The sequence below is a fragment of the Microtus oregoni genome, unplaced genomic scaffold (assembly GCF_018167655.1).
Source record: "Microtus oregoni isolate MIOR12 unplaced genomic scaffold, Mior012 000199F_ref0000230, whole genome shotgun sequence".
In the NCBI taxonomy this organism is placed as follows: Eukaryota; Metazoa; Chordata; class Mammalia; order Rodentia; family Cricetidae; genus Microtus; species Microtus oregoni.
The window spans coordinates 321,447-392,500 of record NW_024544858.1 but is presented as its reverse complement, the minus strand read 5'-3'; the positions used below and the strand labels follow the sequence as shown (position 1 = coordinate 392,500).

At 39.4% G+C, this 71,054-nt stretch overlaps 2 protein-coding genes, 1 long non-coding RNA gene and 2 pseudogenes across 5 annotated transcripts; all 5 read right to left on the bottom strand.

Moving 5' to 3' along the window:
• Positions 1 to 19,842: 19,842 nt before the first annotated feature.
• Positions 19,843 to 29,760, bottom strand: LOC121445495. Its single transcript, XR_005973939.1, has 3 exons — positions 29,731 to 29,760; positions 24,776 to 24,824; positions 19,843 to 19,952 (listed from the first exon to the last, which is right to left on the bottom strand). It is a non-coding gene; the product is annotated as an uncharacterized LOC121445495 (long non-coding RNA).
• Positions 29,761 to 32,777: 3,017 nt separating this feature from the next.
• LOC121445493 lies at positions 32,778 to 33,116 on the bottom strand (annotated as a pseudogene).
• Positions 33,117 to 35,963: 2,847 nt separating this feature from the next.
• LOC121445494 (DNA-directed RNA polymerase III subunit RPC10-like) lies at positions 35,964 to 40,553 on the bottom strand. The gene is made up of 4 exons (XM_041647633.1): positions 40,360 to 40,553; positions 40,081 to 40,106; positions 38,564 to 38,651; positions 35,964 to 36,228 (listed from the first exon to the last, which is right to left on the bottom strand). Exons 1-4 carry the CDS (start codon positions 40,442 to 40,444, stop codon positions 36,101 to 36,103), a joined length of 327 nt encoding a protein of 108 aa, XP_041503567.1. The 5' UTR covers positions 40,445 to 40,553; the 3' UTR covers positions 35,964 to 36,100.
• Positions 40,554 to 45,017: 4,464 nt separating this feature from the next.
• LOC121445491 (protein-L-isoaspartate O-methyltransferase domain-containing protein 2-like) lies at positions 45,018 to 57,140 on the bottom strand. Of its 3 annotated transcripts, none has more exons than XM_041647630.1 (6): positions 56,834 to 57,140; positions 55,217 to 55,319; positions 53,750 to 53,866; positions 53,490 to 53,544; positions 49,267 to 49,390; positions 45,018 to 46,303 (listed from the first exon to the last, which is right to left on the bottom strand). In XM_041647630.1, the coding sequence occupies exons 1-6, from the start codon at positions 57,138 to 57,140 to the stop codon at positions 45,930 to 45,932; spliced, it is 1,080 nt and encodes a 359-aa protein (XP_041503564.1). In that variant the 3' UTR covers positions 45,018 to 45,929. The 3 variants fall into 3 exon arrangements, with proteins under 3 accessions (XP_041503564.1, XP_041503565.1, XP_041503566.1); XM_041647631.1 differs by having other exon boundaries at positions 49,267 to 49,311; positions 53,492 to 53,544; XM_041647632.1 differs by having other exon boundaries at positions 46,183 to 46,303; positions 49,267 to 49,394.
• Positions 57,141 to 65,537: 8,397 nt separating this feature from the next.
• On the bottom strand, positions 65,538 to 66,106 carry LOC121445500 (annotated as a pseudogene).
• Between the last annotated feature and the right edge of the window lie 4,948 nt (positions 66,107 to 71,054).

The following is a 71,054-nucleotide window of genomic DNA, read 5'->3' as shown; positions in this document are numbered from 1 at the left end:
CCATAGACCTAAATCCTAGCCCTAGCTCTAAACCTTATCCACAAACCATAGCCATAATCACTTATCCTAGCCAAGGACCAAGAAAAGAGTGTCCAGGTACCTGGCAGGACAAGCAAACATCTAGGATAGACATACTGGGTCAAATCCCCAAGCCACATCGCAATTGGCTTTTCCTCTCCAGCTAGCTAACAAGAGATAGTTGCCTACATGCAGTCTACCCTAATACTCACCCCAGTTGCCTACATGCAGTCTACCTTAATACTCACCCGAACCACTGAACCCTGGAAGCTGCTAATCCCATCCAACCCAAAAACTCACCTGTTCTCGTGCCGCAGTGCTGAAACTCTGAAAGAGATGGGTTAAAATACATAGAAAACCAACAGGTTTATGACCAGCAACACAGCACAACACCCCACTCTCTAGGACATCCATAGTCGGACAAATATTTGGGGCCCTCCCCAACCTGCCTCAGGTCAGAAGACCAAGAGAGGAAGTCCACAAACAAGCTATGACTGCACAGAGTAGACCAAAAGAGCAACCAAGTAAAAAAAAGCAAAAGAGCAGGCAAAATGAGACCTCTAAACCAGAGCAGAGCAAGAACAGTTTCCAAAGACTAAGAAAGCCACTGTAAGATTTTGGACAAGATGCAAAGACACTGCCAGGATCAAATGAAAAGAGATAGGTAGACTCCAATGCAAGAATTTATCCAACATCCTAAGAGGCCACAGTGTAACATCAGAATCAAGTGATCACAGACCAGGCAGACTTCGTAATCAAGGAAAAAATGACTGTAATTATTTAAGAAGATAAATTTATGGAGAGAATAGAGACATTTAAAGTAAAATGAAAACTTTACTAAAAAACGCAAAAAAAAGCATCAGCTAAAATCTGAAAGAAATTAAAAATCACACAAAAAAAGCAAGATAACTAAGGGAAAAAGTCAGACTGTTGAAGAAAACGGTTTAAGACGTAAGACTTAAATATATGCAATAAAGAAAACAATAGAAACAATGTATATGAAAAACCAGGATAAATGAACAGAAACTACAGAGGGAAGTACAACAAACAGAATAAAAGAGATGGAAGAGAGAATCTCAGGGTGTGAAGATTGCTAGATCAGCTAATGAAAAAAAATGTTAAACCTAACAAATTTTTAACAGATAACGTACTGGAAATCTGGAAAAACAACAGATGACAAATCCTAATAAAAATAGGGATAGAAGGCACAGAAAATATAATCAAGAACATTACAGAAGAAAATTTTCCCAATTTAAAGAACGATATCCCTATGGAGGTATAAGAAGCATAAAGAACAACAAATAAACTAGATATTAAAAAATCCCCTTATCATACCAAAAACATCAAATGCAAAACCATACAGAATAAAGAAAGAGTATTAGGAACTGCAAAAGAAAAAGACCAAGTGACATATTTAGGTAAACCCATCAGAATTACTACCAACCTCTCAATGGAAACCATGAAAGCCAAGAGATATTGGATAAATGTGCAGCATACACTATGAGACCTTGAATACAAATGCGGACTACTAAAACCAGCAAAGCTTTCTTTCACCATTGGAGAAAACAAGATATCACCTGACAGAAAAAAAAACCTTAAAAATACGTATCAAAATAGCCAGCATTACTAAAAGGAAAACACAAACCCAAGAATGCAAACTTGACCCAAAAATTCTCAAGCAGCAAATAAACTCACATCAGCAAAACTCTAGGAAGGGAAACACAAAACCACTCACACTGAAAAATAACAGAAATCATCAACTACAAGTCATTAATATCTCTTAATATGCATGCACTCAATCCACATATAATGACACAGGCTAAGAGAATAGGTAGGAAAACAAGAATCAGCAATCTATCGTATACAGGAAACATACCTCGACCTCAAAGACAGACAGTACCTCAGAGGAAAGTGTATGGAAAAGGACCAAAAAAAACAAACAGGTGTAGCTATCGTAATCTCTAACATTAGATTTTAAACTAAAATAAGTCAGACGAGTTGGAGAAGGACACTATATACTAATAACAAGTTTAATCTATCAAGATGAAGTATCAATCCTTGTCATCTATGCACACAATACTAGTGCACTCACACATATAAAAAAAAAACATTATTAGAACTGAAAGTACTCATAAAATCCTACACACTAATAGTAGGAAATCTCAGCATTCCGCTATATGGGAATATAGCGTTGGGCAGGTCAACGAGACAAAAATTTATAAGCGAAATAAGAGAACTAAGAGATGTAATGAATGAAATGGGCCTAACACACATCTATAGAATATTCCACCCAAACAAGAAAGAATATACCATCTTTTCAGCACCTCATGAAAACGTCAATAAAGCTGACCACACACTGTGCAACACAGTAAACATACACAGAAACAAAAAAAAATGGAGTAATCGGATGACCACGATTTAAAATTAGAACTTGACAACAACATTATTCGCAGAAATCCTAAAAAACAATGGTAATTGAACAGCAAACTACTGAACCAACCATGGATCAAGGTTAAATAAAATAAATACTTCATAAAAATAAACAAAAATAAAGGCACGTTGCATGAAAACCTATGTAACACTATGAAAGCAGTGCTAAGAGGAAACTTCCTAGCTCATACAGAAAGCTCACACTAGTGACTTAACAACACATGTGAATGCTCTAGAAAAAACAAAAGCAGACATGACCAGAATGAGTACAAAACAGAAAATAATCAAATTTAGGGCTGAAATAAATAGAAACAAATAAAAAATACAATGAATCAATGAGACAAAAAGCATGTTAGTTGAGAAAATAAAGAAGATAAACAAACCCTATGCAAACAAATATAAAAGACGAGAGAGAACATCCAAACTAACACAATTAGAAATTAAAAGGGATACATGACATCAGACACTAAGGAAATCCACAGAATCCTTAGATCATACCATAAAAACCTGTACTACACAAAATTGGGACACATAAAAGAAATGGACAAGTTTGTGGCTATGTACCATTTACCTAAATCTAATAAAGCCTAGGTGAGCAATTTAAATAGGCATATACTCTTAAAGGAAATAGAAGCTCTCATCAAAAGCAAACAAAATATCCCAGGGACAAATGGTTTTAATGTAGAATTCCATCAGAACTTCCTGTACTCCTCCAAGTGTTGCACATAATATAACCAGAAAGAACATTGCCAGAACTCATTTTATGAGTATGAAGTAAGATTGATGTGCAAAGACACAAAGACTGAACCAAGGAAGAGAATTAAACACTAATCTCAGTAATAAACATGAACGCAAAAATACTCAATAAAATGATGACAAACCGAATCCAGGAATACATTTTAAAAACCATTCTGATTAATTTAGTTTCATCCCAGAGGTGCCGGGATGGTACAACAGCCATAAATGCATTTATATAATCCATGATATAAATAAACCTAAAGAAAAAATACATATGAACAACCTATTAAATAATAAAATAGGCACATATCATACTTGTCATAAAAGGCTCTCAGCATAGTCCATTAATCATACCTGGGATAATGTTAATGAAAATAAGAAATATCATAACCTGTATGTCCAGATGTTACACATTATAGTCTAAAACATCAGCCATTTATTTGAAAAACTTTTGAGCAAATTTGGTAAAATACTTCAATATAAATGGGTCAATTGGGGCACATATGTTTAACTTAGTAACAATTGTTCCGAAACATCATAACTTGTGATTTGCTTAGTGTTACCAGGATGAATCAAGCCGAGAATAAAACTGTAACAGGAGGCCGTTTTCTGGCATTGATTGCCTTCCACACAGCCCCTACTGCAATACAGATCCACATTTAGAAGATGATAGCTGCCTTAAAACCTGTTCAGGTTTTTAATGGCTGATTAGTTGGAACAACAGTACCGGCTTACACTTATAAATTCACCTTACTCAGAAATACTAATGTTACTAATTATGTGCCAGTAACATATGTATTTTTAGTTAGAAAAAACAATTTCAATACTGGAATTAGTAGTTATGATTTTCAATGGTATTCATGTATTAATCCCTCTGTTAAGTTTAATCCTCATCACTTACGATACTACAGCAACATACACATATTTGGCTGCTTGTAAACCTAGGTAATTCTTGGGCTCTAAATCCTCTATATCATCATGCTGTAGAATTCCTAAATAAGATATTGAAAAGAACAAAGTGCATGTTAGATTTAGTAATAGCTGTAATTCTTAACCTTATTGCTGTTGCTGTTAATGCTTCTGTGGCTAGTATTGCTTTACATACATCCTTGCAGACAAAGCATTTTGTAGGGCAACAGTATAAAGTTTCTCAAGAACTGGACTCAGCAAGCTCAGACAGAGATTGATTACTTAAGCAAACTGTGGGATGGTTGGGAAAGAAATATTTATCTGTGCAAGAACATATTTCTTTTCCTTGTGATTGGAATTCAACCACTTTTGGCATCACTGATTAGGCTCATATTGATTTTTTTCATGAATGGAAGGCTACTCAAACTTATCTTTTGGGCAATGCTGCTCTTCGATCTCTCATTGATCACTTACATGATGATATAGAACTTAACTTCCCTAATCATTTCCTGAATCAGATGCCTCTCCCATTGCACAATTTTTTGATGACAAATTGACAGGGATTCATACAAAGTATTAATCATACCTCTGGCGGTATGCTTATTGTAATAATTCTTATGCTTCTTTTTTGATGATGTATCAGTCTGTTTCAAACAAATGCAGAAAATTGACATACTTTATGGTTAAATCTACTTTTACTACAAATAAAAATAAAAAAGGAGGAAAATAATGAAGGCACCAAACAATCTTAGAGTGCAGGCTACTCCTGGGATAATGAGACAAAGTTGGGAAACAGTTGCAGAAGAAAACAAGCATAGATGAAAGCCAACTCTGCCTATTTCTCAAATTTTCTGTCAGAATATATACCATGGATAAAGAATTGGCTTTTGATCCCAGTTGTTCACACTCTACCAGTTACAAAGGAGTGCTTTGCTTATGTATACTTTTTGCCTTGTTTCTATGTACTTCTTTTCATTTTTATAACTGATATTAATTGACGTATTGTTTCTGGCAAGGAGAGGCAAGAGTTTCTCATGACCATGTACATGAGTAAGGGGGTCTCAGAGGTGAGGTAGTGCTTTTGAGTATGTATAAAAAGCCATAATAAATAAATCTTATTCTGCAGTTGTTCATCCTCTGCATCCCCATGTGCTGATTTACAAGACAACCTTACCAAGGGACCACAATGCAAGAGAAGTTGACAAGTGGCACCAGAACAGGGACCATAAAGAGAAAAGGTTAGGAAGGTTTTTAAAATATTAACGAGATAGGTAATCTTCATTACAGGGTAATGGGACAAGCCAAATCTTCTCTGTACCTTGCTATGCTACAACATTCAATAACAATTCATAGGCCTCACGTTTCTTTTTCTGATTTAGAAATAAATGTGTGTGGAAGTAATGAAGTCTTATAATTCTTTGGGTTACAGAAGGCACCAAAGATATAGATACTTGTTAAAGAATTAAAGCTAATGTTGAAAAAGCTATGAGATAGGGTGAGAAAGTACCTGTCTGTTTCTGGTCTATATGGTTGATGAGTTTTACTATTTTCCAAAAAAAGCAAATGAAAATAACTGGCCGCTGTGTCAAAACAGATAGTAGTGCCAGCTGCACAAGTAATGACCATGTATAAAAAAAAGCAACTATTTGGCTTCTTTGTCAATGGGATCAGGAGTTATATAGCCCTTGATCTCTTTTTAAAATTGCTGATAGAACTAAACTTAGCTCATGATGCTATATGAAAAAGGATTTTTTGAGTAAAATAAAACCTAACATTCCATTTCAAGTATTATTATTCGATACTTATCAATATCATACAGGCATTTTAGCCCAAGATATATTTCCCCTTGAGTGGATTTACAAAAAGCATATATTGTCTTAATAAACAAGTTATGAAGAAATGTTCGTCTATGGAATACAACAACGATGTCTTACTTTCACAGGTCTAGATTGTTCTACTACCATTTTTGCATTGCCAAAGGAAAAAGTAGAATACATGTTTCAGCTTTAAGAAGCTTTACAAAAGCCTGCAGTTTCTATTAATGAAACTTTGAATATCATTTCCCCAAATAAAATTGTGCAACCATTTACAAAAAAAAAAAAGAATTTGTAATGAATAATACTGTAGCTTTCAGGGGATGGAAAGATAGCTCAGAGTTTAAGAGCACTGGCTGAGTTAAATTCCCAGCAACCACATGGTGGCTCACAACCATCTGGCGCCCTCTTCTGGTGCGCGGGCATACATCGATCAAGCCAGAATGCTTTATACATAATAAATAAATAAATCTTCAAAAAAAGTATTGTATCTTTCAATCCTTCACCTGATGCATTTACTATTTTTACTGATGGTTGAAGAAACAAGTGCTAATTGGAAAGAATTTAAGTCCTGGGTAGAAGTTACAGATTACTCTTCAATATAACAAAATTAATTGTCTGCTGTTGTTAAAGCCAAGCAAGATTTAACTCCAGAATTAAATACTGTAGGTGATACAGCTTCTCTTGTAGTAATTGTAAAAAATACGTTTAATAACGTACATCATTCCAGGAAGCATCCCTTGTTAACTTTGTTTAAATTAGTATTAACTCTTAATCAAAATAAAAAATCTCGTACTCATGTACAAAAACACAAATTTGCTTGGATATCTTACATTTGAAAATGCTGACATGATGAATTAGTACCTTTTCCTCTGTTCAAGGAGAACATGAACATGTACATACTAATGATAATAATGTACATGTCCAACGTAAAATTCCATTTCAATGAGCTAAATCAATTATTTTTAATTCTCAAATTTGTCATCTGTTACATATCCATTCTATTCCTCAGGGGGTTAATCATCAAGGATCTCAATCAAATGAAATTTGGCAAATTCATGTTACTCATTTCAGAATTTGGACATTTATCTTTCCTCCAAGTAGCCATAGATACACTTTGATCATTTATGTGGGCTACTCCTTTAGCTGGAGAACACACAAGTTATACAACACTTATTAAAAGCCTTTTCCATCATGGCTGTTCCCTCTTTTACTAAAACAGATAATGGACCTACTTATATAATTCCAAAAAATTTCCTAGGTTCTGTGAATCATATATCATTGCTCCTGTTACAGGTATTGAATATAATACACAAGAACAAGATATTGTTAAAAGCGTCCATGATACACTAAAACAAATTAAAAAATCAAAAATGAGGAAAAAGAAACATTATGGTATGGAATTAATGTGGGATTTTCAGAATAATCTTAGAGCCAGTTTACATCAAGCGTTGCTTATATAAAATTTCCTAAATACACCGCATGCGCATATTTTAACCCACAAAGAAACGTTTTATAAACACCACAAATACAGAATATGAAAAAAATTAGGGCAAAAATGCAAGATAATGAATGGCAGCTGGCATTGCTAACGATGAAAGGGAGAGGATATAGTCTTCCCTCTGCAAGATGGGCGTCAGTTATGGATCAGAGTTCGGAAAGAGCAGAAACTATGTAGTCATGATGGCACTTCTGTCAAAGAAGACATTCTAGTATTGCCCGTGGCACAATTCTCTCTATGGAAGCGACCTTGATGACATAGGTCCTCATCCAAACCGACATGGGGTCAGGTGAAATCTCTTGCAGCTTAGGTTCAGATTATTGTACAGCAGTCCAGAATACCTGTTATGGATGAACATCATTTTCCAGCCCTGATCGCTCTGCTATCTGTCTCTTCAGTTCGGGGATCAGATGTAAGTTAATGGGCTTATGTCCCTAACCCACCAATGTTTGTGCCTGTCTTTTGGGGAGATACTGATGTGTTAGTGTATACCACTCCCAGTATCCTTACTCCTCCTTGGAATAATTTGACTTATGCGAATAATTTTGACAGGACTCCATATAATATTACTTTTATGGATAAAAGGGAGCCAATACAATTTGGAAATGGTCCTTGGTTTTCAATGGGATTTCAGCAATGGTCACCACCTGGTATTAAAATAGGAAAATCTGGCACTCATCCTCAAAGACTCTGAGCATAGTCCATTACTGAGACCTAGGATAATAATACTGAAAATTATGAATTTGCACATCCTCTATGTCCAGATTTTAAATATTATAGTTTAAAATATCAGCCATTTATTTGGAAAATTTCTTTTGGCAAATTTGGAAAATAATTCAAAATAAATGGATCAATTGGCGTCCATATGGCGAATTTATTAACACTTGTTCTGAAAGGAATATTACCACTTGTGATTTGCTTAATGGTACCAGGATGAATAATAAAACGATAAATGGAAGCTGTTGTCTGGCATGTGGAGATGGAGGAATCAGTGATGATCTTATAGCCTTATTGACAGTGCAAACTGCAATAAAGATGCATAATTGGCAAATCGCAGCCACCGTAAAACCTGCTCAGGTTTTTAATGGATCATTAGTTGGAACAGAAGTATCTGCTTCTACTTATATATTTACCTTATTTAGAAGTCATAATGTTACTGCTTCTGTGCCGCTACCACATGTACTTTTTTTGAAAGAATCAATTGTACTATTGGAATTAGTTTTAATGATTAGCTATTGTAGTCATGCATTGATTCCTCTATTCAGTTAAATCCTCATCGTCACTTATGATACTAGAGCAACATACACAAATTTAGCTGTCTCTAAACTTAGGTCATGCTTGGGATCAAAATTGTGTAGATCATATTTTTGTTGAATTTTTCACTAAGATATTGAAAAGAACAAAGTTCATGTTAGGTTTAGTAATAGCTGTAATTCCTGACCTTGTTGCTGTTGTTGATACTGCTAATGTGGCTGGTATTGCTTTACATACATTATTGCAGACAAAAGACTTTGTAGAGCAATGGCATATACTCATAAACTAGTTTCAGCAAGTAAAAATATATGCTTGACTTTGAACAGAGATTGATATACCAAGGCAAACTGTGGGTTCACCAAGAAAAAAAACTTGTATCGCTACAGGTACAAATAAAATTACTTTGTGTTGTGATTGGAATTCAACCACTATTTGCATTACTGATTTGGATTATAATGATTTTTTACGGGAATGGAATAATATTCCAGCTTATCCTTTGGGCAATACCTCTGCTCAATCTTTCAATGATCTCTTACATGATCACTTCAATGATCACTTACATAGGACTTTTGTTAAATCATAACCCTCGAACATTGAACAAATTCTTGATGACAAATTGGCAGGTTTAGATCATAAGGGATTCTTACAAAGCATTCTTCATACCTCCAGTGGTATGATTATCGTGATCATGCTTATACTCTTTTATGTTTGATTATGTATCAGTTTTATATTTGACTAAACATAATAATTAAATACTTCATGGCTAAAACACCATTTGAATTAAAATTAAAATAAAAAACAATGAAATTGTGGAGACACAGAACTGGCTCAAAGTGCAGGCTCCTCCTGGGGCAGATGCGATGAAGCTGGGAAACATTTGTTTTGCAAACAAAGCATAGACAAAAGCAAACTTTCTCTGCCCATTTTGCAAATGTTATGTCTGAATAAGGACCCTGGATTAAGGAATGGACTTTGAGCTCAGTTCTTCACACACTACCAGTTATAAAACAGTGCTTTCCTTCTGTATTCTTTTTGCCTTATTTCTATGTACTTCTTTTCATTTTTATTAGTGTTATTAATTGAGGTATTGTTTCTTGCATGGAGAGGCAAGAGTTTCTCAAGACCATGTATGTGAGTTGGGGGGGGGGGGGGAGTTTAGAGTTAAGGTACTGCTTTTTACTCTGTATAAAAGGTCATACTAAATGAATTTTACTATACCTTTGTTCATACTCTTCATCATGTGGACTGATTTGCATGAGACACATACCCAGGGACCACGAAGCAATAGATGAATACAGGGTAACAATAACCAAAGTCGAGGACATCTACAAAATTAACATTTAGCTTTTGGTGAGAGAAATTGAAGAATACACCAGGAAATGGAAAGATCTCCCCATGTTCTTAGATAGTGAGGATAAACATAATAAAAATGCCAATCTGTCCAAAAGGAATCTATAGATTAAATGGAATCCATACCAAAACAACAACAAATTATTAATGTCAGTTTAAAGAGCAATAATCAACATCAAAAAACCAATGATAGCCAAAAGAACCATCAACAGGAAAGTAACTTCCAGGGAAATGGCAATCCATCAACCTCCATTACAGAGATACAATAATGGAAACAGCTTGGTATTGGCATAAAAACAGAGACTTGACCACTGGAATCAAGTCAAAGACCCAGGTAGTAATCCACACAGAAGTTCAGCTGACTTTTGCCCAAGAAGCTAAAATTACACAATGAAATAAAGATAGCATCTTCAACAAATGGGGCTGGCATAACTGTATGACATGTAGAGGAATGAAACTAGATACATATCTATCAACATGCACAAAACAAATGTCCAAAGGAATCTCCGAAATATATAAAGAACTCAAGAAATTAGACATCAAAAGATGAAAATGCCTTACCTTCTCTGAGGACTGAATGGATATGGTAGGGAGGCTGTTTGTTTGTTCCCAGATGCTCAAACCTAAATAATAAAACAGAAACCATATTGATTGGAATACTCATTGGACAATAGCTTAAGTGTATTTATGGCAAACTCATATCATAAATTAACTCATATCCATTAATCTGTATATTGTCTTCCCTTGTAAAGTTCCAGCATCTGTCTCCAGACAAGCTACATTGCTTTTCTCTGACTCTGCCTTCCTTCTATCAACATTGACTTTCAATTTCCAGACTGGCGCAAACACTGCAAAGTCACTATCTGAAACAGATTTGTTATTAACCAATGGTATTCACAGCACAGACAGATGGAACTCTCATATCACCTTAAGCTGAAGAGAAAGCTGCTAACAGTCTCCTCTCATTCTCCTATGGTTAGAACCATATATTTCTTTAATTCTACTTCTCCATTTGTGGAACCCACATTTTTATATTCTTATCCTTATGATTTTTGATTGCCAACAAGTCTGCTTCAAAGTGAGGAAATAAAAACTCCATTAATACAAAATGCAAGGGGACTGAAGCATTGGGGACAAAGTAGTGAGGGCAACTGTTGCAGTACTTTGTCACACTAAGCATGCACCCAAGCAAGTTCGCCATTTTGTCTGCGAGGTCCCTGGCCAGCAAGTGGCCTTATCCCATCCAAGTTTTCCACCAAGGAATCCTATCCATTTGCAGGGTGTTGAGGTCCACCATCACAGCCTACTCTAGGGTAGAGTGGATGTAGGAGAATCCAGAGCTAAGAGAACTAAGAGAAGGCAGACCAAGAAAAAAACACAGGAACACAGGTAGCCACAGCAAAGATCGTACCAAGCAGCCTTAATAATCCAAACACAAAAGATACAGTATTAAGAAGGAATATAAAGAGCAGCAAAGGAAAAAGGTCTAATACTAATTAGTAATATATAACAAAAATGACTTCAAACTTAAAGCAATCAAAAGAGAATAAGATGGAAACTTTATACTCATAGCACAAATATTTCATCAGGACGAAGTATGAATACCAAATATAAATTTCAGTAATATAAAACCACCCACATTACAAGAAATAAATGTATACCTCAAACCACACTAATAGTAGGAGTCTGCAGCACTCATCTCAACAATGGACAGGTCAACCAGACAGAAATATAACAGAGAAATAAGAGAAATAATGTAGATAATTAAATAAATAGACCTAACAGACATCTGTAGAACATCCAACCCAAATATTAAAGAATATACCCTATCAGCATCTCAAGAAACTTCTCAAAAATTGACCACATACTTGATAACAAAGTAAACCTAATATGCCACAAAAAAAATTTGCTGAGGCAGGAGGATCTCTGTGAGTTCGAGGCAGGCATGGTCTACAAGAGCTACTTCCAGGAAAAGAACCAAAAGCTACAGAGAAACCCTGTCTCGAAAATCAAAAAAATTAAGAAAAAAAAGGGGGGGCTGGAGAGATGGCTCAGTGGTTGAAAACATTGCCTGCTCTTCCAAAGGTCATGAGTTCAATTTCCAGAAACCACATGGTGGCTCACAACCATCTGTAATGATGTCTGGCACCCTCTTATGGCCTGCAGACACACATACAGACATAATACTGTATACATAGTAAATAAATAAATAAATAAATATGTAAAGAAAATTTGGCAAGCACATGAGCCTTATCAGATCAACATGGATTAAAGTATAACAACAATTATAACACCAGAAAGCAAACAAACTCATGGAAACTGAACAGTCAACCACTAAACCACCCCTGGGTCAGGGAAGAAATAAAGAAAGAAATTAAAGTCTTCCCTGAATTCAACAAAAACAAAGACACAACATAACCAAACCGAAAGCGGCACTAAGAGGAAAATTCATCGCACTAAGTGGCCACATTACAAAAACAGAAAAATCTCACATTAGACACCTAACAGCACAGATAAAAGCTATAGAAAAAAAAGCATCCTGACCCAGGAGTAGAAGGCTGGAAATTATCAAACGGAGGACTGAAACAAACAAAATATAAACACAGGAAACAATCCAAAGAAATCAATGAAACAAAGAAATGGTTATTTGATTGAAAACAAGATTCACAAGGGCTATCCAATGCAATAAAAAGGTACATAAAGAGAACACGCAAATTAACAGGATAAGAAATGAAATGGGGGACATAACAGACACTGAGGATATTCAGAAATAATTATATCTTAATACAAAGACCTATATGCCACAAAGTTGGAGAATGTAAAGTAAATGTACTTGTTTTTAGATAAATAACATATACCAAAAATCAGTAAGACAAGGGAAACAATGTAAATAGACTGTGAAGTGGTGAGGAAATATAAGCATTCGTAAAAAACCTGCAAACCAAGGAAAGCACAGCACCAAGTAGTTTTAATACAGAATTTTACCAGAAATTCCAAGACGAGCTGATACCTAAACTCCTTAATGTGTGTCACATAATAGAAACAGAAGAGTCATTGCAAAGCTTTCTATGAAGCAACAGTGTTACCATGATACCAAAAAGAAAAAAAGAAAAAAATCCACCAAGACAGAATCCCAGACCAATCTCGCTCATGAACATCGATGAAAAAATTCCTAATAAAATCCTGAAAAACGTAATACAAGAAGGCACCAAAAAAATAATAGGAGGCTGTATCCCACAGATGCAGGGCTGGTTCAACACATGGAAATCTATCAATCAAATCTATCATATAAATACACTGAAAGAAAAAGAAACCATATGATCCTTTCAGTAGATGATGGAAAATCATTTGACAAAGCTCAACACTCCTTTATGATAAAGGTCTTGAAGAGGGTAGGGTTACAAGGATCATATCTAAATATAAAAAAGCAACATACAGCAAATCAACAGCAGATTTCAAAGTAAATGTAAAGCAACTCAAATCCATTCCATTTCAAATATACATGTCTGTCTCCTGCCCAGCTGCCATGTGTATACCTGCCTGGTACCAGCCACTGCTCAAGGACAGACATGCACCTCTGCCTGCGACTGGCTGCTCTCACAGCCAAGTGCCTGCCACCACATGCCCTGCAACCACTGCTTAGGTCACTGCTCTGGGACCTGCAGCCATCTCTGCCTGGGACTGGCTATTCCCAGGGCACACTGTCTACTGCCACATGGCCGGCCATCACCATTTGTAACCTACAGCATTTCCGCAGGGGATCTTGCAGCATTATATATATTAAAGTAACCTCCATGCCTCCGAGGACACACAGGTATGGAATGTCCTTTCCAGGAAAAATTTGATCTACACTGATCAGGTTTTTTAGTTTCCCCCTGCAAGGTGAGTCAAAGAGCTCAAGCGCTAGCGGTTGCCAAAGATAAAAACCAATTTAGCAAAAAATGCCGCAACTGATCGCAAGCACTGCGACACTTAATCACAATACAGGGACACAGGGCCCACAGCACTCGGCCTATTTATCAGCAGTGCAGTGGCTGTGCCTTGTCCATTGGCCACTAGAAACTCTGACTTTTGGTGCTCTTTGCCTGGCCTATGGATTTTATCTCTGTGTCCATCTGACCTCTCAATTGACTCGTTTTTTGCCAGTACGACCAAAAATAGCAGAGCATATTTGAAAACAGGAATTGTCAGGATGCAAATTAAACAGCGCCATCTGCTGGACGACAGTTAAATTGCATGTTTCTTTTTCATTCTCATTCTTTTTTTTTAACTTTTTTTGTATTGAGAAAAGAGAAAAAAAAAACAAATTTCCTCCTCCTCCCAGCCTCCCATTTCCCTCCCCCTCCTCCCACCCTTCTCCCCCTCTCCCCACTCCTCTCCCCCTCCCTCTCCAGCCCAAAGAGCAGTCAGATTTCCCTGCCCTGTGGTAAGTCCTAGGTCCTCCCCCCTCCGTGCATTTCTAGGAAGGTGAACATCCAAACTGGCTAGGCTCCCACAAAGCCAGCACATTACGTAGGTTCAAAACCCCATGCCATTGTCCTTGGGTTCTCATCAGCCCTCATTGTTGGCCATGCTCAGAGAGTCCAGTTTTATCCCATGCTTTTTCAGTCACAGTCCAGCTGGCCTTGGTGAGCTCCCAATAGATCAGCTCCACTGTCTCAGTGGGTGGGTGCTCCCCTCGTGGTCCCGAATCTTTGCTCATGTTCTCCCTCCTTCTGCTCCTCATCGGGACCTTGGGAGCTCAGTCCAGTGCTCCAGTGTGGGTCTCTGTCTCTGTCTCCATCCATCACCAGATGAAGGTTCTATGATGATATGCAAGATATTCGTCATTATTGCTCTAGGATAGGGTCATTTCAGGTTCCCCATCCTCAGCTGCCCAAGGAACTAACTGGGGACCTCGGCTTGGGTATCTGGGAGCCACTCTAGGTTCAAGTCTCTTGCCAACCCTAAGGTGGCTCCCTTAACTAAGAACCGTGCTTCCGTGCTCCCCCATCCAACCTTCCTTCATCCCAATCCTCCCCCTTTCCCAAGCTCCCCCCCATTCTCCCCTTCTCCCCCCTCTCTCCCCATCTCCCCTTACCCCCATCCCACCCCACCCCCAAGATCTCAATTTTCTCCCCGGCAATTTTGTCTACTTCCCATAGCCAAGAGGACAACTATATGCTTTTCCTTTGGTTCACCTTAATAGAAAACACTATCCTGAGTGAGGTATCCCAGAGCCAAAAAGATGAACATGGGATGTACTCACTCATAATTGGTTTCTAGCCATAAATAAGGACCACGGAGTCTACAATAGGTGAACCTAAAGAAGCTAAGGTGATGGAGGAAGGTCATTGGCCAATAAAGAAACTGCTTGGCCCTGTGGGTGGAGTAAACAGAACAAAATGCTGGGAGGAAGAGGAAGTGAGGTCAGAGACTCCACAGCTCCTCTAGGGAGCAGACGCCTGAGAGAGACACCATGCCCCGCTCCCGGCATGAAGCTCTGACCCAGGATGGACTAGGCTAGAATCGCCCCGGTAAGCGCACCTTGGGGTGCTACACACAGATGATTAGAAATGGGCTAAATTAATATGTGAGAATTAGCCTAGAAGAGAATGGGCCAAGCAGTGATTAAAAGAATACAGTGTCCGTGTAATTATTTTGGGTAAAGCTAGCTGTAGGGGCGGCCGGGTGCTGGGGATGCAGCCCCGCCATCCCTATTACTTCATATGGCGCCCACGTGGACAACTGCTTCCACATAAAGCCTGAGACAGCTTGGGAAGTAATTCTAGAACAAAGTGAAAGCATTGTGCCTGGTTTCTTGGTAGCAGCAATTTCTCGGTTCTACTCTGCTTGCTAGAGGCAAGCAAGCGCCTCATCTAAGAGAGGCTTCCTGACTCAGCTTTAGCTGCAAAGCCTGCAGCTCATTAAGAGGTCCTGCCACGAAATACTTAAAGGGTGTTGACGAAAAGCTGAACGCATGCTTTTCGGTTTTCAGCCGTAGCAGGAAAAAAGCTGCGCCGTTTAAAAATGCTGGCTTTCTGGGCCATCCTGCCAGGGCAAACTCTGACTGTTTGAGGCAGGAGGGCTGGCTACCAAGAGAGGACTTGAGTGTTGTCTGTTGTAGCTCACTTGCTGGCAGGGTCCTTGAAATGCCATACAGATGTGGCAGTAAACATGGCTACAGCCTGTATATCCGCCATGAGGCTGGAAAGCTAAGGAATGGACTGGATCTAGCTGGCAAAGCCACGCCTTTAGTCCTACTGAGATTGCTTGGTAAATTAAAGATTCATGTGGTCAGAAAAAGAGAGATATACAGTAAAGAGAGATTCAAAGACAAAGAAAATTTTTAAATGGTTTACAGTGTGTTAAAAATATATGCAGACTAAAAGTTGAAGTTCTTAAAGTAAAAAACAAAAAAAAGGAAGAGAGTTGTTATGTGTGGTAGCACACGCCTTTAATCCCAGTGCCTAGAAGGCAGAGACAAAGAGATCTCTGTGAGTTCAAGGTGTAGTAGTGTACACCTTTAATCCTGAATGCCTGGGAGGCAGAGACAGGCGGATCTCTGAGAGTTCAAAGACAGCCTGGTCTACAGAGTTACTTCAGGTCAAAGATACAGAGAACCTGTCTCAAAAAGCAAAGAGTTAAAAGTAAAAATAAACAAAATAGAGGTTAAAACAAAGCTGCACAAAGATGGAAAATACACAGAGAATTTTGATACTGTATGCTATTATGCTCTCTTTGAATTGTTTAAATGCTGAGGAAGGAGAAACAGATGCTAAAAGATATTTATTTATAAATACTGCTGAACTAATCCAACATAGATATTATGAATTTGGATCTAAGGATATGATACTTTGGAAAGGAGTTTCTTATTTTGTTTTCACAGAGGATGAGACGCTGTTCATTTCTTCTATTCCGATTTGGTATGATGGACCACGCCCTCCTGAAGGGTTGGTGTGAACGCCTTCAAAAAATTGCTTCACTCAACTGCCAACTGAGATGAAACTAGCACACAGGTTATACCATGAAAGACCAAATTAACGACGCCCCCATTCAGCAGGAAGCAGTTTGGAGAGAAATAACTGCGCCCATATTCCCAAAAAATGTTTATAAATGTTCTTTTACATTTAAAGGGGGATATGATATAGGTATGAATAATTTGCATTAGTATAGATTTTGCTTTATTGACAGAGATTTAAGGTCAATTTTGTTATATGTATAAGTGTTTCTTATTTTGATTAAGGTATTGTGATTGTGTAGTTCATTTAAATATGTACCGTATAATTAAGAAATATAGGTTGTTAATAGATGATCATCGATAATAGTAAAGCTTGTAGTCATGTTAGTTAGATTTTCTAGATATATAGAGATATATTTTAGATAGACATTCTTCATGTCTTTCAAAGATTACAGAATAGGACATTTAATGTTTTAATAACTGAGGACTTTTCATGACAATGAGACACGTCTGCTCCTGGCAGCACCAATCTACTTCAAGAGGAAGATGGGCATCGAAGAGGCACCTTATGGAGTTTGATAGCCATTTGGGCAAGAAACTGCTCTTGCCTGGACTATTGCATAAACTGGACACAGAGAACCTGCAGAGAGAGGACTACTGAACTTGCCTAAGGTGAGATGATCTTTCGGGGTTCCTGATTCATTTTGAAAGAGTCTGCGAGACATTCTGCAGGACAAAACAGATAGTGACTGAACTGACTTTAAATTTTCCTGCTTTATGGAAATGTCTGCTGGATACCATGGGCCTGAAGGCTGAAGATGGATGCCCCAACAGTACAGAGGAACTTTGGGTGACTGTCCAGGCAGCGAGATGTCTCTGTCATTTCTAGAGTTTGAAGTTTCTTAGTTCTTGTTTACTTAGGTAATATTATATCTTTCTGGAGTCTTTGATGGAGTTAAGAATAGTTAGTTATAGTTATAGTTTTCCTTAGTTATGATAAAGATTATTGTAACTTTTACTTGATAACTGTTTTGTTATATGTAATTTTGCTATGTTAAAGTTAAAGCCTTTTTTTTGTTTAAACCGAAAAAGGGGAAATGATGGAGGAAGGTCATTGGCCAATAAAGAAACTGCTTGGCCCTGTGGGTGGAGTAAACAGAACAAAATGCTGGGAGGAAGAGGAAGTGAGGTCAGAGACTCCACAGCTCCTCTAGGGAGCAGACGCCTGAGAGAGACACCATGCCCCGCTCCCGGCATGAAGCTCTGACCCAGGATGGACTAGGCTAGAATCTTCCCAGTAAGACCAATTCTCACAAATTATTAGAGATGGGTTGATCGGGATGTGAGAATTAGCCTGTAAGTGCTAGAGCTAAAGGGCCAAGCAGTGCTTAAAAGACTACAGTGTCTGTGTAATTATTTTGGGGCATAAGCTAGCCTAGCGGGCGGCTGGGGTGCTGGGGAAGCGGCCCCGCCGCCCTTATTACTTCACTAAGGAAGAAGGTGAACCAAACCTAGCCAGTTTGGATGTTCACCTTCCTAGATATGGACGGAGAGGACCTAGGACTTAACACAGGGCAGGGAACCCGGACTGCTCTGTGGACTGGAGAGGGAGGGGGAGAGGAGTGGGGGGAGGGGGAGAAGGGTGGGAGGAGGGGGTGAAGGGTGGGAGGAGGGGGAGAAGGGTGGGAGGAGGGGAAGGGAAATGGGAGGCTGGGAGGAGGTGGAAACTTGTTTTTTGTTTATGTTTTTTTTCTTCTTTTCGCAATAAAAAAAAACTAAATAAACAGACTTTATAACACCTACCAAATTAACTCAAACAGACACTAAATTTGTTATGTTTCTGACTCTCCAGCTACAGATATTTCTTCCAAAGAGAAGCCCATGTTCTAGAGCCCACTCTACAAATGGAGGTAATCTCCTGCTATGGCTCTGAAAACTCTCATGCCCCTTGAGGTTTCAGATAAACTCAGTCTCAAAGATGCCCTACACACTAAACAATGTCAAAGAATAATCTAATGTCTATTTCCTGCAACATAGATTATGGTACAAGTTGTGGAATCTATTTTATCCACCCAACTAACACCAAGCATAACAGAAAACTCTCTGCAGCTCAGAAACTCCTTTTCTCCCCTTCCTAGATGCAGACAGGGGGATGGTCTAGGAAATTTGTAATTTAGTAGAAATTCTTCCAGTCTTGTACACCTTCCATTACACACTCAATGTCCAGTGCAGCCAAACACAAGTCACCCTCTAACAGTAACTGTTGTTACTGTGTAACTAATTGTTAAAGCAAAAAGAGGCCATGAGTTAGAAAACAATGAGGGTCATGGTAGGGCTTAGAGGCAGGAAAGAAACTATATATGATGTAGTTATAATCTCAAAGAATTATTTTGAAAAGTTGAAACAGGCTTTATGACCATGTTCTCCAGAGACTAGGGATTTGAAAGAGAGCACATGATGGGTTACTCAACCTTTGCTCCCAGGATGTGCATCTCAAATCATAGCCACATAATTTAGCCAGATCTTCTAGTCTACTTGAACAAGTGTAACTATAGTAATTTGACAGGGTCAGATTTTATCCTGATTCTTGATTGCCCTCATCTGTGAACACCAGTAAATGGTCAGTCAGGATATTTGTTGATTATCTAAACCTGACTACCTGATCCACATTGCTAACCTCAACTACTGCAACGCAGGAAAGCTTTCAACCTCCATCCTATCCCTCCCTTTCTGCACTGTGACTACATCAGCTTCAAAGTTGGTCATTGAACTCAATTCTTGAACAGGTCACTCTTCATTTTCCCAAATAAAAGCCAGAGATGTTGCAGGACACTCATTAACTGGTCTATGTTTCTTTCTTACTTACCACTCAAGGCCCAGCCTGGAAGGAGCTGCAGAACTGTCTTCCCAGCACTGGACAGCAGAGGAAGGAGTAAGTATTCAAGTCAATTATCAACTTGACAGTGTGGTGCAAGCCTGGGATTGAGAAGGCATTGCTCTAAACAGAAATAAATCAATAGTACTTGAGAAAATGAAATGAAATTCCTAACGACTGAGAAACACTGGAGAACAGAAACAAATAGAGATTAGCACAGTAATGCAATTAAAAAAAATGAAATTTTCAAACATGATACCAGTAATTGGCATTTTTAAATGGTGAAAATGATTTATTTTTAAGATAAAAAACTTAGCTATATTGACTTAGAAAAAGAGTAGTCCTTTGCCTAGTAGAGGGAATGCCATTAATAAGAGACTGATAGATGTTGGCTGCTGAAATCTGTAACCTGACAGAGTAACAGTCAAAGTTCTGTTTATCAATCTTTGTGTCAAGCAGGACTGAACATATTTGCAGAGAAAAGTTCCCTAGGGCTGGAGAGATGGCTCAGAGGGTAAGAGCAATGGCTGCTCTTCCAGAGGTTCCGAGTTCAATTCCCAGCAAGCACATGGTGGCTCACAACCATCTGTAATGAGACCTGGTGCCTTCCTTGCCAGCAGTACATTGTATGCTTAAGAAAGAAAGAAAGAAAGAAAGAAAGAAAGAAAGAAAGAAAGAAAGAAAAGTTCCCTAATTGGAAGATCTTTATATTTGGCTCAAGCTAACCTTCTCAATGTGGAAAAACTACCAATTTGGTCTGCCTTCATTCACAGGACGTGAATTAATACACGCTTGGAAATTACAAAACTACTCCCCCTGCCACAATCAAGTCCTTTTTCATAATTGTGACTCCAGCAGCTAATTGTTGACCTTGTTTCCCCTCTGCAGTGTACACCATGAACTATTTTCCCTATTCTAGTGTGAAGGCAGAAGCCATGCTCCTCATGGAAATCTTTTCCTGTGACTGCAATAGGTAGTTAATAATTTAAAAATTTGAAAATTCCAAGGTAGTACAGTCATTTAAGAATTTAGGAAGTGTACTATAGAGGATAGCAAGGTCAATGACCTGGAGAGCAACAGACTGGGATCAAGGCTACTGGAGTCAACAACATAGGAAAGCTTGTTTCAGAAATATTTTTCTAAAAGGCTGGAAGTGCAGATGTTCTAGAATTAATATGCCTTCCCAAGAAGAAATCACTCTACACACTTAAGAGTTTAATAAAGAAAACTGCTTTAGTACTAGTATGCTTCTTCACCTTACTCTAATGCTCAAAGAGGAGCCAGCTTAGAACAGACTTTGCATTACAAACTTCCTGTCATTCTTATTTTAGGTTCAGGCACCAGGTTACACTTTGAACAATTTAAATAGGGACAGGAACTTAGCACATGGAAGATTTACACAGCAAAGATATTCCCAGAATTATTTCTTAAGTATAACAGTGACATAAAATAACAGGTTATTCTCCAGTGACAGGGTCCTGAGGTGGAGGTGCCAGAAATGAGAAAGATAGGAAATGGAGAAGGTAGAAAAGATAAAGGCTGGGGTGAAATGGTCCTGTACAAGCTATGCCTCTTACCAAGTAAGCTTCTTAAAAAGAATAATATCGTGTATACTACTTCTAGGGGGGAATGGAAAGAAATGGGAGATTTTTATGAAGTCAGCAGAAACTGTCATGAGCTATTGTGGGCCAGGATGCAAATGCAGCAGATAGCAATTGATAATTCTGATGTCAACCCACCAGATGAATAATTCTCTGATGGAGGAGAACCTTGTTCAAGCAAGGCTTATGGAACTACTGACTCTGGAAACTGTTGTTTCTCTGTAATTCCACATGTGCAGAAACAACTGTGGTATCTCCCCAATATCTGCACTATAATGTGTATCTCATATGATATGTATATGTAATCTCATGATTATATCTCAATCTTGTGAACACATATATCCATGGATAGTCAGGAAGATGACTTCTCATTAACCTGTATAATTTTGAAGAACAGAAATATGCTAGGATATGCTTCATAACTGGTCTATTGTCCCATAAGGTCTGGTTTTTTTTTCACTCAGAATAACATAAGAAAATAACAATTTCCCCCAGTCTAAGACAGGCTACACACATTTAGCTGATCTGAAACCTCAGAGCAATTTCAAACTAGACTGAGTGGGTTTGTATACACATCATAATTTAAAACATGAAAAAGGACAGTCGTAGATGTCTAACCAAGGCTATTAATACAAAGCAATCTAAAGTACTATGACAATTCTTTGCTTACTAAAAGTCTAGCTGATAAAGATCACAATCACTCCCTGTATGAATTCCTCAGCAGGGTGTCTCACAAGGCAATGTGGCCCCAGGTTCAGGATGGGAAACTAGGGACCTTGAGCTCAGGCACTGCCATGGTTACTCACTCCCCTCAGTTTTTGTAATTTTTTTTATTGCAGAAAGTTTGTTGTTGAAATAAGCTGTGGAGAATTGGAGCAGAATGGAATAAAGAGAACAAGGAGAATAAAACAATGAAGAGAACTAGAGCTGAAGAAGAATAAAAGGGAATGATCCTCAGATTGTATGAATCTTCTTAAATAGGAAATCGTTTTAAGCCCTGCTACTCTAAAAAGTATTTTCTTAGTGACCCTGGGTGCAGCCCTGAGAGCTGAACTCTCCCAGGCTGCAAAAGAAACTACCATACAATGGGACAAATTCAGGGAGGTCTAATAAAATAATGCCATAAAAGGGGAACACAGTGTATCTTAAGAACATTACTGACCAAGCCCACAGAGGCCTTGGGACTGAGAACCATAGCTCCACGTGATGGGAAGAGTTGGATTCTCAGGATCTGAATCAACCCCTCCCACAAAGCCCTGGCCCCAGATCATTACCAGTGAGAAAGCTTGGGGGGGGGGGCGGTAGATCAGAGCCAAGACAGGCTCTCCTAGTAGCCCTAATAGAGATCAGGCCTTAGTTTCGGTTCACTAAAATGGGACAGAGCTAAACAGACAGTCATCAGAAAAACCACAATTTAGGAGCAGGCATCCCAGTCTTCTGCTAGCTCAGCAGTCACCCCATGGCCCCTTCTGCTGGCTCAGCACATGACCCCCAGTCTCCTGATAACTAAAGATAGCTTTCCCTACCCTGCTGCTAGAAGGTCCCTAAGCACTAGGACCTCCCTCTAACCAATCAGACCCCAGACTAATCTTTCCTCCACCAATCAGTCACAGATTAGTCTCTCCTCCCTGAAATTTCCCAAACTCTGCTTAAAGGAGCTTGTGACCTTTTTTAGTGGCCGCCAAGTGCTACATTGGAACCAATAAAGCACTCTTGTTATCACATACATGGCTGTTGGTCTTTTCTTGGAGGCTTCTCTCAGACCCTAACAATTGGTGCATTGTCCATAAAGTTCCCCAGAGAACCCCACCATGATAAGCATCTGATAACCTGGCTGGCTGGTAAGTGAAGCGAGCCCTCTGTGTCTGGGTCTGTTCTGTCCCTTGTTCTGTGGTTTGTGGTTTGTTTTTTTTTTCCCCATCTGGGTGGCTCAAACTAACTGAATCTGTAGGCTGGGGTTTTGACTGATGGATGCATTAGAGGCCACGTGGGCTGGGAGATGTCCTGGGCCCACCTAGATGGGACAGAGGGTTGAACAGGGAACACAGGTCACACCTGTTGCAAAACGGAACTCCCCAGGGAGACATGCCATCAGCCTACTTTGGTTCCTGGTTTCTTTCTTAAGTGCTGTGCTGATATATTTCTGTCAGTGTTATTTTTGTGTTTTCCTGTTGTTTGTAATGTTACCTCATTTACTTCTCTTAGGAGTGGATCAGTCAAACTCAACTTCTTCCCTGGAGTCTTATTTTGGACCGCTCCAAGGACTTTCAAACCCAAGTCAGTGACTTAGGGCTCATTATCTGGAGGGGGTGAAAGCATTCTTGATAAGGACATGGCAGGACTTTGGGTGCCTAACAGAGAACCAATGGCTGATCACTGTGGTGGCTGGGGAAGCTGATTATCATTGGTTAGGGTGAAAAAGAAAACCCTACTGCTAGTCTTAGATGTTTCTCATGGTACAAGTTTTACTGTGATGATGCAAATTTAGAGTTATTTCTGCTTTGGTATATGTATGATTCTGTTCTTTTTTTGTGGTTTTTCGAGACAGGGTTTCTCTGTGGTTTTTGGAGCCTGTCCCGGAACTAGCTCTTGTAGACCAGGCTGGTCTTGAACTCACAGAGATCCGCCTGCCTCTGCCTCCCGAGTGCTGTTCTTGTTTAAATATTAAAGGCATACAATATTCTAGACTACTAAAGGAAACCACAAGAAGAACTTTGATAAAAAGTTTTCATGTCTAGAAAGTAAGAGAAAAGGCAAGAGACTAAAATAATAAGGAGAAGAGAAATAAAAGATAAGGCTGTCTGAACAGAGATAGGAACCTGAGGATGTATAGTAAGTTGTAAAAGGCCAGAGGAGGTATGAGATTTGGCCATGTTATGTTAATTCTCGTTCATTTTATTTAAAAAAAAAAGCTGATGATTCACTACAAAATGTTTGTGTTAGGAATGGGGTCATTCTCTTTAAAGGAGAGAGGGGGACAGACCACTGCCTACCACGCCCCTGTACCCTTTCTTTCTCCAGGCAACAGGGAGAAAGGGTGCTTTTCTATCCCACTACTTTACCCCCAGGTACCCCAGGATGAGAGGTATGGGAAGGCAGAGGGGGTGGGATGGAGGAGCTCCCCACATACACACCCATTCTCAAAAGGAGGAGTGACCAGCTGGGGAGAATTCCGTGGCCCTTCCATTGCATGCTGTGGACCAACCTGATGCTGGGGACAGGCAACATCTAGTCACCAGCCCTTGGTCACCAGCAACCTTTATAACTGGAAATTATAAAATCTTAAGTTTTCTGAGAAGCCAGCAAGGCTCACTGAACCTGTTGTATTCAGTTCTTTTCACTCACCAACCAACTTGGGATGATTGTTTTCAACTGCTCCAAGTCCTCTTCACTACTGAGGAGAGAGACAGGATTAGAACAGAAGCTTAGAAATTGGTTCTAGGCCCAGATGGAAGACTGGCCACCAAATCAGATCTCATAAATGTTGGGTTTTCTGTGATATGACTCAGTTGGGATTCTACATAGAAAAATGTAGGGAGAGGCTGAAAGTCCACCTCCAGACTCTAATGGGGGTTTCTGTCCAAAGTTAGTCAGGTACGCCAGGGCCTGAAGAAACACCAGGAGCATTCCCTGAGAGGGGGACAGAAGTTTATAACACCTATACACCCTGGAATCTGGAAGCACCAGAGAATTGGTCTGTAGTCAGCCCAGCTTTTGTCAACCAGTCAGCACCAGATATTCACCATAAGTTGCAGAGACTAGAAGGTTTTAAAGGTAAGAGGTTGGCTAAACTCATGGTGGCTGCTGAAAAATAATAGGGAAACCCCAGAGGAAAGGCAGACAAAAGGGCTTATGAGAGCTTTATAAAGACAGATTTGGAGTCTCATTCTGAGATTCCTGGAGGCAGGATTGCTATTTTTGGAGGTCAAGACTACATTGGGGACCTCTGCCAGATCCACCAGGCAAAGTCCCACTAGCCTGTCCACACCCGACCTCTGGAAGAGTCAGCAGACAAGGAAGGCCCTCCTGCTATGTCCAACCTTAGCCAGATCTAGCAGGCAAGGAAAGCCTGGTTGTCCATGACTAACCACCACCTGAGCCAGCAAGCAAGGGAGGCCCGCCCATTCCTGACCTCTGCTGGAGCCAGCAAGCAAAGATGGCCCAGCAGCCTGCCCATGCCCGAACTCCACCAGTGCCAGGAGACAAGGACGGCCCGCCCATACCCAACCACTGCTAGAGTTAGCAGGTAAGGAAGGCCCACCCACTCCTGACCTCCACCAAAGCCAGCACACAAGGAAGGCCTGCCCACCCACGCCCAACTTCCACTGAAGCCAGTAGGCAAGGAAGGCCCACCTACCTGCCCCTAACCTCTGCTCTGCCATTGAGCAACATCTGTTGTGACTGGAACCATAACCCTAACTCCACCACAAGGAGAGACCATCTGAGCCTAGGATTCACTGGCACGCGGAAGACTGACCACCAGAGACACAACCCCAACTACACCAATTGGAGGAAAAGATGGGTAGACAACACACTGAACAACACAAAGGGGAACACAGCACCATGAAAAAAATCAGTGGCTCTAACAGCAGCAAGACTTGAACACCTCAACACAGAAGAAGCAGAAAATGCCAAAAAAAAATAACTTTAGGAAAATGTTTCAGGCCCTTAAAGAGGAAATGAAAAATTCCCTCAAAGAAGTGGGGGGAAAGACAAACAAAAAATTGGAAGAAATCAACAAAATCCTTAGAGAAAACCAAGAAAAAGCAATCAAACAGATGAAAAAAAAAATGATTCAAGACTTGAAAACCAAAATAGAAACAATAAAGAAAACACAAACCGAGGGAATTCTGGAAATGGAAATTATGGGTAAATGATCAGGAACCACAAATGCAAGCTTAAACAGCAGAATACAAGAGATGGAAGAAAGAATCTAAGGTACTGAAGACACAATAGAGGAAATAGATTCATAGGTCAAAGAAAATCTAGAACACCAAACTTAAGAATAACAGGGATAAAAGGAGAAAAAGTCCAACTTAAATGCCCAGAAAAATATACTCAACAAAATCATAGAAGAAAACCTAAAGAAGGATATGCCTATGAAGGTAAAAGAAGCTTACAGAACACCAAACAGACTGGACCAAAATAATGTCCCCTTGTCACATAATTATCAAAACAATAAACATACATAATAAAAAATATTAAGAACTGAAAAGGAAAATGTCCAAGTAGCATATAAAGGCAAACCTATTAGAATTACACCTGACTTCTCGGTGGAAACAATGAAAGCTAGAAAAGGTCCTGGTCAAGTGTTATGTAGACATAGAGACCACAGATGATGTGTTCTTGGATTCAGTTTGCCAGCATTTTATTGAATACATTTGCATCTATGATCATGAGAGAGATTGATCTGTAATTCTCTTTCTTGGTTGAGTCTTTGTGTGGTTTCAGTATCTGGGTAACTAATCTCATAAAAGGAGTTTGGCAATGTTCCTTCTGTTTATATTATGTGGAACACCTTGAGGAGTATAGGTATTTACTAACTAGGCACACCTACAGGTGGAACAGTGTGTCCAGTTGGCAACATTTGCAGTTACATCATGATGCAAAGTAAAAGAGAATTTCAGCTCTAATCAAATCTAAAATCAACTCAGTCAAGGCTGAATAACCTCAGTCTATATTGAATACTACGCTGTCTCCTATAAGGGACATACCAGACTTCCTCCTGTCATCCTTTTAGCTACATAACTAAAAAGTTTGCTCTTAATAGTTGGCACTGCTGGTATTCCTCGTTCTCATATCCCCTTCCTCTCAGCTTCCTACAACACTGGCTCCTGCAGTATTGACACAGAGAAATTAGGGCATTGTGGGTTTCTATGATACTACTTCATTCCTTGTTCTTAAATTCTTCCTATTAACTCTTGATATCATTTATTCTTTTGCATTACTCTTAGACTCCTGTGGTTAGAATCATTCTCTCAAGGACAATCATGCAAATATGTCATGTCTTGAACTACTGTGACTCTTTCAGACTACTCACAAGGTGCTTTGGAAAGGCAGCATCCTGTTCTTGAGAATCCTGAATTCAAGGTAATACTTCAAACAACAAAGGCTTTAAGAGCTGAATCAGATCCACTGTATATTTTTAACAACATCCCCTCTGGCTCACCCAGAGAAGAATCATCAGGGGAAAGTTTTCCTAATAAAATACTCATTTCATCTATCGCTCTAAGAAAGTGACACTAAAGGCAATCAACAATAATTTTTGTAAGGAAAGCAAGGAGAGCAGGTAGCAATATGCTCCTGGAGTCATGCACAGAATTAGACAGCAAACTATATATTGGCCTTATCAAAAATGTATTAAATTCTCCTTGGCCTTGCCAAAAGGAAAACTTACTCATGTTTTTCTCAGGCCTTGTCCCCCAGTGAAGTCATATTGTTCCCAGCATTAATGAATGCCATTAATAAGAGACTGTATGACTTTGTCCCATGTAAAATGTTAGCTGCTGAGTGCTATAAGCTAACACAGGTTTCCAGCCAATGGCCTGTGTCTCAAACCTCTGAGCTAACTTACTGTGTCAACCAGGATTGCACACATCTGCATAAGAGAGTTCCACAATTAGAAACTGAACATTCAATAGCTCAAGCTACCCTCCCTAAATTGTACACCCATTAATTCTGTCTGTCTTCATTCACATGGAAGAAATTAATGCATGCTGGGAAATTACACAGAATGTTGTTCACCCTGCCCTTTCAGGTCATTCTTTATGATGAAGACCCCTGCAGCTTCAGTCTGTGATCAAGCTATTGTCTAGTCGGTTTCCCCCTGCAGTGTACACAGCACACTGATCTTCTTTCATTCTACAGGGAGAAGCCATGCTCCACGGTCAAATCCTTTTCCTGTTACTGCAATGGATAGCCCACTATGCAACTCAAACTGGTAACTTTAGAACTGTGGTGCTGCAGACCTGTAAACTAAGAATTGAGGGTGGTCAGTTGGGAGGAGAGCCAAGGGCAATGCCCTGTAGGACTACAGACAGGGTTCAAGTCCACCTCAATCAATATGAAAGACCTTGACTCTAAATGATTTTCAAAAAGACTAGAGATGCAGCTGTTCTAGAATTAGTATACCTTCATGGCGCACCAGGACTTAATGTTGACTGTACCTGGAATGGCCCCTTGACAGCATTTAGAGGCCTGTCTTTTAACAAAGGGATGGGCCTTTCTGCTGACTGTAAATCAGGGTTGTCTCCCTTGTTATGGGAATTCAGCTCTAAAGGTGATTAATACTGTTTAACAAAAAAAAAATTACTGTTTAACAAACTTTCGATCTTCCCATACCATTCTCTAACAGGCATGGTTAGTGTACTACTTATCTTAGGGGTATTTGGGATGGAGCCCGCCCTTACCTAAATTCTACTTTGTGACTTAAGTTCTCCTAAGAACGGGTAAATCCTTATACCATCAATTCTATTACAATTAATTCTACTCTTCTACATCACAGTCTAGACTCTATGTGATGTTAAGTTGGGAGCGTCATCCCCGCCCTTGATATCCATCCCAGCCCCCAGGCCTAGGAGTTGCGTTGGTCTGGACTCCAAATCCCAGCATTCCAGAGAGGGTTCAGGACCACTCCCACCGGGTATTTACGTCCAGGGGAAGAACACGTGGGTCCCGGATTTTGCACGTGCTCTCGGCCACCCGAGAGTGTGCATTTAATAAAACACGGGCGTTTTAATTTGGTTTGATTTGACCTGATTGGATTTCTTGGCGCCGGCGGAGCTGCTCGTCTTTTCCTAACACTCTACACAGGAGATAATCCTTTACAAGCCCCACAAAATTAACTCCAGGCGGATCCAAAACCTAAATGTTAAATGTTAAAAATGTAGAACTTTTGGAAGACGCTAGAGACCAGGGTTCTCCGAGCTTGGCAAATTTGCCTTCCACACTGACAATACAAGGACTACAGCGCGCCTTTCATAGTGACGTCAACAACAAGGATATTTCTAAGTACAGTCCTGCTCCCAGTGCTGTGTGCAGATGCAGCCAGCGGAGTGAGGTTATTCAGGGGCTGCCTCCCTGGGCCAGGGAGTTGCAAGGATCACGCAGGACCACACAGAACCAGCAGGAACACGCCGAACTCTGTCTAGCCCCCAGACTCCCACCAAACCAGGGGAGGACTCACCACACCACCTCTCGCAGCTCAGTCAGCCGCGCCACACAGTCTAGAGACAGCAGCCTCTTTCTCACCAAGGCCAGCCACTTCTCCCTATCTGTGGAGAACAGGCTCTTTTACTCACCATGGTGCAGTTGCCAAGCTAACCCGCTTTCTCCCCACGATGGAGCCCAAGGCACAACACACAGTGTAACTTCCGACTTTCACAGGAAACAAGCTGAGCCAGAAGCCTGGCTCCCAGAAGTACCCTCCCATCTATCTGACTGGTGGGTCCGCAAGAGGCTCTGATTGGAGAGTGAGGCCTGAATGACAGGACGGTGAGCTGAAGGCACAATGCACAGTAGTTCCTAGCTCTGGCTTCCCCTTTTAGGACAGACCTATCCAGGTTGGCTGGAGATTTGTGCCAAATTCAACACCAATGGGTTCAGTTTTACAAATTCAGAAGGAGGCTACTCAGACAATTTTGCACGAGAGGAACACAGGGTAACTCAAGGGCATTATAAACAAGGTCCACAGTGGCCTTGGGATGGATAACCACAGCCCCAACTGTAGAAAAACGTGGGTTCTCAGGATCTGATGCCACCCCTCAGCCAAAGACCCTACCATGCAATTTCCCTGTTTTAGAAAAGGTGTTCTCTTACTTTCTCAATACATCAGGACCTTAGATAAAAATTCCAAGGACTACATAGGTTGCCAAACTCAAAGGGGCCTAGTTTCAAGTGTCTTCTAGAAGTTCTCCACTTCAAATTTGACATTTAGATGTAAAATTCTTCTGTTTTCACAAACCCAAAGAATTCTTGTGAGTTCCAGGGAGCCAAATTGAAGTATCCACCTTAAACAGGTCAGATACACCACTCTCAATTTCCTGATCCTAATTTTTTTTCCTAAACTTAACTTTGTTCTTTGTTCTGCCAATACCTTAAAAAAGTATTAAGAGACTATCTACCCAGGATGTGACCAGCACCCAGCTTTCTTAGCCCCCCCCCAAGATGACACCCACAAATAAGCAGGAAGCACTCTTGAGAATCTACCGCCCTAATTCCTTTAACCTGTTGTGCCTAACCTCCTGCATTTTTATTTAAAAAAGAGATGGGTATGTAATGGTCTGTCCTGTCCCTTTAAGAGACAAGCCACTCCCATCACCCACCCCCATCTGCTAAGGCAAGCTGATCTTCAGCTTCCAATCTGGGTCCACTGAAGGAGAAAGATGCCAGAACATTACAAGTAAGTCATAGACTCATGGCAATACATAGATTAATAGAAATGGGTTCATCTAAGATCTAGCTAGGAATATGCCTAAGCCATTGGCCAAACTGTGTTGTACTTAATATAGTTTCTGTGAAATTATCCGTATCTGGGTGACCAGGAAACTAAAGCGCAGTCTCTGTCTACAGTCTACAGATGGTCTTTCTGTGTCAGGGTCATCTCAGAAAGAGAAAATGACTTACAGCAGAGAGTAACCAAAGCCTCTACTCTACATCTCTGGCTGCTGAGCTTTTAGAAGCCCTGGTTTGTCAGCACCTGTCTGTGAACCCACAGAATTACTTCCTCTACACTTGTATTATCTGACTCACCTCCAGTCTCTCTAAGTTCCAGGGAGAGCTTTACAATAATGAAACAGTCAGTCATCTGGATGAAATCACTTCCCCAATATACTTGAGATCTGCCATGGTAAAAGGGCAGCTTCAACTGTCCCTCTTATGTCCAGGCTTCCACAGGAAAAGTCTTCACGGAAAGCATGTGGGCTCTGCTGCAGATTCCATTCACTGTGGCTCCTCTGGGGCTTCCTGCTTACACTGCTTAGCTGGAGCTTTTTCTTAGTATCAAGAAGCATTTCTTACTCCACTCCCAGTCCCCAGAAGGGCCATCTCAACTCTGCTTTCCATCATCAGGTGGGCCTAATCTACACTACCATCCTAGAAGAGAGGTGACAGATCTGCTCCAACTCTGATAATAAATGAAGCTGGGACATGATCCTGAACCCACAGAGATGTAGTAAGAAGGGCCCTGAAATAATCAGACAAACTATATTATTTAAATCACTGCTTAGCCCATTAGCTCTAGCTTCTTATTGGCTAACTTTTACATATTAATTTAACCCATCTCCATTAATCTGTATATTGTCATGTGGCAGCGGCTTACTAGGTAAAGTTCCATTCAGCTCCAGCAGGGCTACATGGCTTCTCCCTGACTCCACCTCCTTTCTCCCAGAATTCTGCTTAGTTTTCCCTGCCTAGTTCTGTTCCCCTATAGCTCTGCTATAGGCCCAAAGCAGTTCCTTCATTAACCAATGATATTCACAGCATACAGAGGGGAATCCCTCCTCACAGAGAGAAGTGGGTACACCGGATCCCTGTATAGATACCTGGTATCTAAAGAGTTAGCATGCCTACCTCATGTACCTGTCCCTACAGACCAATACAGCACATGGTACTGTAAGGACAGGAGTCAAATGCAGGTGCTGGAGAGATGTCTCATAAGAGCATTTACTGCTCTAATAGATTTTCTTAAAAAGAAATTTCTCCTTACATGTGTTTTTCTTGGATTTATTTACATACCTAGTGCCTATGGAAGTCAGAAGAAGGGACCGGATCCCTTTAAACTGGAGTGATATAAAGTAGCAAGATTCCCTGTGGGTGCTGCGAACTGAATCCAGATCCTGTATGAGAGAAGTATGCTGCTATTGTCCACTGGATCATCTCTCCAGCTTCCATGTTGTTTTATATTATCTCTCTCACTTGTGGGGTTTTCCAGCTTGTTTTCAGTCAGCACTTTCAATGTGGCAGCTCACTGACTTTTAGTGTCCAAAGATTTTCTTCTATAAAATCTGTTGGTAGTCTTTATTATGGATCCTTGTATAATAAATGGTAATTTTTCTTTTCTGTTTCCAATATTATTCTTTGGTGATAATTTGATGTATAGACAAAATTCTTGTTAGTTTTGATTTTTGAAACAAAATCTCATAATGTAGCCAAGGCTTAAGATAGATTAAAATGTCAGGGGAGCGCTTGGAAAATGAAATAAGTGGGGCAGAAACAATATAAAAATAAAGAGATAGCCAACTTCACAAAGTCACCTTCTGTCCTCCATGTGAATGTTGAGATATGTATCCACCACCCCCTACCATATACCTATGCAATAATAATTTTTTTTATTTAAAAAACCACACATTTATTTCGCTTTCTGACTCTGCGCTTGTGCCTTCAACACTTTCACAACAATTTTCTGCTCCTCAATAAGGAAAGCCCACTTGATCCTGTCACGGACACACTTGGCACACATGGAGCCACCATAGGCCCGGCTGACATGCTTCTTTGTCTTCAACAATCTCATGAGGACTTTCGGTCTCATAGCACGAACCCCTCAGAGTCGGCCTGGGCACACACCGCACACTGATTTAGGTGCTTTTCCAACCTTCTTGGTGTAAAGGTAAACAATCCTGTTGCCAGGGGTTCGAGACAGCCTAGTTTTGTTGGAGGCTGTGTTGTAGGATGTCAAACGCTGGACCATTCTGAGTGCCTCTAAGCACCGTCCCCAGAAGAGGAAAAAGGCATAATAATTTTTTTAAAATAGGCAAATTACGTCTGGTTGTGAAAACTCCAGCTAAGGGCTGTGAATTCTAAAGCAATAAAGGTGGAGTACACAGTCTATAATCATCTTATATAGAGATTTCAATTGAGAATGTTAACACTGATGAACCACACTAACCAGATGACCTTAATTTGACTTTTCCCAGTTGTAAACCTAAAACTCAAAGAGATAGTAAGGTTTCTTTTTGACATTCAAAAGTTATGTCTTAACCCCTTGTAACCTGGTATATTAAGAACAGCTTGAACCCTTGTCATCTATGGACTCATCCAATGATCTCATTTAACAAATACGAAAAAGGATAAGTAGGGGTGAAACTTCACTGAACAATTCTCTTAAAAAGCCACCCAAATTAAATAAAAACACTTTACTTAGTGAGATAACCCGGACCCAAAAAGATGAATATGGTATGTACTCACTCTAAGTGGATTCTAGCCATAAATAAAGGACATTGAACCTGTAATTTGTGATCCTAGAGAAGCTAAATAAGGTGAACCCAAAGAAAAACATATATATAGTTATCCTCCTGGATATTGGAAGTAGACAAGATTGCCAGGCAAAAGTTGGGAGCATGGGTGTGGGGGGGTGGGGGGAAGGGGAGATGGGGAGAGAGAAGGGAGAAAGGGAGGATTGGGCAGAGCTTGGGGGAATGGGATGGTTGGGATGGAGGAAAGGTGGATATGGGAGCAGGGAAGTAGATATCTTAATTATGGGAGCCATTTTAGGGTTGGCAAAAGACTTGACTCTAGAAGGGTTCCCAGGTGCCCAAGGAGATGTCCCCAGCTTGTTCCTTGGGCAGCAGAGAGGGTGCCTGAACTGGCCTTATCCCATAGTCACAGTGATGAATATCTTGCATATCACCATAGAACCTTCATCAGATGATGGATGGAGATAGAGACAGAGACCCACATTGGAGCACTGGACTGAGCTCCCAAGGTCCAAATGAGGAGCAGAAGGAGGGAGAACATGAGCAAGAAAGTCAGGAATGCGAGGGGTGCATCCACCCACTGAGACAGTGGGACTGATCTAATGGGAGCTCACCAAGACCAGCTGGACTGGTACTGATGGAGCATGTGATCAAACCAGACTCTCTGAATGTGGCTGACAATGAGGGCTGACTGAGAAGCCAAGGACAATGACACTGGGTTTTGATTCTACTGCATGGACTGGCTTTGTAGGAGCCTAGTCTGTTTGGATGCTCACTTTCCTAGACCTGGATGGAATGGGGAGGACCTTAGACTTCCCACAGGGCAGGGAACCCTGACTGCTCTTAGGACTGGAGAGGGAGAGGGAGGAGGAGGAGTGGGGTAAGTGAGAGGAAAATGGGAGGAGGTGGAAATTTTTAATAAAGAAAAAAAAGCCACCCAAATCATAAACATGGCTATTATTAAGACACTTGACTTACTTTATACCTAGTTGTCCTGAGAATCTTTTGTGGCGTGGTCCAGAATCCCAGCATCAATGACAAAAATTCACTGAAAGAACTGGGGCTGAGACAGGCAGCAGCACACAACCTATCTTCTCTTCCAACTCCTGCTGCCACTGACAGGATAGCCTGGACCTCCCAATACTCCTGCTTTGGCCTCTCAAGTGGTAACACTGCATGTCTGTCACCCTTGGGTAGCATTTTAAATTACTGCTAGATATTGCCTCATTGTCCCGAGAAACTGTTGTACCAACTTCTATTCTCACCAGCCTTGTGAGAATGTCTTAACCCTTACCAACAGTAAAAATGATCACTCTCCCCCACACCTCTGTCATTCAGTACCAAGGACTGAGCCCAGAACTTGCCATATGCTAGGCAAGTGATCTAATATCCAAATACATCTCATTCAAAGACTATGTGGCTCTCCTTTGTAACAGAGTTAGTAAAAGGAGATAATCTACAAAGTTCTAAAGGCTTGAAAATAACCGCAGATCAAAGATTTCGAAATCAGCTTTTGTTTGTGAATTATTCACCCACACCACTATTTAAGGACTTTGAAAACATTAGATGTGTTATGTTCATAGGAGGATACTGTTATTTTAGATTTCCTTACTATCTGCATTCTTTATCATGTATATGACTGTCCAGTTGCATGGAGGGACCAGAGCTTCCATCATAGAAAAATATGTCCACTATATAGAATAATCTCACTAGTAATTCTAGCAAATAAGTAACTTTTCTAAATTTATTGAGATTTTAATAGGTTTTTGAATGTGGTTCAAACACAGACTTTTGTAAGTGCTAGGCATAGGCTCTATTGTGGTCCTTTCTCCCTAGCTGGAAATAGAAAATATTTTTGGTTACTTTTAAATTCCTATCAACATCATTCAGAAAATCCAAATAACAGATGTTTGTTTAGTTATTAATCATACAAGCTGTATCATGTCAGTCCTGAATTTAAATGTGTTTTCAATGATTTTATGGATATTTTTATAATTGTTCTAGAGAGAAAAAACAAAAATTATCTTAAAAATTAAATGGCTGGAGATATAGCTCAGTTGACTGAGTTACTTGTCTGTACTCATGAGGTTCAGAGTTCAATCCCCAGCACTGCATAGAATGAATATAGTTCACATGCCTATCATCCTAATACTTCTGAGTCAGTGGCAAGAAGAATAGGAGGTTCAAGATTATCCTTGGCTATAAACCAAGTTTCTAGTTCTAATGGTAGTAAGGAAATATCAACTACCCACTATATAAATACAAAGGATGAAGGAATAGAACCTGAAGCCAAGTGAATATCCTCATGTGTATTTATTTCCCAAGGACCCGAGGCCCCTGTGCATTAAGGTCTTTATCTGCTGACCTACAGATGACCTGTTTCACCCTGGTCCTCCACCACTGAAGAGTTAGCTTCCTATCACACAGCAAAGACCTTCAGCACACAACATTCAGAGCTACAGCTGGGTAAGTCCTGCCCTTAGTCTCTCCAGCGATGTCCACACTGAGCATTGCAGCACTTGTAGAAGGTGGTCATTGGCTCATCTGCGGAACGGGTCTGAAGCTGCATGAAATAGGCATGGGGATGTTCACATTTTGGACATGGCTCTGACAAAGAGAAAAACAAGTCATCCACATTACACAAATACTGTTAAGTATGGGTAAATATCTCATCCCCGCATTCATCCAGACTACTTTGCCAATGGTAAATTTGCCAATAGCAACATCCTACCCACAGCACACCAATACTAGGGGGACTGGAGAGACTGTGACTTTGAAAGCACCTCCATAGTATCACTTTCTTTCTCAAATTTTATTGAAGACTGGCTGGAAGCATAGCATGGGAAGGGTCTTTTATAGTCTGTTTTGTGGGGCTATAACAAAAATACCTGCCCAGTGTGGTAGCACACAGCTATAAAACCAGCATTTAAGAGACTGAGACAAGAGGCTTGCTATAAGGCCAGCCTGAGCTACATAACAAGAGTCTATCTCAAAAATAAACAAATAGATTTAAAAAAAATTAAGCCCCTACTCATTTTCCATTTTCAAGGTTTTTTTTTAAGATTTATTTATTTATTATGTGTACGGCATTCCTTCCATGTATGCCCGCAGGCCAGAAGGGGGCGCCGGGTCTCATTATAGATGGCTGTGAGCCACAATGTGGTTGCTGGAAATTGAACTCAGGACCTCTGGAAGAGCAGTGTTCTTAACCACTGAGCCATTTCTCCAGTCCTCATTTTCAAGGTTTTTGTTGTTTGCTTTTATAAAACAAGTTCTTGGAGTTGGCCTCAAGGTCACTAGGTAGCCAAGATGACCTTTAGCTCCTGATTATTTCAGTCCCCACCTCCCAAGCTGTACTAGCACACCTAGCTAATTCTAACTTTTAACATAAGATTGTATATTTCCTTATAGAGAAAAAGACTGCTAATCACACATGTGCCTTCCTTCTCAAACAGATAATATTTAGGGCCCTATTCTTTCTTTCCATTATCACATTTAAGTCTATCAAACATAAATCTTTTAATTTTTAAAAATTATTTTATGTGTATGTTTTGTTAGTAAGTATTCTATGAACCATGGATGCCAGTAGAGGACACTGGATCAAGATGGAAACCACCGAGTCATCTCTCCAGCCCTACTTTTTCTGTTTGTTTTTCAAGACAGGATTTCTCTATATAGTTTGGAGCCTGTAGACCAGGCTGGCCTCAAACTCACAGAGATCTATTTGTCTCTGTCTCTTGAGTGCTGGCACCACCCAGCTTCCCCAAAACTATTTACTGATTGACAGATTGATTGAGATAGGGTTGAGAGTACTGGCTTACATGCTTGAGCCACCATACTTCACTTCCAGCTATAAAACTTTTAAATCCATATAGAATAAAAAAGACCAGAGATGATCATTTTTTCAATAGTGGTATTTGAAAATACATACAACAGAGTTCTCCTAAGAAGCCTATACCTACGAGAGCATGGATGACTGCCCTCTATGTATCTCTCTGCCCCTCTCAACAACGATCAATATTTAAGTTGAAACCAACACTGAAACTTTTTTGTAATAAACTCTGAATTTGCTTCAAAAAGAGAATATATACCAGATTTTTATACTGGTCTAATCTGACCTGGAGAATCGAAATGAAACAATGGAGTGGGTATCAGTATGGTGATTTTCCTTTCAGAATATCTTTCCTTGAAAGAACCTACTTTAAATTTTTTAATACAGCCAGATGGTGGTACACACGCCTTTTAAACCTAGAACTTGAGCCGGGCGGTGGTGGCGCACACCTTTAATCCCAGCACGTGGGAGGCAGAGGCAGGCAAATCTCTGTGAGTTCGAGACCAGCCTGGTCTACAAGAGCTAGTTCCAGGACAGGCTCCAAAGCTACAGAGAAACCCTGTGTCGAAAAACCAAAAAAAAAAAAAAAAAAACCACCTAGAATTTGGCAGGAAGGCAGGTGAATCATCTAAGTTCGAGGCCAGCATGGTCTACAGAGGAGGTCCAGGACACACAGGGCTACACAAAGAAATCCTGTCTCAAAAAAAAAATCCACAAAAAACAAAAATCAAACAAACAAAAAAGTTTTAATGCCTTGCTTAGAATTTAAAGAACGACTACATTGTAACTAAAACATATCATCAAATACTTCCTGTAGTGGCAAACACAAGCTATTTGTAATTACTGATATTTGCCATTATTTATATTTCCTTAAATTCTTTCATACTTACTGGGGGAGAGTGGAAAACAACTTTTCATGAATCAGCTATCTGAGCTCCAAGGATCAAACTCAGGTTGACAGATTTGGCAACAAGAGCTTTTACCCGCTAAACCATGTCATTGGTCATAATAATATAAAGGGTTGTATTATAATAAATGCATTATTATTAAATATAATAAGTAATAATAAACAGGGTTGAGTCACTGGCTTTGTAATGGAAAACTTCCCACCTGCAGTGGAGTCCACGTTCTCCCAGGCAGCTGCTCCCCCAAGCACATCATCCACCTCTTTCAGCTTTGGATACTTTCGGTTTGTTACCTGACAAAAATAAACCAAAGATTTCAAGTAATCATACAGTTTAAAAGGTGGGACACCAAACCATAACCCCTCTCCAGCATTTCCTCTACATGGTAAATGGATACAAAATTTATCTTCTTCAGAGAGCACCAAAAGCCATTAAAATGTTGGGGTTTTATGACTGGGATGTTCCCAAAACAACCCAGAGGTCCAATGTCAGAGCCCTCTAGAGACTGGAGGAAACACCAGGCAGAGCAGGAAGAAGAGTTGAGTTAAACCCTACTCTTTTCTCATACCCCTAAAACACCTAATAATCCAATATGAAAGACACAAAATAAGCCTAGCAGTATCATTTATCTGGGTATCCCAGCATTCCCTGGGGACACATTTGGCTGCTTTCCTAAATTTAGCAGTCAATCTCTCAAACTTCGAAACTAAGTCACCATTCATCTTATCACAAATCCAGACTCTAAACTCCATATAGCTCTAGGAAAGTGCAAACATTAAGAATGAGGGTGGTGGTGGCGCACGCCTTTAATCCCAGCACTCGGGAGGCAGAGGCAGGAGGATCTCTGTGAGTTCAAGGCCAGCCTGGACGACAGAGCTAGTTCCGGGACAGAGAAACCCTGTCTCGAAAAACCAAAAAAAAAAAAAAAGAATGAGGTGTCACCAAGGCCTGGTGATGCCATCTGCAATCACAGAACTCCGGACACCAAGGTAAGGAGGAACAAGAGCCGAAAGGTAAACAAAACACCAAGGGCTGAAAACCAGCTTTCTGAGTTCCGATCCTGGGAAAAAGATAACAGGAATGAGGATAAACTGGGAGAACTGGATTGTGGTTTGTTTACTTAATTTTCATATATATATATATATATATGCCATGCAGCCCAGGTGAACCTTGAACTTATTCTCCAGCCACAGCCTCCCCAAGTGATAGAATTATAGGCACGTACCAACAGCCAAAAAGGCTGGAATTTAAATAGGGTAGTCATTATTTTAAAAGATAAGGAGATAAAGGAAAAGGAAGAGAGAAACAGAGAGATATACACACACCCAAAAAAGAGAGAGGGGGGCGAGGAAGGGAGGGGGAGAGAGCAAAAAGAGCTACAAAAAGAACATAAAGATTTGAGATGAGAGGTGATAAACGGACTGGAGTCTGGCACGCCGGGAACAGCATGTGGGGACTGAAGGTTTTAAAAGCGTGGTTCAGCCTAGAGGTATGAACGGAAATTCTCGCAACTTTTTTGAGTGTCACAAAACGAGCAGCACAGAGCCGGAGGCAGAAATCTCTGTAGTAACCAAAAGAACGGCTTCGATTTGGTCGGAGCGACGCCACTGGATTAGCAACTGCTGGACTTGGGGAACCGCTGCTGCGAGAGACAAAAAACCTACCGCCCGCAGGAAGGTCTGAGCTCAGACAGCCGAGGAGGCGCTCGCCTCTGGTACTCACCTTGCGTGTGATATTATGCACGTAGGATTAAATGATTTATGAAATGTCACCTAGGTCTTCAATACCAAGTTAATCTGAATTTGGGAATATTAAATCATTTTTAATAAGCATGCTATCCTATGTACTAAATTGATTTTTTGACAATATAATTTTCTAAAAGGCACAGAGATGTACAAGGATTACGTATAAAACATGCTTATTAAGTATAACATAGAAACTAGTTTTATTTAATTTTATAAAATAATTATTAAATATTATATATTAGTCTTTGCACGGAGGGGCAAGTGTTGCAGGCGAAGCGATGGCAACGCGGTCCTTCCTCCACAATCAGTCCGTTTCCGCAGCTCGGACAGAAAAGCAGCATTGCTCCAGCTTCAACGTAAAGGTTCTCAATGTCTGGCGCTTCCGCCGCCGCAGACGCCCCTTGGAATCGGTCATTGGTACGTTCCCAGAAGGCACTGCGGCGGGCAGCCTCGCACACGCCATTGGTCAACGCAGATAATCCTTCCCTAGCTTTCCGTACAGGGCCTGCGCGTGCGCACGGGGCTCTCTGCCTCGAACACCGGCTGTTGACAGGAGAAGGCTGGCGGCGGGCGGCCCTGAAGTACCCTGGATCGGAGGGAGGTACCGGGTGATGAGAAGAAACTGCCACACGCCGAGCCGTGGAAGGGTTCCAGGAGGGTCTCTGAGCCGGGACTGACAGGCAGAGCCTACCCAAATGTCTCAACTGCTGTCTGCCTAACGTATGGATCCGTTTAACCTTTTCTTCACCTGGTCTTAATTCTGTCATTTCACTTAGCTAGATTCAGCACTACAGACCAACTCTGACCTACAATACCAGCAGTTCCTCTCCACAGACCTCCAGCTGGTTCTTTTACTCGTTCCTATAGACTTCTTTACATTTCCCAGCTCTCGTTTCTCAGACCTCTTTGAAATAAATGCCTTTCCTCGTCAATCCTCTGCAGTCAACCTACACGGGGGGGGGGGGGGGGGGTGAGTCCTAGTTGCTTTGTTTTGTTGTTTTTTGTTAACTTTACACAAGTTAGTTATCTGGGAAGAGGAACCCCAACTGGCAAAATGTCTATCAGACTGACCTGTAGGTAAGTCTGTGGGCATTTTCTTGAACGTAAATTGATAGAAGAGGTCCTAGCGCATTGTGGGCAGTGTTACCACTAAACCAGTGTTCATGAGTGAAATAGGAAGGCAAGACGATAGAGCTGGATGATTTAGCCTTTAAGAGCACTTGTTCTGCCCTGCAGTAATGGCACGCGCTTTTAATCCCAGCACTTGGGAGGCAGAGGCAGGTGGATCTCTTGAGGCCAGCCTGGTCTACAGAGTGAGTTCCAGGACAGCCAGGGATACACAGAGAAATCCTTTTGGGGGTTGTGGGGTGGAGAACTTGTTCTTGCAGAGGACAGAGATTCGATTCCCAGCACCCATAGGGTGGCGTCATAAATGTCCATAAAAACTTCAGTACCACAGGATCCAAAGCCCCTTCTGACCTCCATGCATGCCTATGGTACAAAAACATACGCATAAACAAATTTCAAAACAAAATGGAAAAAAAAAGGAAAGCAATATAAGCAAGCAAGTAAGCAGCATTTCTCCATGGTCACTGTTTCAGTTTCTGCACTGGCTTCAATAAACAATGAACTATCATCTGTAAGCCAAACAAACCCTTTCTTCTCCAAATTGCTTTTTGTTCATGGTGTTTTATTACAGTAATAGAAACCTAAACAAATATACATACTGTGTGGCTTTTAATGTGTGATTTAAGAATAAGTTCTTTAATATTTTTAAAAACTTTTTGTCAGCCACGATTACCAAGGAAAACAGGAATACTTCACAGTTGCTTTCACTGAAACTGTTATATCTTGTGAATTTACTGTTATTAAATAAACTCTGACATTGTAAAGACATAAATATGTTTGTCTATGATTCTGATATGGCACAATCATGGCAACTGTGAAAATCATCTTACTAGGTGTGTATGAAATGCACTGTCTTAAATATAGAAAGGTTAAATTTTACAACTAATTATTTTATTTTTTGATGTTTTATTTTTATTTTGCCTGCATGTATGTCTATGTACCTTGTGCACACAGTGAATGCAGAGGCCAGACAAGGGCATCAGATATCCTGGAACTGGAGTTAGTCAGTTGTGAACTAGAAATGCAGGTGCTAGAAATGGTCCTCTAAATATAAGAGCAGACAGAGCTCTTATTTTATTATTTTTATTATTTATTATTTTAATAAAGATGAATCTAGATGTTAAAAATTGCATAGTTATAGTAGTGTCTCTGAGCCTACTCCTAACATTATTCCCCGATTGCCTTCCATTTGCATGTCAGAGCTGGGAAAGAATGATTCATCAGACATAGCTGTATATGTTCTCTCATCAGCCCAATGGTGAGCTCCAAGTCACATTCTCTAGGACACAAAAAAAAGTGTCGCTCAGATTCTTTGACAGGTTGGAAACTGACATGGGCATGATGGATTTTCATAAAGACAGAGTGAGGAGCTGTCATGAACCTGAAGTTCTACCATCTCACTTCCAACTTTAGTTATGAAGAACTGACCTAAAATACGGCTGGATGGTAGAGAGTTACATACAGTGATAGCCTGGGCAGCATCAGGTGAAATCTACCATGTAGACACTGGAGGCCAGTGCTCAGCACCTGCACAAGTATCCTCCTTGTACCCAAGTACTTACAGATGAGGGGGCTAAAGAGTGGAGCTTCCAGAGAAGGTCTCTGCTGGTAACTGTTTCTTTGAGGGATTCTTGATGGGATGATGAATTTGTGGGTTCTGATCAAGTCTGCATGTGGAAAATATAGGCAATGATGTGATTTCATAGTGGGAGACCTGGCTTGCTCCCTGGAAGAGTCAAATACTAGATCTGTTCATTAACTTGACAGTAAGGACAGGGTCCAGAACAAAGCTCTAATGCCTGCTGGACTTCTCCCACTAGTGATATCATTTCCTGTTCTTTATGCTACTAGGAACTGAGAAGCAGCTCAGTCAGGTGGGAGACCCATCATTATCTCATGCAAGGATTCTTGGCCGACAGTAGAAGTGTGAAAACAGGGTTAAGAAGAAATCTCTTTGGATGAGTGGACAGATATCAGCCTGCTGAGATACTTTAAGAGAATCACCACATAAATAATAATATTTCCTCTGAATCAAGCAAAAATAACAAGTATCTATATAAAAAGTATCCATATTAATCATTAAATTTTTTAAATATTATGGAGTGGTCAGAGTGTCAACTTGATTTTTCCATCAGTCTGGATATTTTAAAGGTTCTTAATATTGTTTTTTGTTAATTAAATGAAAACAGGCTCTTTTACAGACTCTTAGAATTATGTACTGTTTTGAAGGTAATCTGATGGATGATGGATTTTGATGGCCAATTTGAATCTAGCTTTGGGATGGCATCTGATAAACTCACTTCTACATGTGCTGGATATGCCAACACTAGGGTGTTTGCAGGTGTGGAATAATTACACAATGTAAAAAAAAAGGAACTGACATTTGGAACGTGTACAAACTGCAAGCCCACTGAACAGAATGGGATTTTAGCAAGATGTAAATGTAACCAATTCCATACTCAACACAGAAGCAATGCTGAGAATAAAATGTCTTAACTACTTTTTTATTGATTCACTTGAGTTCCCCATGTGTTTCATCTCATTGAAAAAAAAAACAGTGTTTCTAAAGTTCTTAGATTTTCGACTTTAAGTTGCACATTGGCAAATCTATTTTTATGTATACCTTTGATTCTTACATTAAAACAGAAGTCACATGTTTAAAAATAACCACTCCTTAAAACAAAAGCAGTTATCAATGTTGTTTACAATACAAATCCTGAAGACATTTGATTACATTAAGATTTAGTAGTCTAAAAAAGAATGCGGTACATTATACTAAATTCTGGCAACAAAGTGTGTTTACTCACAAGAAAATTCCAATTCTTCCCTGGTTTTATAAAGACCAATCTATTTCTCACATGTTATAACTCTATTCAATTGAATTATGATTTAAAATGCAGAGTGATAACAACTACAAAATATAAATACAAAATGCTAAGAAAAGTTTATCATGTAAAGGAAAATGTCTCATGCATTATAATTTTTTTAATCCAGCATAAAGGCAAATGTGGTTTTTCAAAATGCAGCCCACATTCAATCACAGGAAAAAATTCAGTCAAGCCACCTAATATACAGACTTTACAGATTTATTTAAATTTATGTTCAAAATTCCAGTAACAAAAGTCTACCTAACAATTAGAGTTAACATCAACTAAGATCTGCAAACCACAAACATTTGCAAGCCAAGTTAGAGCATGCAATTCTCTCTGAAAGAAAAGAAGTCTGATGTGGAGTTAAAAGGCAGGTAAAAACAACTATGAACTTTCTTTAAATAGCTTATATTTAAAGTAATGTAAGTGTACATTATATTTATAATATAGGGCAATATATGTTTTACCAACTATACATGCAGACTATACTGTGTGGTAAAATGATTCAACTTAAAAAAGAAAAAGAAAAAAGATCCAAAATATCCATTTAAGCTGGAGAAATCACAAATCAAACCTCTCCCTGCAAGTCATGTGAGGCTAACCTGAAAATAAATCATAAAATCTCAGTACTTAAATCCTAAATTAACACTCTAATTTGGGTTTATTGTTAACAATTTACACTATTCTTTTCTTTGGGTTAAAAAAGATTTTTTTTAAGAGCCAGCTTTTGGAATCAGCAATGTAACTTCAAGTCCTGCCCTCTGACAGCCAGAAAGGTTGCTTTTTAAAAAAAAATATTGATAGTTCTCAACACCAACACCCTGGAGATAATAAATTTCACAACTCACTGGGTTAAACTGCTCTAATGCAGTGGAGCTAGTAAAATACATATATCTGTTCTTAAGAAAATTTACAAAACTAACAATTTTTTTCCAGAATTATAAAAGATAAAAATCTATGAATTGATACTCTAGTATGATCACAGAAAGATAGCAAACTAAAGTCAAGAAGTATGCAGGGAGGGGGCTGTCTGTAACACCCTGCAGTCTCTCTACTTGCTCTGAAAATTCCCATTTAAATACCTTAGAAACCTGTTCTGGTCTTTGCAATTCAGTGACTAGTTTATCACTCACACATTTTTTTTAAGTAAGAAAAACTTGTTTTCTTTTTAGACTATCCTGTAAGAGATTACTTGATGGTGGTTCCTATCAAGTAACAGAGGGCATGAGGGAGAGAGGGTCAACTACTTAGAAGCCTTTGGAAATTTCAGAAAGACGTCTGGCAGTTTTATATTTTATTCCTCTTCCTCCTGCATCTCATTTTCTTTTCCTTTTAAAAATTTCAAGTTGATATTTCACATAAGATTTGATTAAAATAAGAGAGGCTTTCCAACATTTCCCAACCTAGAAAACAACAAAAGTCAGATGAACTCAGTGCCAGCAATAGAATCACGACATAAATTCAAGCTGAATAGTGGTATGTCACACCCAAAGATGCCCTCACACCTTTCCAAACATGCCCCTTGCTTCACACAGGATCCAATACAATTCAGTTCCAGCCTCAATGTATAAGTTTGCCTGCATGAGGAGCAGATATCATGCAGGTCCCAGTGAGTTCAAATTACAGCAAAACCAACAAGATGCACACCCCACCCCACCCCCGCCACTGAGGAAAATAATTCAATGAAGTTTCTTGTTGGATTGTGCTTAAATAAATCACACCATTGCATGAAAGTTTTAGAGGATAGTCAGGAACCAATGAAGGGAAAAGACACGTGTACCTGGCCAGCGGTTTGTTCTGGGTATCCTGGTCCCACTCTCCCACAAGCTCACTTTTCCCTGTAATACAGCAGGTAGTACTTCAGGGGGTCGGGCAATGGGAGGCGCAATACCCTCTGGCGAAGGAAGTTTACTGGTGGCTCAGTCTTGGCCTCCCGTAAGGTCCTCTCTGCCACTTCCCGCCGATCCTCCTCTGCATCCTCACAGCTGGTGTCATCAGAGGGGTTGGAAATTCGACTGGCAAAGACTTCTTTGTCCAAAAAGACAATGGTCTCCATTCGCCCACGACGAAGTCGCCTTCTTTTAAACATAGGTGTGCTCTTCAGTCCACCTCCTCTGGTGGCTTCCTGGCGCATAGCCCTCTTGATGCTGCCACAGATAGCAAGTCTGGCCAGGTCCTGCAGGCTGCGCACAGCCAGTGGTGCTGTGGACAGGGGTAGAGCCTATGGGCATGGGCAAGGTCAACCCCACACCTAACTTGCTGGAAGAACTTCAAAGAAGGGGAACATTCTAACAAAATAGGAACTAGTGGTCTACTCTGCATGTGTGTTTCTTAGACATATCCACATATACTAATTCTAACAAAATAGGAACTAGTGGTCTACTCTGCACCATGCGTGTTTCTCAAGGACATATCCACATATACTAATTCTTAACTCTGAAAAGGAAAGAAATACTGTCTAGCCATACATCAGTCAACAGCAGAATTTGGAACCTTAGGGTTTGTTCTTGCAGACTAGTTTATAACTCAATTTACTCTGCTCAATGACATGATAACATCTACTCAACAATACAGTAATCTATATTTCGAACATCCTTTTATCTATTTTAATAGTTTCATAGTAATTTATATATTATTTTTCTGCTAAAGTAGACAAATGAAAATCTAAAACCATTTTAAGGAAAAACAAAATTTCCAAATCACACCAAAGGGAAAAAAAATGGAAACCAAACACAACTTTAAGCTAACAATAAACACATAGCAATAATAAGGGTTTTTTTCTCAAAGTAAAAGGAATTAGAGACCAAGGGTTTAAATACATTAAACAGAAAATCTAAAACCCTTTTTTCCTCCAGTGCACATAACCTTCTCCAAACAAGATGCCACCCTATAGAGAGGACTCTCGTGTTATCTGCAGCATTTGCTATCTAAATCATAAACCCTGCCTAAAGACCACCAGTATCCTCTGCCCTGCAGAAATGCAAGTCTGCAGACCAGGTTCTAACAGCAAACAATACCTCCTCCCTCTTTCAGAGGTACCAACCTTTCTCTCTTTTCCTCTGTCCCTGAGAACATGGGGCTGTGCTCTCTCTTTGGGATGGTTCTGCAGTATCTTTCCCGCATCCCCCAATGTAGTTCAACAAATGACCTGTGGTATATCCTGCTCTCACTAACTCAATTCAAGAAAGACTAGTTCTAGAACCTCTGCAATTCAGCTGTTTCCCTGAGATGCTAAAAACAGTCCCTCACTGGCTACTGGGCTCCCAAGCACCAACTCTGGCCTACTGAGCTTTCTCTAAGGACTACCAGGAATAGCTGGTTCAGTTCATATCCCTTCTCTATGATTTCTCTTCCTTGGGCCTTATGATACCCCCAAAGGCTCCAGTATCCACTCCACTTCTCTCTCAGTATGATCCTTGGTTTTATATCTATTCTATGACTTTAAGTAATACAGACCATTTCCCTAAGCTGAAATTTCGTCCCAGTCAAGACAATCCTACCCCACACTTAGCATAGACAATAATATCAATACCTTGGGCTCTCCTGTTGCTCCTCAGAAAGGTCATGTATCCCTAAACCCTTCCTGCTGAGGCTAGTGTAGTCTCAATCTTTGTCTCTTGCCTGATGGGGAAAACCCCAACTTCCTGCCTGATGTCTGCCTCCAACCTGAATACAGGCCACTTAGGAGGATGCTCCAGGCAGTGCATGTCCAAGTTGTTCAGCATCATTGTGGGCTGGCTTTGCTATACGGTTTCTCTTACTTCCTTGGTCTCATAAAAATCAGTGATCTAGGAAAATCTGGGAAGACAGAAACTGCAAATACCCTACCCAGCTTTGGTTAATGCTAACCAAATCACATGAATGTTTATCACTAAACATTCACAGTGAGCATTTGAGAAGGCAACACATATCCAGGCTTGACAAGTCCTCATACAGAAACACTCATTTCTAACCAGATCTTCAAAGTCTTCCAAATGCTCTCATGAGTCCTTGTCTTCCACCAAATCCAGCCACTATGCCAGAAGATCATAGGCCACATTTGTTGAAAGAATAAAATTTCAGAGCACCAGTCTGACAAATTCACCCTCCAAATGATGGCATTGCAGCATCTTCAATAACATCTGAGGCTCTCCACAGCCATACAATGAACTAAAACCCAAACTACACATAAGTCAAGTTTTTCCAACACATCCCACGACAACACCACAGAGTGTATGTCTCTATTGCCTTGGTTTTCCTGGTTCTCTTTTTATTCCTCCTCTCTTAAGGGAATTCCTTCTCACCCTCAAAATCAAGCACAACATAACAACATCTTGTACATGCCTTCCCTAGTCTTTATAAACTCCTTGGTATGTTTCACTGTTAATTGTAAACTGAATTTCATATGACACACAAAGTAGGACAATTTGTTAAATGACTATTACAAATTGAAATGTTTTGTAAAAAATTCACCAAAATGTATTTGTTTTCAATCTATAATAATTCACATTTCTATTATATTTTTCTCCCTCTCTTTCTTGCATACACACACACACACACACACACACACACACACATTTTCTAAATGTTTTAAGTGATCAGAAAGCATGATGAATAGTCTTCACTTGGAAATCCTAGATCTTCAAAACTTTGAAATCCTATTTCTGTGAGAACTGTTTAAAATATAAAACATCAGGATGAATATCACCCTATTTAAGCTCCATGCTGAGTCTACATCTTAGAAATAAAAACACAAAGGTTTAGAGCATATGAGGCTACCCCAAATTTCCTAGTCGCACAGTAGAACAGGCTCCTCATCCATATTGCTTACAGCAGCATGAGACAGGTACTGTGAGAAAGAGAAAACTGTGTGCAGGTGCCACTACACATTCCCAGCAGGCAAAGCAAACTGCCTGAGCTTCCCACATGGCAAAATTAGCTCTTCTGTGAATCTGCTACTTTCAAATGCATGATCAGTAACAACATTGTATAGATTTAAAAGAAGACTAAAATCATCTAAGATGGGTTAAATAGAGAGACTTTTTAAATGCCTAAAGTATCTTGTATAATTTGTGGGCTGAAATAAGGGAGGTTAACACTCTTTAATATCAAAGGGATTTTTTTTGTACTTTTTTTCTATTCTGATTTTAACCAGACATAAAAGACAGGTAGATGCTTATACTCACGTAGCTGAACAAGTCTGGGTTGTCCTGACTCCGAACGGCAGGGTTGGACCAGAGGGGCGAAGGAAACAGCCAGAATCTTTTTTGTTTCCCAAGCAGAGGGGCCTGTGCGTGTTATCTTGGTCAACTATCTCAAAGACAAAACAAGAATATCCAAAGGATTTGGCTACTAGACAACTTACATTTAAGTATAATCGTTTCAATATATGAAATCTAAATATGAAATAGCCTGTCTATATAACACCTAATGTGATGTGAATTACAACTAACAGCAATATATTATTATGCAATGCTTAGCATGAACATACTCAAACTCCTTAACCTACCTTCTGTTTACAAGAAATACAAATGATAAGCAAGTTAAAGGGCTAGAAGAGAATGAGATAAGGAAGAAAAATTCTTACCAAACAATTTTCTAGGGTTCTTCAAAAGAGTGATTGGGGATAAGTTGGGAAGGGTCTGTCCTCAGTAAAAATAATCAAAGATGCACAATAGCCACAATATTTCAACCATAAAAAACCCTGAATTCTGTGCTGATATGGGATGTCCTTATGTGTATGTGTTGCTTTTACTGGATAATGAATAAAGCTGTTTTGACCAATGGCTTAGCAGAGTAAAGCCAGGCAGGATATCCAAACAGAGATATAGAAAGACAGTAGGCAGAGTCAAGGAGACACCATATAGGAGACAGACGCAAGAACCTTTCGGGTAGGCTACAGCCTCGTGGTAATATATAGATGAATAGGAATGGGTTAATTTAAGATGTAAGAGCTAGCTAGGAATACACCTAAGCTACTGGCCAAAGAGTGTAATAATTAATATAGTTTCTGTGTGATTATAAATGTACAAACTCTGCTTTCAGTGTGCTGCTTTCAGGAATATAGCTACAATGGCATCTGAGGCACAAAACATCTAAGGTGCAAGCCATCTGCACCTGTAACAGGAAGGGAGCAGGAGAGGCCAGACACTACCACCATGTTGATGTGACTTTATTCAACATAAATGTGTCATTTTGGATATCTAAGCAATTGTCCTTACTCTCACTAACTGCACTTCAGAGGTGCAGTGGGATATGTTATCGGATACACAGCAATGTAGATCATTAAAACACTTTATATTATACAATTAGTACCTAAGAATCCAATTTAACAACAAAGTCGCATTTGTTTAACATGACTAGGACAGTCTGTAAGTAGCCAAGTAAGTCATAGAACTTATAAGTTTATATGCTTATCTTTTCTAAAAACATCTAACTCAGAAAATCATCCACAATTAAGACTCTTTAAAAGGATTAAGCAGCACAATATATAGAAAAAATATCTAAAGATTAATCATATTCAGGGATAACAGCAGAAACATTCTTTCAGAAAATTTTGAAGATTAAAAAAACGTGTATGTGTGTGTGCAAAGGTCTGTGCATGAGTGCCAGTGCTCTCAGAGTCCAGTACAGAACATCAGAATCCCTAAAACTGGAGTTACAGATCTTCATGAGCTCAGTTCCTTTGTAAGAACAGTATGTTCTGGGAGGGGGGAGGAGTGGGAGGCTGGAAGGAGGCGGAAAAAAAAAGAGAATAAAAAACCAATATATATTGTATATATGTTTTTCTTACAATATATTGTAAATATATACATATTATTTACAATAAAAAATCAAATAAAAAAAGAACAGTATGTTCTTAACCGTTGGGCCATCTCTTCATCACCTAGAATCTTTTTTTGTTTTGTTTGTTTGTTTAAGAAGAGGGTTTTTGTTTTTGTTTTTGTTTTTTTGTATTGCCCCGGCTATCCTGGAACTCGCTCTGTAGACCAGGCTGGCCTCCAACTCAGAGTTCCACCTGATAAAAGGCATGCACCACCACCATCCAACTACCCAGAAACTTTCTTTTTAAAGGATAGTTTCTAGCTAGAATGAACATCAAACATTTAAGCATAGTACATAAATGACATGTAAGACCTTAAATAAAACTATAAGCCTGTATTTCATAATCTAGATGAACAGATGGAGATAGTATGAGGATGCCCATCCTTTTCAAATTAACTAGAGCTAAAATGATCTCAATCAAAATTAGTAATACTAAAAGACAAACAAAGCCTTATTAGTCACCTCCCTTTGATAAAAAAAAAGGGCAAATTACTTAGAAAATTAATAAGCAAACATTAAGAACCAAAATTTATCCTATATGTCTTACATAATGTATACTTCAGGGGGACCAAATCAGTAATAAGCAGTTTTCTCTTTATCAAAGTTAACCAGCACCTAAATACAGAAAAAATGAAGGAATTTAAATGTATTATTCTATAGTTCTCAATGAAACAATGGATCAGGCTACTATCATTTTACAAGGATGAGTAAACAGAGAAGCTGCTTGTACCTACATACTTAAGTAGAACTTATCCTCGAGATCCAAGGTTTTTAACATACAAGCAATTATATACTAAAAATATTCAGAAATAATTGTCTACTTCTGAACATGTACTGACTTTCTGCTTGTCATTATTCCGGCAACACAATAACTATTTATATAGTACTGATTGGTGTGGGAGAATTGTCTGTATTCTGTCAATCATGTTATAAGTAAACGTTGATTGGCCAGGCAGGAAATACAGGCGGGAAAACCAGACAGGGAGAAGAAATGATGTAATGAGAACAGGAGAATTCTGGGAAGGAGGAAATTGATTCCTTCCACTCCGGCCTAGACCACCGAAGCAGCAGGATGTAATCTGCCCCACTGTAAAAAGGTATTGAGCCACATGGCTAACATAGATCAGAAAAATGGGTTAATCAAGATGTGAGAGTAAGCCAGTAAGAGGTTAGAGCTAATGGGCCAATCAGCTTATAATTTATGGAGACCTATGTGTGATTTTCTTTGGGGCTAAACAGTTGTGGGGTACTGGGCAAGACAAAAACCCCAACAAACAAGCAGACTGGCCCTCCATGTTACAACTGATACTCTATCAGACATTACAAGTAATCTAGAGGAATTCTGAAGCACACAGGAGGATGTGTGTAGTCCATATGCCACTATCACATGACATGATTTTATAAAAGGATCTGAGGCATCTCCATATTTTGTCATCATGAGTGGAAGAAAGTGATCTCAGAAAGAATCCTTTGTATACTGAGAGCAAATGTCTATTTTTAATACATGGATTATATTCTTTTGTTCTCCTCCATCAAAATATGACAAAGGTAAACTCTACCAAGCCTCTAGATATAATTACCAATAGGTAGAAAATACAAAGGACAGAAGAACATGCATCTATGGACTGAAAAGTCCAGAGTGTAGGAAAACACTACGAGACCAATAACCTACTCTCCTGAATAAATCAGTTGTAAAGAAAATATGAATAAGAAAACCAAAAGATTAAAAAATAAGAAGGAAAACTGAGCTAGGAAAATAGCTCAGTTGGTAAAGTGTTTGACATGCAAACAGGAGAACCAGAGTTCCAACCCTCAGCACTCAATTAAACATTAAGGCAGATGGTGTGATTCACCTGTAATCCCAACAGCCGGAAGGTGGAGACAAGGAATCCACAGAGCAAGCTGGCTAGCTAGATTAGGCAAACTGGTAAACTCTGGTTTCAAGTGAGAAATCCTGCCTCCATACATAAGGTGGAAAGCAATCAAAGAAAATACCAGATGTCAATTCTCTGGCCTCCACATGCACATGACATACATACCTGCACACTGGAAGATATACGTGGCCACACACTTGTGAATACCCATACATAAACACACACACCTAAGACATGCATCAACCAAATGCAACTTTTAAATACCAAAATGATATAGATTCAAATTTAGATGACTTAAAATTACATTCATGACCTCTTTTAAGTAAAGCATTGTAAGTTACAAGACAATCTATACAAGAAAATTTTGGAAAAGGAAAAAATGTGTAAAATACTTTCCATCAAGTATTGAGCAAGTAGACCATTATAAGACAACAAAAACAACAAAGGGAGCTAGGATGAAGATGAAGAGAAGGAAGAAGAGGAGGGAAGGAAGAAAATTAGTGGTGAGAAGGAAAAAAGAACAAAAAGAACAAATCTAAGAGAAAAAGGAGGTAAGGGAAGGTACAGACATAGCACCTAGGGTTTGGAAGACCTAGGCATATCCATCCTGCCCTCGGTTAATAAAACGGCAGAAGCTATTGCAAAAGTAGTACAGATAAACTGACTGTGAAGGAGAGTATACACAACATCAGCTGTGTAGAGAACCTGACCTTCTCTTCCAAGGGCATGACAAGGATCCCTCCAACTTTAAGAAGATTCTTCATGGGGGCTGGAGAGATGGTTCAGAGGTTAAGAGCATTGCCTGCTCTTCCAAAGGTCCTGAGTTCAATTCCCAGCAACCACATGGTGGCTCACAACCATCTGTAACGAGGTCTAGTGCCCTCTTCTGGCCTGCAAGCATACACACAGACAGAATATTGTATACATAATAAATAAATAAATATTTTAAAAAAAAAGAAGATTCTTCATGTACTCTTCGTGTTCTTTCTGCACACCTGCTCCACAACACACACGATCATACTGACAACAATCTGGAGCAATCTCTAGGCAATTGCCAGTTACAAACAAAGGTTCACAGAAGTCAAATCTGCGAAGAAAGAAGTTTTCTGTAACTATATGTGTCATTGCAACAAGTGCATAAAACAAACTTGTGCTTACCATAGGTTATGTTTTAATTATAAAATCACAGACAAGGAAACACTTTCTGGATCCAGGAGCTAGAAGCTGTATTACTATATAAATAGATCCTTAGAAATTACAAACAAAATAAAATGAAAGTGAATGTTCCAACATGATCTAAATATAAAGCAACAGCAGCCATCAGTTTTCACTGTTTTTACAATGTGCAACACCACATTCAGTTGCATGACAAGCAGATTTTGATTATTTCAGTGTGTGTGTGTGCATGCATTACCGCATGCATGCATGAAAACTTCAGAGGACAACTTGTAGAAGTCAGTTCTCCTTTCACCAGGTGGTTCCCAGAGATCAAATTCAAATCATCACTCTGGGCAGCAAGTTCCTTTACCTACCCTGAGCCATTCTGCCAATCCCAACAGGAAGTTTTAAAGAGCACTTTCTCTTTTTGGACAGGCACTCTCTACTGTCTAGCCTAGAAACTGACATGTAGACCAACTTGCTCAAACTCACAAAGATCTGCTTGCCTCTGTCCACAACTACCAGCAAAAAAAAAAGCACTTTTTATTCTCTGAAACTCCCATTCTTTAAGAAGTTTAGTGCATGTTTTAAACACCAAGAGCTACTTACATAAACTGTTCAAAGACAAACGTAACTATTCTATTGTAGAAACCATTAGGTGATAAAAGTTTTCTATACTGGAATATGAAAACTGAATAAAGTTTTTGTTCTCTTCTCTTACTATACTGATGAAAAGTTAATGTAAGTGTCATAAGTTATAAAACACAAAGCTGGCTGGAAAATGGTGGCCCACACCTTTAATTCCAGCACTTGGGAGGCAGAGGCAGGAGGATTTCTGTAAATCCGAAGCCAGCCTGGTCTGATTTCCAGTGTAGTCAGAGCTGTAAAACAGAAAAACCATGTCTCAAAAAATAAAAAAACAAACAAACAAAAAGCTGCCCAGGTGTGGTGGTGCATGCCTTTAATCCCAGAACTCAAGAGACAGAGGCAGGTGGGTTTATATAAATTTAAGGCCAGCCTGGTCTACATAGTGAGTTCCAAGATAGCCAGGGCTATGTGAGGGTACTTTTTCTCAAAAAACAAAGAAATAAAATAAAATAAAAACCATAAAGCCCTTAAGACTAGAGAATATTAAAATAGTACAGTAACTAGGGTAGATACACATATAACCGGGGATCATCTCATCATACTTTGTTTATTGATCAATGCATATTAAACAGGCTTTTTCTATCTATCATTAATGCCCTTAGTTGAACCAATGGGTTGCATCTGACCATACTTGTCAAAACTATCACTTGTTCTGATGAAGACATTCAGTTTCTGCTTGGCATACTCAGTCACATCTGAATGAAGCTCCACCCCATGGTTCACACCAAAAGGACCTGAAAATATTGAGAATAACAAAGCTCTTAGAATAGGAAAAGAACCCTTGTTCATTTGTTTTTCTGTACTTTACTAATTACAACACAGATAATTATGTAATGTATAATTACAGAAATTCATGAGGTTTTAAGGTCTCAGCACATTTGTGGCTCTAAATCACTCAGGGAGTCTTTCTATTCATTAACACAGTATTTGTTTTGATGCCTGGACTTTTCAAACATCAAAAGAACAATTTTTTAAAAATTGCAAATTGAAAAAAAAGCAAGAGAAAAAGAAATTTTTCTGAAAAATTTAAGAAAAAATCTATATTTACAAATAAAACTTATATTAGGCTTTCTCTATATCTCACAGCACCTTCATTATCACTACTGGCGGTATCGAGTGGCAGTGTCTCCAGACTTACTCTCTTCACAGGCATTACGGCTCACTCTGTGTGTGTGTGCGTGTGTGTGTGTGTGTGTGCACGCACACACATACGAGTATCCATAGCACAGAGATCAACATTAGGTATCTCCACTCCCAAAGTTACTGTTTGAGACAGATTCCCACTCAGCTTAACTGGCTGGCCAAGAAGCCCCTAGAGCCTATCTCTGTTTTGCAGCACTGAGATTACAGGCACACACTGTTGCACTTGGCTTTTTATGTGTTCTGGGGATTTAAACTCAAGTGTTCATGGTTGTACAGCATCTCCTAAGTTCCCAGGATCTTTTCATTAGCATTTCTAATCTAGGTGGCTTTATTATCTATTCCCCCCAACAAAAACCACTACCTTAGTCAAGGTAAAACTTTTCAGGTAAAATCAAGCAAGTCAGAGGAATGATAAATAATCTGGGCCTGTGTACTTTTCTTAAAGCATGGAAACCACGTCTCAATCAAAGACAAATTAAGATTAAAAATCATTTCAATTGAGAAGAAAAACAAGCAACATCTAAAATCTTTGCCCCAATATACATTTTACACAAGGCAGGAATTCAATAGCTCTTTGGTTGGTAATCCTGATAATAATATCAGAAATGGCCATATTCATACATACATTCTACAACTTGTAGAGAATACAGCCTAAATGACTCCAAACATGATAACCTAAGAAATCCCTTCCATCTCTGAAAATGCCTTAAAAATACATAAACTTATTACTCCTTTAGTAGCAAACAACAAAACAGAAACAGCTACAATGAACTTCAACTACCAAAGGATTTTAATGACAGTGGAAAAAAGAGCAAAAGAATGATTAAATTAAATTAAGAAATCACATAAAGTCAAGATTTATACACTTTTGCTGTTTTCCATCATTCATAGCAGAATGCAGCAGCACAGGTAAGAGGAGACAAAGAAATGGAAACCCCCCACTTACAACTCATCAATCATCCACCACCTGTAGCTAAGCTTCAGGCAACTGATAGGAGGTTCATGGTCTTCACCAGGGGATGCAACCAACCCACTACATTTTCTATCTCAAACGATAGACATTGTTCTAACGCAGAGAGGACTCAAGCTCCGTATCCACACTCACCTAGAATGAGGCCCACCATGGAGCTGAGGTAGCCAGTACCACTGCCCAAATTGAGAAATGAGAGCCCAGGCTGAAGATCCAGAGCCTCCATCACCTCTGAGTAGATGCAAGGGGCTGAGAGATGAATGTTTCCATGCTTCCATGCCAAGTCTTTGTACGCATTTTCTTTAAATTCTTCAAGGTAATAATCTGCTCGATCGATAGCTCGGAAAGCCTGCTCTACTAAGTCCGTCCGGATGTACTGGGCTTCCTTCAGATTGTCCATGAGCTCATCGTTGTCCTCACCAGCACTCACAGCACCGCCCATGTTCAAGATTACAATCAAGCAAGACTACAATTAAAACATTAATAACTATTTACATTAAAGTCAAGAGCAAAACAATAAAACCTCTAAACACATGTTATTTTCACGAATATAATAATAAATAAGAATGTAATAAAGACAGAAGTATCTTTTGTCAATAACTGCTTCACCCTCCAAGGATGCTGGTATTGGGAGCAGGGATTACAGGGCCAAAGGAATGGTTCAGTGGGTAAAGTACTTGACACAGAACCAATAACATTATTGCATTCCCCAGAACCTACATAAAGATGAGAGGAAAGAATCCAACACCACTGGGTTGTCCTCTGATCTCCTCATCCACACAATGGCATGTGTGAGCCCACACACACCATAATTTTTTTAATTAGGAAAAAAAAAATCCTAGTACCACTAGAAAGTTAAGTCAACAGCAAATAAGCCATTTGATGTTTGACTGACTCAATTTTTTTTAAAAAAATTACATTTATTATTTGGAGGATATGTATAGTAGTCTATTGCACCACAAAACACAAGTGGAGGTCAGAGAACAATTTGCAGGAGTGATCTCTAGGGATCCTACGGTACCTTTACCCTTTGAGCCATCCTGAAATTCAAATTTAATGGTATCCCAATGTTAACTAGGGCATTACATCTCAACGTACACACAAACTCATCCACAACAAGCAATCCATCCAACCTGACTTGGTTACTCTGATGTTTAAACTGTAGGTAAAAATATCCACAAAACTTTCTTCCCAAATAGAACACACTGTGACAAATACCTAATTGTAACAAACATAAAATCAGTTTCAAGGCTAACGTTTAGCAGAGAAGTTGTCCCTGCCAGCACTGTGTGTCCTACATCCCTAACACAACTTCCCCTTGCCTCTAAGAAATATACCTCTTATCTTTTCCCACAGTGTCTTGCTGAAGAAAGCATTCCTTTTAGGTCCAATTACTAATATACAATATGCCCTGGTAAGTACACAGAGAATATTTTTTACCCTGAAGAAGTCTTTTTCTTCATAGAAAAATAATATCCTCCCCAGTTTTATACTGACCTTGGGTGACTTTTCCAAACTAATGACTTTATTTCTTACAAGGTGGTGATGCTGGTATAAACTGCTGAAGACTATGGAGTCACAGGAAGATCTGTAGACTTTCTGAATCAAAACAGCCTCCTGTTCAGGAGTTCAAGGTCATCTTTAGTGAGTTCCAGGCCAGCATGGACTACATAAGAACCTGTCTCAGACCAGGTGGTGGCACATGCCTTTAGTCACATCACTCAAGAGGCAGAGACAGGAGGAGCTCTGTGAGTTTGAGGCCAGTCTAGTCTACAGAGTGAGTTCCAGGACAACCAAGGCTACACAGAGAAGCCCTGTCTAGAAAAATAAAAAGGAAAATAAAAAAAAGAAGAACCTCAATAACGACAAAACTACCATGGTTCCCCTCCCCTCTCAGTCTTCTTTCTGGAACACTAGAGACAACCACTATACACATCCATGTGCACAAATGGTAACAGCGCTGCCTGGAAAACTAAGCCTAGAAATGAAGATACCACTCTGACATCTTAAGACAGGTGAAAAACTATGTCTTGATACATATTTGTTTCTATTTTATGACAAAATAGTCCATCTTCATAATCAAGACAAATAATATTTTTCAACTCATGATTCAACTATTGAAATTTCATCTACTTCTAAAGTAGATTCGGAGCTCTTTCCCCCAGCTGTAACTAGTCCTTAATGCTAATACGGCTGGGCTTAATCTTGGATAAGTCACTTAGTCCTACTGCTACACTATCAATCTAACAGGGTCACCTTAAAATTGGGACACTAGTTGAAAATAGAGTAACGTATTTATATGCTTACAAGCCAATCTAGGAAAGAACCTTTAAAAACCACATAGCTACTGAATCAAGAAAGTCATCCTCTTCACCCTGAATATGTCACTCTGCCACAGTTCCAATATTTAACAGTTTCTAGCAGCTACCACAAACCATGTTAGATATGTTTCATTTAGTACTAGATGTTTATCTTACTGAACTTTTCCTCACATGAAAGCTTATTCCATATTAAAATAACAGAATTTCGCCAGGCGGTGGTGGTGCATGCCTTTAATCCCAGCACTTGGGAGGCAGAAACCAGTCTGGTCTACAGAGTGAATTTTAGGACAGACTCCAAAGTTACAGAGAAACTGTCTCAAAAAAACAAAAAACAAACAAACAAAATAAACAAACAATTTCAGTAAGAATAGCAGCCATCTTTCTAACAGTTACCACCATCCAGTCAGCACTACACTAAACATCTAAAGGTGGAATAAGCTAGCTGGTCTTAGTTACTGATGCTCAGTCACAGACTGCAAGAGGAGTGTGGTGAAACCCAGCACTGTTTAGCCAAAGGCTTTTGTTTTGTGCACATCAAGGGTACAGATGTTAAAGACTCACAAGAGAACAACATTCTTTGTTAATTTTTTGTTAATATTTTCATAATCAAGTATAATGTGCATTTTACTGGTAAACTGTTCTGTGCTGTTTAAACTTGTTCAAAATGGATGATGAAAGCAAGGCCTCTCTTGTACCAACTCTAGCATATTTGTTTCCAGTGGTCTCCAAATGTTCTCCAAAATACCTTTTTCTAGGGCTGGATGGGCACCTAATTCTATGAATGGAGGAAAGAAAGAGCAAAACAGCCCAGGAATAAAATACTGTGTCCTTGATAATGACTAAAACGCTAACCATTTCCAAGACTATCGTTTATCAGATGGTATAAAAACGCCTCAGTAGGAACAGGAAGCCAGAAATTCAGCCATGGAAACCTCACCCATGGAGCGAAAGTTGGCTTGAGAATCCAGATGACCGCTTCAACTTCTCCAGTCATCTGCTTCTTGCTATTCTTTAAAAAACAATAAACAAACAAAAATAACAACAACTGGAAAGCCTCACCTGGGTCTCTCAATCAAGAATTCCAAATGGCTGCTTCAATTAGGACTTTTCCAGATGATTTCTGTCATTATCTTTTGTTTGTTCCCTCAATGGCTACTCAAGTCATCTCTATTAAATGTGAGTACTAAATCTGATGATGTTTTGCTATTTATCTTCTATTGCTATCACTACTCACTACTTGTCATATCACATACAGGATATGACAGTCCTGTTTTATCCATTGATGCATGCTCTGTATCTCTGTCAGTGGTTGAAGTATGGGCATTTCTTTGCCCAAAGGCCAGTTCTGCCAAATAGAAAGGCTCCAGATGGAGTGTCTTTGGTGCTCAATATTCTCTCAGGAATAGAGCAGTGTTGCCAGGAGCAATTGTGTCTCACTATCATGAAACTCTGAGTTAGATTAAAGGCCATTTTCTACAGCTCTTTGAAGAGTCGAAGATTATCTATCTATACTGAGTATAATCTCTATATATCTAGAGAACCTGATTAGTCTAATTATAAATGACAAACTTAGATGACTATTTATCTATATAATTCTCAATATCTATCTAACTTAAAGACTAAGACAATAAACAACTGTGTAACAAATGAGGATAATGACCTCCAAATATAAACACTTTACAAATAAACATTGCAATATGGCAAATATATATTAATACACAAACATTATATAAGTATCTTAATCAGAGGTAGAAATGTAAACTGCAATATGGTAAATATATACTATATATATATATCAATACAATATATGTCAATACATAAAAATGTTTTAAACAGACATAGAAACATGCATGCATACAATAGTCAATATAATTTAACTTTGTATCAATATAGAAGAAGCAATACCAATATATTTGTCTAAAAGCAGTAACTCACAATTATAAATCTATTATCCCATCATCCCTCTTTTTTTTTTCAAAATGATCCCTGAACTTATAAAATTCCTCCCCCAACCTCCCAACCCCTAAATGATGTCCCTAAACCCAGGGGTAAACTTTACTGGGAGAGGGGATGTCATCCTCTAGAATTACTTCCAGCTGTCATAGGGGCGATGTTCTTTCTGGGAGATCCTGTGAAAGTAAAATGATGGTTAAATTTCAAGATCAATGTCTTTTAAAATTGAAAATAGTCTCTGAGTATTTTGTGGAGGTCTGGCCAGAATGTTGTACAAAATATGCACCATTTCAGCTGACCAAGTTGGGATCGTCTTGTGCAGCTGGTATCCAAAACAGGTCTTGTAGTACAGCTATCAGTATCATAACGTCCTATCAACCAGGTAGAGTTGTTGTTGTGGGGCCCCATCTTCTTCCTGGAAACTTCAAATGTCACTTCAGGAAAAATTCATTGTTCATTGTGAAAAACTTAAACATTAATCATATAGACATGCATATATATATTCAATGAAAGGCATGATAGATATATTCAATGAAAAGTATGATAGATATGAAGAAAAGCAAAGATGTTTTCTAAACTCATATTTCTTTCTGTCCCATATCATGGCTCTTGACATGAGAGAGAAACTCCAGAAACTCTGGGTTTTTCTCTTACTAACAGGCTTGGAATTGGAGAGGGACTGAGCCAGAGTCCAACTTCAAAACCAGCTCTATATATTTATAAAGAAATGTTTAATAAGACATATATAAAAATTAATACTTACAAAATGTGTCCATACATCAGTAATTAAATATTCAGGGTCCCTCAATTTCTTTGAAGATGAGTATTTTCCTGTGGAGATAAGAAAAGAACCCTGCCTCCAACCTATCTGTATTTCTTACCATCAGTATGTTCGCCATCCTTATGAAAGAATTGTTATTTATCTTTTCCAAGTGGCTTCTCTTCTTCAAACCGAACCTTTATTAATTTTGATGGTATCCAAAATTGAATAACCTTGTTGATGGCCCTGAGATCTGTCACCATTCTCCATTTACCTGGTTTTTTCTTAACCACAAATACAGGAGAATTCCAAGGGCTGGTAGATTCTTCTATATGTCCAGCATCTAATTGTTCTTGTACCAGCTGTTCTAAAGCCTGTAACTTTTCCTCAGCTAAAGACCATTGCTTTGTCCATATTGGTTTCTTAGTTAACCATTTTGGAGGCAAGGCTGTTGGTATCTCTGAAGGGACATCAATTGCTTGTTCTTGTACAGCCCAAATGGCTGGTTTTCTCCGTTTGTAATATCTTTTAATATTATTCTCAGAAATATAGGCTCTAGAAGTAGCAGGAATGTTAATTTCGTTATTCCATTGTTGTAATAGGTCACGACCCCATAAATTCATTGCGATATGGGCTACATATGGCTTTAATTTTCCTATTTGTCCCTCTGGCCCTATACATTCAACCCATCTCATGCTCTGCCTTACTCGAGATAGGGTTCCAATTCCCAGGAGCTGAACATTTACATTCTGAAGAGGCCAATACAGATGCCAAGATTCTGGGGTAATGATACTTACATCAGCACCTGTGTCCAGCAGGCCAGTAATAAAAATGCCATTTACACACACTCTCAGTTTAGGTCTTTGATCATTTATAGAAGTTTGCCAAAACACACGTAACTTATCTTTCTGATCATTATTGCTTGTAACAGTAGGCATGGGGCTTCCTAATTGTCCTGATGAGGCACGTTCTCTGCAGAAACTGGAAATGACTGAACCATGTTTGCCATGGGGGCCTGTGAGGCCCCCCTCTCACGTTTCCCAACTGTATCAGGTTGCCTGATACAAGAGATAGCTCTTGTTGGCCTGCATTCATTCGTCCAATGTCTGCCTTTTCCACATCTTCTACATAAACCTGAAGGCTGAGTCCTCCTATTTCTGTTATTTCTAGAAGATGCATTATTATTATTATTTCTGAAAGATGCATTATTATTATTATTTCTGAAAATCCGTTGTCTACAATTCCTTTTCATATGACCCATTTTGCCACAATTAAAACATTTGGTATTCTGTGTCTCCTTTTACCATTGGAAATTGCTTCTTCTACCCATGCTTCAGTGCCATAATCAAACGTATCAACATTGAGTGTATGCAAGACCCATTCTTCCAAGGGCACTGATCTGAGCTTTAAAGGCCCCAAAATCCTTTTGCATTCCACATTTGCATTTTCATAAGCCAAAGACTCAATCATTATACGTCTTGCTTCTGGGTCAGATATCCCTATTTGTACAGCCTTAGTTAATCTTTGTAAAAAGTCACTAAAGGTTTCTCTCTGACCCTGTTTAACTCTGACAAATGATTCCATTCTCTGTCCTGGGTCTTGTACCCTGTCCCAAGCCCTTAAGGCTGCTGTAGTACACATGGAGAGTGTGTTTTCATCCAAATCAGCTCGTTCCTGAGGGTCGGAAAAGAGCCCTTCACCTAGAATTTTATCTAGGGAAATGTCAATTCCCTTCACTTTTTCCTGCTGTTCTAAGAGTCTAGCCTCTTGCCTGAATAAGCATTTCCATTTCAATTGCGGTCCACTCTCAAGTACCGCAGAGCTCAGCTGGAGCCAGTCCGAGGGGGTTGCTCTGCATGTTGTGGCCCAAGATCTTAGCATCTCTTTAACAAAAGAGGCTTGCATCCCAAAAGTCATGACAGCCTGTTTAATTTCCTTGAGGTCATTCATATGGACAGGCTCCCATGTATCCTCCTTGATGACCCTAGGGTTTCTGGAACCAATCACCTTCTCTGTTGTTATTACTGGAAAGGCAGGTAGAGATGTAGGTAGAGCTTTGTGGAAATTGTCCCGGAGAGATTTACCCACAGATGTAGTTAAAATTTGCCTTTCTTCCCTTTGCTCTTCTTCATCAGAATTTAGAAATTCCTCAATCTTTTCGATTCTATTCACCATTGCCTTCTGCAATGTCTGAATCTCCTGTCCAGAATTATGTTCCAAAGCCTTCACTGAGGATTCTAAAGTATGAAGTTTGTCCGTTAGAGATAACATCTCATCTTTGGACATAATTTTTATGGCATAAACCGTGCCTTCTTGTATTGACAATCTTTCTGTCAATCTGTCATAAGCTTTAGACAAAATCCGATTGTCACATTCAGCAGTTTTGATTCTCTCAGTTAATGTTTCATTTCCTACAGAAAGGGACTGAATCTTATGGTCCAAATCAGCTGTTCCCTCTTTTATAGTAATGAATTTCTCCTTAATATCAGACACTAATGTTTCAGTTCCTACAGAAAGGGACTGAAGCTTATGGTCCAAATCAGCTGTTCCCTCTTCCATAGTAATGAATTTCTCCTTAACATCAGCCTGGAGAACTTCAAAGTGATTCTTGAGAAGATTGTTATCAGCCTGAAGAACTTCAAACTGATTCTTGAGAAGATTGTTGTCATTCTCAATTGTTTTTAAGTGTTCAATCTCTGCCTTACGAATCCTGGATTTGTCTCGTAAAGACTTTATCATATTTCTATTATCAAACCATTTAGTGCCAATGAAAACTACGAATCCCAGAAGGATCCATAGATGTGGGGTGATAGACACCTCTTGTAAAATCTCCCACATGGTACAATTAAAAAAACTGTCAAATTCTTGAATACTAATGTGTTCAGACATTTTATTTATAAAAGAAAAATTTTTTTACCTGCAATGATAGGTTCCTGCCAGTGGTGGTCTCTGTGTTTTTGGAGCCTGTCCTGTAACTAGCTCTTGTAGACCAGGCTGGCCTCAAACTCACAGAGATCCGCCTGTCTCTGCCTCCCAAGTGCTGGGATTAAAGGCTTGTGCTACCACCGCCTGGCCGGCCTCAAACTCACAGAGATCCGCCTGCCTCTGCTTCCCAAGTGCTGGGATTAAAGGCGTGCGCTACCACTGCCTAGCTGGCCTCAAACTCACAGAGATCCACCTGCCTCTGCTTCCCAAGTGCTGGGATTAAAGGTGTGCACTACCACTGCCTGGCCAGCCTCAAACTCACAGAGATCCGCCCGCCTTTGCCTCCCAAGTGCTGGTATCAAAGCGTGCGCCACCACCGCCAGGCCAAGTCACTTTGTATCAGACCAAATCTGCTGCTGTGGCAGCTTTTGTTGCAAAACCGCAGGTACTTGAGCTTCTGCTAATTCAGGCAGTGGGGTTCTGCTGCAAACTTAGCCAAGGCAGGCAGAATGGGCCTGTGTGGCTGAGTATGTCTCGGACTCGGCACTGAGGCCGGAGTCACGAACTAAAAAACAGCACCCGGGAGGGTGCTGTGTTAGCTAGCGGGCTACCCGCTTGAGTCAGGGGCAAAATAGCTCACGTTGGGCGCCAAAATATAATGGCATAAACGAATGCAGACAGATTGTAAAAATATATATAGCTTTAATAGCGAAATAGACTTACAGAACCACCGTTCCCGTGGAGAGCAGGAAAGCAGAAGGGGGCAGCTGGGAGCATGCTTGCCAAATTTATAGGCCAACATTAGCCAGAGGCGAACACGCCCCCTAAGGGGCGGGACTTATCCCTACAGAATCCACACTGTGTTAATGAAAGTCAGATCCATTCTTCCATCAAAAGGTGCTAGTGGAAGTTGTCAGACGCCTTCCAATGTAGATCCCCAATCCAATGGCCAGCAGATGAGACAGCAACAGAGATGGAAGAAAAACCTTCAGAAAGTCTGCTGAGAAAATGCCCCCTTTCTTCACTTGTATTTTTCATGCTGAGAGTAGTTGTTCACTTTGGATGTTTAAAAAGGAACTCCTTGGGGGTGATATTTTCTGGCCGACTTGACCAATCCCATATCCAGTCCGAGTTTTTCTTCAAGATGCTTTCAACCTCTCTTCTTCTCTCAAGATAGTCTTCCTCAGACAGAGTGCTGTTTTTCTCTCCAAAGCTGTGAGTGTCTGTTTCAGATCTGTTGGTATCTTGTGGTGTCTGGGAGCGAGGTGGGCTGTCACAATGAGAACTCTTGGAGCTACTTCATCCAGATTCATGCTGAGCATCCAGCAGTATTTTTTCCATGCCCCCATTATAAATAGAGACAGAGGCTGGAACACTGTTCCCATTCCCATTGCTGAAGTGCAGTTCTACCCAGGAGCCCTGCAGGTTCTCCTCCCCGCTCTGTGACATGGTGGTTCGGCAGAAGAACCCAAGAGCAACTGCGGCAGGCCTCAGTGGCAGTCACCGAGAGATATGAGAGCTGCCTGCTCTCATTTTTCTTTTTAACAACAAATACAGGAGAATTTTAAGGACTGGTAGAATTTTTAATATGTTGAGCATCTAGTTTCTCCTGTACCAACTGTTTTAAAGCTTTCTGTTAGAAACCATTGTTTAACCCATATTGGTTTCTCAGTTAACCATTTTAAAGGCAAGACCATTAGAATCTCTGAAGATTTTCTAGTTGTTTTCTGTTCTTGTACAGTCTGAATGTCTGATGACCTTTGTCTTAAGTTTTGGGGACTGTAGGAATGTTAACCTCAATATTTCATTGCTGCAACAGGTCATAACCGCATAAATTCATTGCAGTATTAGCTACATAAAGCCTCAGCCTTCCTTTTATTCTTTTGGCCCAATGCTTTTACCCCATTTCATGCATTGTTTTACTTGAGATAGGGTTTTAATTCCTAGGAACTGAATATCTGCCTCTTGATGAGGCCAATTCGGATGCCAAGATTCTGGAGTAATGATATTTACATCTGCACCCATGTTTATCAAGCCCTCAGTAACAATTCCATTTACATTATTAGCTTTGGTCTTTGATCATTTATAGAAGTCTGCCAGAATATGTTTTTTATTTCCTACTAGAGTTTTTGATTTATCCTCCATATCTATTTTATTATTCAGACCAGTATGGTTTTTTTTTTAATAGTAGGCACTGGATTTTTAAAATTTTTTGTGGGACATGTTTTCCACACTAACTGAGAAAGATTGGACCATTGGACCTGCGAGAGGCCCACAAGGGAGTTCTCCAATGGTATCGGATTGTCCTTTCTGTCCTTTGTCAACCTACATTTATTGGTCCAATGTTAGCCTTTGCCATGCCTCCTACAGACACCCAAAGGCTGAGTCCTCCTATTCTTGCCAATTCTATAGTAGATATTATTTCTAGGAATTTCTTATCTAAAATCCTTTCTCAGATGTTCTATTTTACCACAATTAAAACATTTAGCATTTTGCTGTTTCCTCATACCATTGGAAATCACTTCTCCTACCCAATTTATTATTATAGTCAAATGTCTCAACATTCATTGTATCCAGATCCATTCATCCATTGGTACTGATCTGACCTTTAAAGGACCAAGGATCGTTTTCCATTCTAAGTTGTCATTTTTAAAAGCTAAATATTTAATAAGTATACATCTATCTTCTGGGTCTGTTACTCCTATTTGTCCAGCCTTAGTTAATCTTTGAAAAAAGTCACTAAAAGGTTCTCTCTGACCCTGTTTAACCCTAATATATATTTTTTCTATTTTGGTTTCTGAATCCTGTACCAAAAATTTAAGGCTGCTGTGCTGCATAAGGATAAGGTGTGTTTGTTGTAAAGAGCCTGGTCCTTAGGATCAGAGTAAGGACCCTTGCCAAGAATTTGATCTTGGAAAATCTCAAGTTCTTTTGCTTTTTACTTTTGTTCAAAAATTTTTGTCTTTTTTTTCCAATAACCTTTTTAGAGAAGCTGCATTCCATCTTGTAGGACCCCTGAGATTAACTGAAGCCAAGCTTGTGGGTTAACCTTATTGCTTGAAGCCCACGTTTTTACCATTTTCCTAACAAAGGGTGAATGTGGGCTGTAAGAAATGGTTGCTTGGGGCAGGAGAGATGGCTCAGTGGTTAAGAGCATTGCCTGCTCTTCCAAAGGTTCTGAGTTCAATTCCCAGCAACCACATGGTGACTCACAACCATCTGTAAAGAGATCAGGTGCCCTCTTCTGGCCTGCAGGCATACACACAGACAGAATATTGTATACATAATAAATAAAATAAATATTTAAAATAAGAGAGAAATAATTGCTTACTTAATTTCGTTTAGATCACTCATACTAATGGGTTCCCATTTATATTTTTTGACTACCTTAGGGTACTTGGTGGCAAATGGTCAGTTAGAACTCTGGGTAAGCCATCTAGGAGTTTGGTACATACTAATGGGGCTAAATTTTGTTTTTGTAACTTTTGTCCCTGCTCAACAATTTTGATAAATTTTTTAATCTTTAATGTTTTTTTTTTTACTCCTGCCTTTTGTAAAGTCTGGATCTCCTGTCCAGTATTTTGTTCTAATGCCCTCCTTGAAGATTTCAACGTATGAAGTCTGTCCAGTAAGGGTAATATCTCATGCTCATACAGAATTTTTTTTTACAGTTTTTTATTGATTTTTATTGAGCTTTACATTTTTCTTTGCTTCCCTTCCTATTTCTCCCCTCCCACTTTCAACCTTCCCTTGAGGTCCCCATGCTTCTAATTTACTCAGGAAATCTTGTCTTTTTCCACTTCCTGTGTAGATTAGATCTATGTAAGTTTCTCTTACTGTCCTCATTGTTGTCTAAGTTCTCTGGAGGATAAAAAAAAAGATGGAATCTTTTTTAGATTCCTCTGTTGAGAGTTCTCTGTTTAGGTCTATAATCCATTTTTTAAACTGGATTATGCGTTCTATTGATGACCAATTTTTTGAGTTCTTTGTATATTTTATAGACCAGACCTCTGTCTGATGTGGGGTTAAGGGAAGATTTTTTTCCCATTCTGCAGGTTGTCGTTTTGTCTTGTTGACCATACCCTTTGCTTTACAGAAGCTTTTCAGGTTCAGGAGGTTCCAATTATTGTTTCTCTCAGTATCTATGCTGCTGGGGCTATAATTTAGGAAGTGGTCTTCTGTGCCAATGTATTCAAGTGTACTTCCCACTTTCTCTTCTATACAGCTCAGTGTGGCTGGCTTTATCTTGAGGTCTTTGATCCATTTGGACTTGAGCTTTGTGCATGGTGATAGATATAGATTTGTTTTCATTCTTCTACATGTTGCTATCTAGTTATACCAGTACCATTTGTTAAATATGCTATATTTTCTTCCATTGTATAACTTTAGCTTCTTTGTCAAAAATCAGGTGTTCAAAGGAGTGTGCATTAACATCTGGGTCTTCTATTCAGTTCTGTTGGTCCTTCTGTCTGTTCTTATGCCAATTCCAGGCTGTTTTTAGTACTGTACTCTGTAGTAGAGCTTGAAGTCAGGGACTGTGATGCTTCCAGAAGTTCTTTTATTTTACAGTATTGTTTTGCCTATCCAGGGTTTTTTGCTTTTCCATATGAACTTGAGTACTGTTCTTTCGAGGTCTGTAAAAAATTTTGCTGGAATTTTGCTGGGCATTGCACTGAATCTGTAGATGCTTTTGGTAAGATTCTGCCTGCCCAAGAGCATGAGAGATCTTTCCACTTTCTGGTGTCTTCTTCAATTTCTTCAAAGATTTAAAGTTCCTGTCATACAAGTCTTCCACTTCTTTGTTTAGAGTTACTCCAAGATATTTTATGATGTTTGTGGCTATTGTGAAGGATGTTGTTTCTCTAATTTCTTCTCCAGCCCTTTTATCATCTCTGTCCAAGAGGTCTACTGATTATTTTGAGTTAGTCCTGTATCCTGCTACATTACTGAAAGTCGTAGAAGTTCTTTGGTAGAATTTTTGGGATTGCTTATGTAAACTGTCATATCATAAGCAAACAGTGAGAGTTTGACTTCTTTTTCTATTCTGATTTCTATCCCCTTGATCTTCTTTTGATGTCTTATTGCTCTAGCTAGGACCTCAAGAATTATATTGAATAGATATGGAGAGAGTGGACAGCCTTGTCTTGTTCCTGATTTCAGTGGAATTGCTGGGAGTTTCTCTCCAATTAGTTTGATATTGGCTGCTGTCTTGCTGTCTATTGCCTATATTATGTTTAAGTATGTTCCTTGTATCCCTGTTCTCTCCAAGACCTTTATCATGAAGGGATGTTGTATTTTGTCAAAAGCTTTTTCGGCATCTAATGAGATGATCATGTGATTTTTCTTTTTCAGTTTTTTTATATGGTGGATTAAGTTGACAGATTTCTGTATGTTGAACCATTCCTGCATCTCTGGAATGAAGCCAACTTGATCATGGTGGATGATGGTTCTGATGTGTTCTTGGATTCGATTTGCCAGTATTTTATTGAGTATTTTTACATCAATGTTCATGAGTGAGATTAGCCTGTAATTCTCCTTCTTAGTAATGTCTTTCTATGGTTTGGGTATCAGGGTAATTATAGCCTCATAAAAAGAGTTTGGCGATGTTCCTTCTGTTTCTATTGTGTGGAATAATTTGAGGAGTATTGGTATTAGCTCTTCTTTGAAAGTCTTGTAGAATTCTGAGCTGAAACTATTTGGTCCTGGGCCTTTTTTGCTTGGGAGACTTTTGATAACTGTTTCTATTTCTTCAGCAGTTATAGGTCTGTTTAATTTGCTTATCACTTCTTGATTTAATTTTTGTAAGTGATATTTATCCAGAAAATTGTCTATTTCCTTTAAGTTTTCCTATTTTATGGAGTACAGGTTTTCAAAATATGACCTGATGATTCTCTGTGTTTCCTCCATGTCTGTTATTATGTCCTCCTTTTTATTTCTGATTTTATTAATTTGGATATTCTTTCACTGCCTTTGATTAGTTTGGATAGAGGTTTTCTGTTTTGTTGATTTTCTTGAAGAACCAACTCTGTCTCACCGATTCTTTGTATTGTTTTCTTTGTTTATATTTTGTTGATTTCAGCTCTCAATTTGATTATTTCCTGTCTAGTTATGTTAGCTGAGTTTACTTCTTTCAGTTCTAAAATTTTCAAATGTTCTGCTAATTCACTAGTGTGCTTTTTCCAGCTTTGTGTAAGTGTTTAGTGCTATGAACACTTAACACTGCTTTCATTGTGTCCCATAAGTTTGGGTATGTTGTGTGGTCATTTTCATTGAGTTTTAGGAAGTTTTAAATTTCTCCCTTGTTCCATCAATGATTCAGGTGAGCATTGTTTAATTTCCATGTGTTTGTGGGTTTTCTGGAATTAGTATTGCTCTTGACTTCTAGTTTTAAAACATG

What these genes read in the sequence shown, in the direction of transcription:
- LOC121445491 (XM_041647630.1), bottom strand. Translation starts at nt 57,140, where the DNA reads ATGGGCGGTGCTGTGAGTGCTGGTGAGGACAACGATGAGCTCATGGAC. An exon ending in CAGAAAGAACACGAAGAGTA is followed by an intron (nt 53,545 to 53,749) that starts CATGAAGAATCT and finishes CTCTCCAGCCCC; the next exon opens with CATGAAGAATCTTCTTAAAG. An exon ending in TCATGCCCTTGGAAGAGAAG is followed by an intron (nt 49,391 to 53,489) that starts GTCAGGTTCTCT and finishes TCTTTGAGATAG; the next exon opens with TTGACCAAGATAACACGCAC.
- LOC121445494 (XM_041647633.1), bottom strand. Translation starts at nt 40,444, where the DNA reads ATGCTGCTTTTCTGTCCGAGCTGCGGAAACGGACTGATTGTGGAGGAA. An exon ending in TGCATAATATCACACGCAAG is followed by an intron (nt 38,652 to 40,080) that starts GTGAGTACCAGA and finishes TATTTTTGTCAG; the next exon opens with GTAACAAACCGAAAGTATCC. An exon ending in GAACGTGGACTCCACTGCAG is followed by an intron (nt 36,229 to 38,563) that starts GTGGGAAGTTTT and finishes TCTCTTTGTCAG; the next exon opens with AGCCATGTCCAAAATGTGAA.